This window comes from Vitis vinifera, chromosome 1 (assembly GCF_030704535.1).
Source record: "Vitis vinifera cultivar Pinot Noir 40024 chromosome 1, ASM3070453v1".
NCBI classification, from domain to species: domain Eukaryota; kingdom Viridiplantae; phylum Streptophyta; class Magnoliopsida; order Vitales; family Vitaceae; genus Vitis; species Vitis vinifera.
Genome location: NC_081805.1, coordinates 27,256,081 through 27,328,169, shown reverse-complemented (window position 1 = coordinate 27,328,169; position 72,089 = coordinate 27,256,081). Strand labels below are relative to the sequence as shown.

Below are 72,089 nucleotides of genomic sequence, written 5' to 3'. Positions count from 1 at the left end.
AAATCATGAGAACTCCTTTCCAGTTAGTTTATGGATCGTCTTCTGGTGCTCTTTCTGATTGAAAGAGTCCCAATAATACATTAACATAAAAATTTCAAGGGGAGATAAAAGAGAATTTCAATCCTAACAACTACCATGTTAATATCCCATTCAACAGCCAAGCTGACAAACAAGGATGAGAGCACTAGCAGGTCCCTCTCTTATGAACCAGATGGCCCCAAAGGGATACAAACTATTAATAGATAGAGACCTCATGCAAAAACAAAATCTTATTAACTAAAACTACATTAATGGAGATTTAGTCAACAATTTACACAGGGTTAGCAAAAGTAAAACAACTTTCATACATGTGAAAATGGATCATTGGATTGAATATGTGATACGTAGACAGTTTAATTTCAATCAAAATACCCATACTGACACAATATGACATGGGTGTAGGTGCGAGATCCATCCAACTATTTAGCTCGTGCTTTATCTGTTTCTTTAATTATACTTCAAATACAACTGTTTTCCTCTTTATTTATTTCTTAAGTTTTTAAAATCATATTATATTATAGTATTAAATAAATTGTAATAAAAAATAAAGAATTTTTTAATTAACTTCTACCTCTTGTAATTGAAGAAGTGTTTTATCTTTTACTTAACTTTTTAACATTACAATACATAAAAATTAAAAATAAATATCATAATTAATATAATATAAAATTTAAAGATATGTATAATAATTAATAGCATAAAAAATCTAAAGATAAATATTAAAACTAATATATATGGATAAATTATAATAATTAATATAAAAAGTCAAAATTTTCATATGATAAGAAATTAAATATGAATTATATTACACAATTGATATAAATTTCAAATGTTTTAAACTAATCAAAGTCTACTAGTAATGTGATATAATAGTTTCTTAAAGATTTTATTAGCATCCTCCTTAAATAAAAATAAATAGGTTCTTCACGTACAATTAGTAGTAACATTGAAGTCAAATAATGCTTAACATCTTATTAAAATAGAAAAGATGTAATAAATATATTTTTATAATTAATTATGAAGTATTATAGATAACTTATCTTATTGTGCTTACATTTAGTATTAATTTATTTTTCTTTAGGACCGTATCCAGGTACCCAGACCTATAGTTAAGATCATTTTCAGCTGAATTCTTGTGCCCTAAGATTTTGGGATACAAATGATCCAAAACCTAGATGCATACTTATACCCAAACCCATGGAACATCAGATTGAATCCTCCCCCCTCCTCAAAAAACAAAAAACTACCTAAGGAATTTAATTGTTCTTTAATCTCAAAACCCTAGCCAAGACATTTTTTCCTCAGCATAAACTACTCCAGAAAACCACAAATTGTAGCTATTCTAGAGCAAGGGCGACTAGAGAACGCACCCTCCCAGCACTTGAAACAACCAAGGAAAGCAACGCATTGCCTTCCATCTCCGAAACATAAAAGGTCTATCAAACATATATAGAAAAATAACAAAGGAAATATAAGGGAGCCCCATTGCTTTATATTTTTTAAATTCTAGACAAATTGAATCCTTCTCTCTCTCTTTTTAACAGCAAATGTAAATGGTATACTATATAAAAGTGCCTATCGAGAGGGAACAACTCGAATAAAGAGCACAAACTCTAAAATAACCACATTAGTCTTAAAGCAACCCACAACCTTACCCAAACTTTCTATGAAATCTCAAAATGGCAGATCTTCATCTCCCAAAGGATTCCCCAACCAAGCAAAAAGAGATTTGGTGCAAGAATCTTTTGATATTGCTCCTTTTAAACACACCCAAAACAAACACAAAGCAGGAATGTTGCACAAACTTCATCCCTTCCCAAAAAAGAATATTATATAAACTACAAAATGCCCTTCACATAGAAAAACTACATCCTCCACACTCCAAACAAGGACAAATGCAAAGACCACAAGTTGCTTGCACAAACACAATGCATGAGGGTACGGTTTTTTTTCTGATTCCTCCTTTATTTGCAAAGACAACAAGAGAGCACACCACCTTAGGAAGAAATTGACAATAAGTTCCCAACCCTGAAGATTAAGGAAAAGGATCTCACAAGAAACATCCATTCTCATACGGACTCCAAACCAACTCATCGATGTTTCCACATGAAAGACCACAAAATGGATAAGCTACAAAATCATTTTGCTGCAAAAGCATCTTTGCCATCTATAGCTCCTAGTGTGAAGAGCACCTCAAAACCCTTGGGACTTTAATGAGCCTGACTCCTCTCCTCCCCCACAAGTCCACAACCCAAGCATTTTTGTTTGCCGCAATATTAAATAAGTTGCACAGAAATCTTTCAGAGCAATTACCTCAAACTAAACATCCAACATCCAACCAAAGCTTAGTCCTTCTCCATTGCCCAAGGGAAAGCTAGACCTTGTTTTAAATGTACCCCAACCTCTTCTAATAGCTCCCTAAAGCCTTTTCCCATAGGTCTTAGTCCAGTTCCTATGGCATAAGCCACCTCAAACTCCCCAAACTTCTTTTCAAATTAAAGAAATTAAATTACAAGGCACAAGAACCATCTTTAGACTATGCTAAAGAAAGCAAAATAGAAAAGAGATATAAGAAAGAATGTTATCCTGCACTCATTAACTTTTAGAGTGGTCTTAGTAGTTTTTGGAATTAGACTTTTCCTCTTTTCTAAATTTTTTGGGTGATTGGAATTGTGGTTAGCTTTCACTATCTCTAGGTTTTTTTCTTTCTCTTTTGCAACCTGGTTTGGCTCTTTTTTGTATACTGCTTGTGTACGTAGGGTGCGCCCCCTATTTTGGCGTTTCTTAATTCAATCTACCTTTGTCTATCAAAAAGAAAATTAAAAAAATTGTAATTATTTTAAATAGCTATCAACTACTTCAAATATTGAAAATAAGAAGTTAATCCTAGAACCATTTGCCTCCTTTCTTAACAAGGTAACAATGCCAACTAGAATACACTGCTCTCGAAGATTGCATTTAAGATATCTTAAATATAGAAAACATAAAAAACCACAATCCTTAAACTATGATTCTCGGATTCTCCAACTTCACCCAACATACCCATATCAACACCACACAACATGGTTGTGGGTGTCAGACCTTTATTTTATACTCCTATTTTGCTTCAGATATGACTATTTGATGTTAATTGATTTTTTATTTTTTTTTTCAACTTCCTTAGCATATTATAACATTGAAGAGAGAGAGAGAGAGAGAACTTAAGAAGATATATATATATATATAAGAGAGAACTTAAGAATATTAAGAGATAAGGAAGAAAAGATAAAAATAAAGACAAAAAATATAGGAAGTTTTAATCAAAGATATTTTTACTTTTAATGGACTTCAAATTGGTTTGTGTTTTTTTTTCCCTTTTTATTATATCATACCCCCATATCCAAATCTAAATTTTAGATTGTTAGATAGCATGATATACATGATTGTGGGCCCAAAAGCAGCTATGAAAATTGATTCTCCAACATGGTATCAAATCTTCATTTAACGGGAGGTTATGAGTTTGAATCTCACTTTATGTTATTTCTTCAATTATTAAGCCCTCGTGCAAGCCCAACAAAGGTAACAAAGGTTGTTTGTGGTTTATTTGCATATAGGTTTGTTTATCTTTCAAAATGCAAGTATGAGGTTGCATTTAAAGTAGGGTGTTAGAGAGTATAATATACATTATAGATTCAAACCTAACTGCTTAAACCTTTAGGAAAATTGATTGTTCAATAATATCCACACCTAACACCCACACCCAACTCCAAGCAACATAACTTCTAAACCATTGGGTAGCTGATTAGTGTTATTTTTGGGATTGGGTTAAGTTGTATATTGAAGACGGCTTTTTGTCAATGTTAGGATTTGTGGATTGGTTAAGCTTTATGTAGGGGTCGTTTGCTAGTTTTTGTGTTTTTGTGCTTCCTTTTGGGTATTATGGGTACTTTGTATACATTATGTATACCTTTTTTTTTTAATTTATAAAAAAAAAAAAAAGGTGTTTAACCCCTTGACTTGGAGCATGCGGCGGCACCTTGGCCCATGAGTGGCCTATAACCAATGCAAGGTGGCACAAGGGTGTAATACCTTATGCAATGAGACAACATGGTGAGCGATAGGTGCAACGCCATGGCCTGTTGCAACAGCAAGATGGACTTGGACAAGGCATAGCGATGCAACAACAACGAAGCCACCTCAAATGGGATGCCTGATGCTTGGCACAAGGGTTGATAACATTTTATTAGTAGAAGCAACAATTTTCGAAGGTAGGTCATCTTCTAGTGCTTCATTGCTTTAGGGAGGGCATTCTACATTTTCTTCCCCCTTTATTTCTATGGCTAGGTCACCCATTAATGGTAGTGGGTCATTGAATCAACCCTTGTGATACGATCTTGATTGGGAAAAGGATTCTTAGTCAAAGATGGGGCTTTCTACAAAGAGCTAGAAATGGTTTGCTTAGGATGATGCTTCAAGATGGCTCAATAATGGAATTTCTGGACAAATGTTGAAGGTCCTACTTGTAAGGAAGTCTAACTATTGTTCGGTGGGGGTGGAGTATCCTTTTGACGACCTCTTTACTAAGCTAGCCGATTTCAATAGATTTGCGGGATGCCAGCTATGGGTTTTGAAAAGGAGATCCTCACACTTTTGAGGAATATTGAGATGAGGAGAGGGCATGGTGTTAATGTTTCAAGGGAGAAGAGGAAGCCAAACTCATCACCTTATCTCAAGAAAGAGATCTGGAAATTAGAATGCTCAGTTAATTACAAAAGCTCTCCTCTAATAGATAGGGGTATAGGGAGGAGCAGTAAGGATTCAACTCTCATTGCATAAAGATGTCATATCTCCCTTCTTGCATTGGTAGATAGGCAATGGTTGTAAAAATGCTTAGGAGGTAGATCCAGTTTGCTTTCAAGAATCAAAGATGCTTCTCTTGTTAGTTCCGATTGTGAAAAGCCTAGGTTTAGAATATTGGTTTTAGGAGCAGTGGTGGCATAACAGTCAGCTAAGGACAGTTCGGTCTTCTCTTTATTGTTAGGGTCATTGTTCCTTATTGTTCTTTTTTCCCTTTAGCTTGCTTTTTGGCGCTTTTTGTATATTAAGTGTGTACTTTGATGCGCCTTTTCCAAGCACTTTTAATCTATTCTCTCATTTTACCTATTCCAAAAAACCAAAACAACAACAACAACAATTGAAGCTTCTCATCTCTAGCAATGGGAAGTTAAAGAAATCTTAAACACAATGTTGCCCCACCAACCTACATATCAAACAAAAACATCACTCTTTATCACCACCCAGAAGGATAAACCTGGAGACCTCATCCCAACTACTCCTATTCTAATCTCATACTTGCCTTCAATCATCCTAAATTGTCCTCTTTAATGAATCTCCATTTTCCTAGAAGAGCTTAACCTAAGGTGCTCCACTTTTTAACCCACAATTCTCTTTGAGAAAGCAAACCACATTCTAATCAACTAAATGAAGCTTGTCTCCCCTATTAAGGCCACCCCAAAGCAAATCTTTCTAAAGCTTCTCCAAGTGGTTATAAACAAAAACTAGCATAACATAGACATATGCTACCCCGAAGCATGCAACAAGTGATTTAATTAAAATGATATACCTCCTTTATGAACCTACAAACATTTCAAAAAGGATAATATTCATCTAGATTCTCTACTCAATATCCCATAGAGAGTCCCATAGAGAGAGGGGACCCCATTGCTCAGCCCCCCTTGACCTATCAAAATACTTAATGACATCTCATTAATGAGAACAAAATATCTAATCAGAGAAACCCCATGTAACAAAGGAAAGTACATGGGGAAGTTCCAATTCATATGACTATAAGTTGTTTCAATATTTGACTTGCCTTAAACAATTCATTTCTCAAATGTGAATCCATCGCCACATTTGCAGCTAAAATTATATCCAAGATATGATTCCCTTACATAAAACCATTTTGAGAATTTGAGATCATTGTGTCAATTACCTTTCTCATCCTCTAAGCAAAGGACCTTAGCAATAATTTATAAATGCTTCCCATTTATAATACTTCACCTCTTCCTCATTCCTTTACCTAGAAACTAACACAATGAAAGTGGCATTCAAGTTCTTCCCAAAACTCACCAAATCTCTAAAAGTGGTCAAAAAGACATGTCATTTCTCTTATTTCTCAACTCTGCTACCAAAGTATCGTATTAAGTATGGCCACTATCTTCATTCAAATAATGCTTCAAGATAGGTTTCCTAGTGCTTTGAGACACTAAAAAAGACAAGAACCAACCCCTATTAGGTTTTTACAAGGTGAAGAAAAAAATGCCCCCATATAAAAGAACCTCTTTAATTCTAGTTGTTTTTTCATGTGGGGTGAGAATTTACTTTGAAATTCAAAAGAAAAAGGAAACATAATCACCTTAGATTAAAGTATAATTAGTCCCATGTTGGGATTTTAAACTTAAGAAATGTCTTAAACTTTTCTATGAATAAAGATCGCATTTGAAAATAAAGAATATGTGAATGACACAAGTGTCATAGATGGTGATCTACTTAAAAGTTCAAGGGGAACAACCAAGGCAAGCATATCTAGGATTGCTCACTCCCCTATAAGCTAAGGTCTCTAAGAATGCGCCATGAAATCAATCACAAGTGTTAATAACATCTTTTGATACTCCACTATGTTGTATTCTAAAGGTAAAAATGATTTTAAGTATTACTTTTAAAGCTAAAGCATGGTAAAAGCACAAGAATGATACTACATCATAGGAAAACCAAGCATTTTGTATTTCAAGCTAAACCTCAAACAAAGAACGAATATTAAATCTCACCCCTACTTTCAAAGTAAGTAAATTTATAACAAAAGCATAAGCAAGTTAGCTAAACTAGCATGCTACAATAAGGTAAGCTTAATTAACTAGTATATCACACATCACACCCTACTGCACACCAAATTATTTTAGGTACAGGACATCCCACATTATTGACATTAAAAACCTAGTTACCTGTGCAGGAAATTTCCCATTGAAAGCGTCTTGTTCCAAATTCATTTGTCCTTTAGAGCTTGCCTCATATATGCCATAGAGAAGTTTCAAGTCAAAGTCGAACAAGAAAAGCTTCGTTCCCACTTTGATTTTTGCTACTTCTTCCTTTCTCCCCGTTGGTAGCCCAAAAACACGATATTGGTAGCATTGAGGTTTTGTTTTTCCATTACACATGAATATAAACCCAAAAACCCACTCCTCATTCCCCTTCTCCTTCTTTTTCTCCCCTTTATTGCTAGCATTAGGAGGAGTGGCATTAGAGGAAGCAATGATAGTCGTATTAGGAGTAGAAGTAGAAGAAGGACCAATATCAAGGGCAGAAGCCTCGTTGATTTTCTTCACTTTCTTCTTTTTCTTTGAAGATTTCTTCTCTATCTTCTTACTCGCATTTGGGGGGTTCACATGAGGCCCATTATTTCTAGACTTCTTTCCTTTACTCTTAGCCATGGACCAACTGTAATGATAGAATTGGAATTAAAAAAGTACATCATTCTCGCAAATTCAACACAAGAATCCCAACCTAGGACACAGATTGAACATTAATACTACACAAAAAAAGAAAAGAAAATAAAAGAAAAGTTCACATATGATGCTTCTGAAAAAAGGCGCACTAAAGTACAGAGAATGTATACAAATAGCACCCATACAAGCGAACAAATTTGAGAACATCTACAAAGATGTTTTCTTTTATGTGAATATATATAAAAACCTAATTTCTCATATAAAAAGTGAAAAACAAAGTACCTTATTTCATAGATACCATCAAATACAATTAGAAAATTGGCATATTATCATACTATAACACTAAATATAACTTATCACAAATATGTAAAATCCTTTTCATTAGCCAAGTTTTATTATTTTAACAAATAAGTGCAAAATAACTTCCAAACTTGTCATTTTGCACTTTTATGAAAAGGTTAATAATTTTTTTTGTTTTTTTTTTTAATAACCGAGGAATCTTCCATGGTCAAGCCCTTAGAACTCTCCATGGGGATCCAAACCTCGGGGTCCTGACCACGCCCGCAACAACCAGCCCTGGGTAAATCAGGGTATCATTAAAAAGGTCAATAATTAATAGTTGATAAAAAGGTAAATACTAATAACTAGCTATAAATTAAAATATCTTACAAGTCTATTAATTCCAATCATTGCATTCTTTATTTAGGCAATAGAAAGACGATTAACCTTGTATTCTTTTAGTATCCGATGGCATTAGGTATGTGGTAAAGGCACTTAATTTGACAATTATCTCCTAGGATTCTCCAAGAGACATTACCAACATGATGAAGATGGCATCTACAAGTTTTAGGTGAAAACCTATTGAAGTGTTATGACAAACAATGCCTTCTTTTTATAAAATAAAAAAAAAAACAATATGGTATATTAAGGTAAGTAAAAATAAGTATAATAGAAGGAACATAAATTCTCTAAAAACTACACAAAAAGAAAGTAGGAACCTCCAAAGTACAAGTAAATCTATACAATCATGAGGTTCCACAAACCATGTCCCATGTAGGAATATACAAAGAAAAATCTATGCTTGCTAGTCCAAACCCTTGGAACTATGCACCAACATCCAATCAAGTTGGATCCAATTAAGAGGAATATCCTTAAAAGTTGTGGTGCAAGAGGCTCAAAAGGAGGCTAAGAAATGAATTATGTCCCAAAGACCCCTTGAAGTTCTTGTCTTATCCTAAAAAATCCAAACATTTCTTTCCTACCACACAACCCACATCAAAGCAAGACAAGAGAATGGCCACAACACCTTGCCTCCACTGGTGCTTCCTAATCCTTTATATGAGATAATCATCATGTCACAAATACTCCTAAGAGAAACCCAATCCATATGAGCTAGGCTGAATAGTTTATACCATAACCCAAAACTCAAAAAGAAGACAAGCAATGTTTTAAACCCTGGACCATCATTGAACTACGAAAGTTACTATATCATGGGTCACTAGTCAGATAGATGGTTTAATCATAATAAAGGTCAAAGTTTGATGTCATAAATATGAAATATATATGTTATTAAAATGAATGATAATTATAATAAGTTAAAGATATATATATGTATAATAAAAATAAATAAAGATATTTCATCAAAAATATAAATGTATTAATATTTCTAATTTTATTACATGGTAGAAGTATAAGACATCCAATAATGAAATAAGATTTAATTATTTTACTTAATCTACATTTTAACAACAATACATTCTACTGTTATAAAACTGTACATTTTAATCTATCAAATTATTCTACTATTATAAAAATTATTATATTGTTTTTCTTATGTTATTTTTATATTTATTATCTTACAAATTAGTGCACACAAATAATTATAATTACTTTAAACTTTTGAAAAAGCCAATTTGATTACTTTATGTCATATATATGATAAAAGAACAACATTGGCTTAGTGGTTACTAAGCCAACATTTTTTATTAAGGGGTTTAGGTTCAAGCCCAACCTATAATATTCAATTAAAAATAAATTTTAAAAACTACAAAACCCTGTTTTGAAAAAACCTGCCAAGTTAGTCGGCCAACCACTAGGTTCATTATCAGTTTAATTCAAAACTAGGTTGAAAAGTTGGACCAAACTAGAAAGACGACCTCCAATCGACAATTGGGCCAATTAGACTAGTCAACCCCATTTAGTTTTAAAAACATTAGTGATAAGAACCCATACATGTTAAATAAGATTTTGCATGCTCTTCACTACTAGGTACTATTAGTAAAGGGTTTCAAGGTATTCCTTTTCACTTGATTGTGACTCGTTAAAGAGGACATAGAGTTCAAGAGAATTGTCTAATTAATTTAATAGACCCCTCCACCTTTGAGATGTATTAAACTTAGTTTTGATGGCTATTCTTCAAGCAACTCAAGCTAAATGGGAGTTAGTGGAGTATTTAGAAATTCTAAGGAAAGGGAGTTTAGAACTTTTCCAAGCCAATCAAGTTTGGCTTGACCATGGAAGCTAGACACTGGCTTTTTGGAGAGTTTGGTAAAAGTACCCTCCTAAAGCTTCAAGAAAAGGGACATTCAAATGTTGTTCTCTTGTTAATGTCTTTAGGAGAGAATTGATGAAATTTGGATCTTTGAATTTGAAAGATCGATAATCTTTCAAAAGAATTGAGATTTTACTTTGCTCATAATCCAAATAGAAGAAACCACATAGATTCACCACGAGAAGCCTCCATGCGAGAGCTTTTCTTGGCAATTCCTTATCCCTTTAGCATTTATTTTCTCCAAGAGAACATTGTTGGTTTAGGTAAAGCTTTTAATGGTGCCGACTAAGCAATATTTAGCCTCCTCATGGTGCATCGGATTCATCTTAGCCTCCTCATTGCATTTAGCTTGAAGGATAACCAATCTTTTCAATTACCTAAATTTATTATTAAAACTAGTTTTTTTTATTCCTATTAAAAAAAAAAAAGATGAATCCGATGCACAATGGAGCATAAGGATTCCATTGAAATACATTGAAAGAAACTTAGGATTGACATCAACAAATCATATTAAAGAAAATCGACGGGTTTCTTTCCATTCAATTGGTCAACATTTCTTTTAGTTCATTCACATGATAATCTCAAAATCAATTATGGCAATCACACACTTCTTGTGATCCCCAAGAGGGTCCTGTCATAAATTTTTGTTGTAGCTTAAGAGATTTCATGGCCACGTTAGATATGCATGTGTGCCTAAAGCTGTTTAGGGACAAAAAAATTAACCTTGTGACGATCAAACCAAGTGAAATTTACTATAAAAGCACAAAATATCTTACAAAGCAATACTCGTAGTTGTATATCTATACCATATATAAAAGTAAACTTTTCCTTCTTAAAATACCCCTATTGTATCACTTGTTACCCCTTATATCTTACATCTTGATTATTCCATTATAACCACCATAATAAATTCACCTCAAAATAAAAATAAATTCACCATCTTATTATTTATTTTGTAATAATTGATAAAATCAAAGTTATTTTTCACTTTAAAGTTCTTCCTTTTCTCCTTTTAAGATCAGATTTTTTACATTTTTTGTTGAAAATGCTGTCAAACAGACCCTTAATTTTAGTTCTAGTCCAAAATGAAATCCTATAATTCAAAATTTTCAGCAATAGCGTTGACAACTTAACAGCATTCAAAGAGAAACCCCATCCCTCTGTTCGATTTCCAATAAAATAGAGCAATATTTCATTCTTCTGCTATCATCTTTTGTTTCCCACCAAAAAAGAAGGCCTTGGGTCAATGAAGCCAAACAGAAAATTGCATTTTTTTCTTTATACCCGAATCCTGGGTGGAGAAAATTTAGCAATTCAAAATTATAATTACTCTTTGCATATTCCCTCTGCATCTAAACTAAAACTAATCTCATACAAGAGAACATTCCCAAATAGCAAAGACCGTCAATGTAACAAAAATTTCAGCATTGATCCAAACTTGCAATAGTTCCACAGCTGTTCAAGGAGAAACCTTAGAATTCAAAACTTCCAGCAAAAGCATACCCAAGTTACAAACTCCTGGGAGTGAAATCCGAGATTCTGTTTGCTTACCAAGAAATTAATCCTTTGCATCTAAACTAAATCTAGTTTCATAGAAGAGGACATTCCCAAATAGCAAAGAACGTCAATCTAACAAAAAATACAGCATTAATTGAAACTTGCAATGATTCCACGGCTGCCCAAAGAGAAACCCTGTAATTCAAAACGTCCAACAGTAGCATACTCAAGTTACAAACCACTCGGAGTGAAATCCGAGCCCCTGTATGGTTACCAAGAAAATGAAGAAAAATAAAAGAAAACCATATTTCGATTCCTTTTTATCTCTTTCACTCTCTCCGCTGCCAAAAACAAAAACAAAAAAAAAACAAAAACAAAAATACAAACAAAAAACTAACTGTAGGTAAAGTGCCATTTCCTGTATTCCGAGCCCTAGATAGTGAAAATTTTACGATTCAAAATTTCTTCCATTTTCTCATCGTTTTTCTCGGCATTCAAACACTTGTATCTAACCTAAAAGTCGATTTATTGAATTGGGAACAGAGATTGGTCGAGTACCTTGAGCTCGGAAATCGATCGACGCCGCCTTTGGAAAAGAAATGATAAAATGCTTATGGGTAAGAACTGAAGCTTCTCCGGCGATCGAACGATTCGAACCTCAAAGCGTTTACATCGGTCCGGTGATAATGGGCTATGCTTGGGCTGGCCCAATTTTTAAACTATTGGACTGTCAGTAGATGATTTCCAAGACGTGTCATAATCCATAATTTGGTATGGACAAAGCCCAACCCAAGTTGAATCCCACTCCAGTTCACTTTGAATATCTAATCCTTTTAATCCAGTTTGGGCCCTTTGGGCTTCACGAATTGAGTTAATTTATTATTATTTATTTACAGATTAATACCTTCGTTTTAACCTTTAGCTTCAATAAAAGGATTAAATAATTTAATTACATACAAATATTTTAATTAATTTTAATTATATTTAATTGTCTTTTGTATTTTTAATGATAAATCAAATATAAAACAATAATTTTCTTAATATTTTTTTTATTTTTCTTAATTATTTTCTAAAACCAAATTATTTATAATTTAATATATTCTCGTGTTCCACATAAATTATTTTTGTAATGATATATTTTCTATACTATCAGTCGACCTATATTATTATTTGAAAGAACAAATTATAAAAATTTTCTAATAATAATACTCTTTCAATATGAGACTCTAGTATCATAAGTTTTCATTATTTTATTTTATTGTAATAAATATAATAAATTCATCTTTTTAAATAAATAATTAATTAAAAAGGATAAAAAATCTCATATCCATAAATTTAATATATTTCATTTCGTAACCCGTTTTTAATATAGATATCCCATGATAAATTCTTAATAAGTTATTCCATTAAATATAATTAAAAATAAGAATATTTTTTCCCATGATATTTATTAAATTTGAAAAGTGTAAGAAACGAATAAAATAAAATTTAGCATGAATTTTTAATATGAGAAGTAAAAGGTTTTTTTTTTAAAAAAAAAAAGTTTTTGGTTTGAGATTCACATCAGCATATTGACATAAACTTTGAGTTAAAATTGGGATGACTTTCATTGAATTTATCAAAAAAGTTACATTGGTTTTAAAATTTAGAAAATTATTAATTGATTCATAAACATCCGGATTAAATGTATATAGCTTTAGTTTTTAGATCTTTAATTTTGTAGTATTGATATTATTTTTTGAATACTTGGTTTTCCGTCACAATATATTTAAAGAGCCTATGATAGATTTTTATACACCCTATGAGATTTAGGGTATATGAATTGAGTGATCTGAGTTTACAACTATATATATATATATATTTGTTAGAAAAAAAGGTATTTTTATGATTAAAAAAAGTTGAGGATTAGATGTACAAAGACATGATACCCTTTCAATCAAATAAGCTTTTCTTAATAATAGTTTAATTTTTTATTTGTATTTAAATATTTTATTGACCAAACTAGTACATCATAGTCTATTTGTAAACGGAAAAAAAAGAGATTAAACATAATAACGTATATTAAACAACATCCATTTTAAATATTATAAATGATCTTAAAAAAATGTTTCACAAATCAATTTAATGACTTAATTTATGTTAATTTCAATATTTTTTTAGAAACATAATTTTAGATTTAATTAAAAATAAATTAAACTTAACTTAAAAGTCAATTTTAATTTAAAGTTATCATGTTGAATTATTTTAACAAAAAATGTTTAATCTACTTAATAATTAAAATTAAATTATTAAATCATTTGTACGTAATTAAGTTGATTTACTATATATTATGTCCAACTCTATTTAAAGGTAATTTTAAATATAATAGAAAGTAGTCGTTAATACTCAAATGCAACAAACTTTGGAATTTATATTTAAAAATCTAAAAAATATTTAAAATAATCATTAGAAAATCTCTTGGAGCGATTATTTTCAAACACTGATTGATTATTCTTAAAAGGTTTTTTTTAAAAAAAAATAAAAAGATTAGTCACAAAAGCAATATAAATTAAAATCAATTAATAAGAATTACTCGTAAACAAACTCTGATAAAATGATTATTAGGTCATCACCTTATTATCTTAATAATAATATTTATGGCCACTTATTTCAAAAAAATGATTAATTTTCCGACATTTGAATGTCATACATTCATATTAATATCAATAGTTATATGAGGTAATTTTATTGATATTTTTGAAATATAGTACAAATATATTCCTTTGCCATTTATTTTAATAATTATTTTCTTTTAAATTTATAAAAAATATTTTTTAGAAAATAAAATTTATTTTATAGAGAATGATTAAACATATTTATGTAAAATTTATTTTATCTAAAATATAATTAAAAAATAAATCTTATAGGTTGAATAAATTTATAGGATACCAAACGCAAGAAATTTAAAATAAGTAGTAATTAAGTAGATTTCCGAATAAATACTTTGAAATTTTGAAAAAAAAAACATTTAAATTTAATTATTTATATTTTGGAGCGGATCTCCACTGCAACACACCATGTTAATTAATTGTGAGAGAAGAAAAAAAAAAGACACCGTATCTTTTGCGTGAGTTAATAAAGCAAGAACGAGGGTATATCCGAAGAAATCAATCCTTTGTAGGGGCCAATAAAAAATACCAAAATTTAAAGGGCCTCGTACACAAATATATATAGTAAACATCTAGAAACGTTTTTTTCACCGTTCACTTCAGTAGGGAGACCAGTGAGAGGGAGATCGAAGGAGAGAGAGGAACGATCGCGATTCAACTCCAGGTAACCCTAATCCTAATCCTAGGTCTCTTCCTTCTTCATTTTCCTCGCCTTCTTCCTTTAGATGATTGTTTCAATATGGAACATTACAATTGCATAGAAGATTTATGAAACGGAATTCAAAGACTTCTAGGTATTCTTAGAACGATCAGCAAATCTGAAAATGAGTCTCAAAACGCGAATCTGCGTTGTGAGCGAGAGGATGGCGCCATTTTTAACCTATCACGAGACAAAACTGAGATGTTACCAGTGACACTGATGTTGAAATGGCGGTGGCACGGAGCCCACCGCGCCCGTCTCGGCGGTGATGGAAGTTAAACAAAGTTGTTTCGTTATTTTAAACATGAAAAGTGAGAAATGGAAAATGAAAGGACATTGGATTCTTGGATATTGCAGAACTAGGTTTCGAAATTCGAAACGCGCTCTTTCCTTTGTGTTTGGATAACTGGAAAGAACATAGAAGGAACACGAAATACTGAAGATTACTTGCAAATGGATTTTTTTCAATTCGTCTTCATAACTTTCAATTGAACGATCGAGTCACTGTTTGTTTGCTGTTTTTTATTTTTTATTTTGATTTCTATTTTTTTATGCGGAGAATGTTATAGTTGTATTTTGCAGATAATTGATAGCAGATGATGTCTTATGCATTTTAAATTTGAGAACGGTTAGTTGTGTTTGGCTCATTTCATTATATTATATGTTCATTGCACCTGCCTGAGTACACAATTTTTGCATTGATGCTTAGAGGGACTTAGGTATATGCTAAGTTTGTCTCAATCTGCTTGGTTGGATCTGGACCATGAATGGAAAACTTAGATTCTATGATATTATTTCAAAACTGTACAAGGAAATAAAGAAAGGCATCTTTGTCAAAGAAAATAAAGAAGTGGTGTTAGAATATCTGATTTGTAATTTTTACATTCCAAAACTAGTTTGAGAAATTTGATATGTTTATTTTTGTGCTTGTGTGACCATAGAAGGATGGAACAAGAAAGGAAATGCTGATATTTACTTGTAAATGAATTTTTTTTTTCTTGAGTCATTTCAAGCATTTTCCTTCCATCCCCATCTTTCTTTCCAAAATCCAAACAATGCCTTAAATGCTAACCACATTGTATTCATTTTGTTTTCTTTCTTTGTTTTGTTTTGTTTGTTTGTTTTTTTTTTTTTTTTTTGGGTATTTTGCTTCCTTTGAATGTATTAGCTGAAACTTGCATATAATTGATAGCAATGCCTTGCTTATTTGAAAATTAGATAACAAGGAGTTAGTGTTTAAAATAGAAAATAGTAGGAAGTGCATCCAAATGAAGCCTAAGCTTCTTAAATTTACTATATTTCAAGTATTGCAGTTGGACTACTTGATTGAAATATTGAGTGTACCATAAGATATAATTCAGCATGAGAAGTTAGGGTCATATATCACCAGACATGCCTAGAAATTTTAGCGAAAGAAGTCACTGAATATGAGATGGCCTTTTTTTTTTCCAACTTTCCAGAGAATTGCATGGATGGAGCTGATAATGCAGTCACTGCATGGATTTTCAAAATTGTGCAAGGAAGCTACATTTGTTTTCCATTTAGAGGAGTTGTCTCTGTGTTCTAGATACCATTTATCATTTTGTTCTTGCTCATATGCATGTTTGAATATAAAGTTGACCCCTACCTTACCCCCCCCATAAAAAAAGAAAAAATTAAAAATAAACAGAAAACTCATGAGCTTTTGTGCTAGGTCTGAAATTAGCTTTTTAGTAACTGATAGATTTGTATTCCCTTTTGTTGTATTCAGGAGTATCTACTCCCAGATTCAGGAGAAGTTGAACCAGCACGTGATTTTCTTTATTGAGCTCCAGAGGCGATGGAGAATGAAGAGGGGCTTCAAGCAGATGGTGAATCAGATCCTAAAGCACCCATTCCAGTATCTGAAGTTGATGCTTGGGAAAACATCAGGGATGATGATATCATGCAACAACAGTCTGCGATTCGGGCCGAGGAAGCTGAGAAAGTTCCCTTCATCGGTGACAAGGCAAGGCCATCCCATGACACATTGAAGTTCTAGCATTTGATTACACTTGCTTTTGACAATTTTTGTTTCTGTCTTTTCAGATTTTGTTAGGCTAGATATTTCTCATTACATAATTTCGGTTATGGTTGTTGTTTCCTGACTTTCAGTGGTTTCCTTGTGGCACTTGATTTTTGTTTTTTTATCAGAAACAATAATTTTATTGCATAAGTACAGAAAGGATGAGAAAATCCTTCTGACTAGTACAAAGTCTTCTATATAAATCAGATAAAAATAAAGGAAAATAGATGTTTACTGGTCCAAAAAGGCAAAATCTATCTGTACAGGTCAAAATGCTTAGGACGACGCTCACTGCAAATCTCAATGGTAAAATACTCTCTTGTAAAAAGAAACAAGTGTCTTGCTGGGTAATTGGTTTTCTTAGTTGTCAAAATGATTTTTCCTAATGCAATCTGCCATGTGCTGCTACCTTCTCATTTATTGCTTCCCAAATTTCAAAGAACCATATAATTGCACTGACTACCAATTAAACCACACGTGTACCTCTAACTAGTTAAATGAGAATTCTGTCATATTCACAAAGAAATTTAACTATAAGTTAAATTTCTTACCGAGGAAATGAATACCATGGTCTCATCCATATCATTAATGAAGTTTGATCCTGAAATATAATTCTTCATAGCCTGAATTAGTGTACTGCAACTGTGCCTTCTTTATTTTGGGAGGTGGAATCCTATTTCGCATCACTAAGCTTGTAACTTTCATAGGTCAATGGAGCCCTATTGCAATAGTGCCCCTACTAAACACAAAGTTCCATGCATCGGCCTGTACTTCATATTCTGGGTCAAATTGGTCAAGGACAAGATCAATTTTTGTGTTGCAGCTTGTTTTTTCTTTTTCTTTTCCTTTTTAAAGCTCTGCAATGGCTTCATATTTGGGTTTTATGTCTGGTTTATTCCTCTCTCTAGTGAACTGCACTAAAGCCTAGTTAGGGGCATGGATGTCTATTCTACGTTTTGCATGTGTGCTTTATCTTCTTGAGCATGATTTCAATATCCAATAAACCTGCATTCTTAATTGAAAATGATGCCTGTGAATTCTTTTAGTTTTGAATTTATGTAAGAATAAATCCTTTATGGTAATGGAACTGCAGGAACCTCTTTCTGTATTAGCAGCTGAATATGAGTCAGGCAGCCCCATCTTGCTGAAGAAAATAAAGGTTTTTTATTGTGTGTTTTGCAGTTCTTCTCGCTTTTTCGTCTTTAAACACAATTGACCCTTCATCCAGGTGCTTGGTGAAAAATATGGCTCTATCAGGCGAACTAGGGGAGATGGGAACTGCTTTTTTCGAGGCTTTATGTTTTCATACCTTGTATGTATAGATATATGTTCTTCTCACAAATTCATCTTTCTTTATAGTTTGTATTTCATCATTTGAGGTTCTTGTTGGAAGGAAGTTAATACGATGTTGTAATTTTAGCTACTTAAAAAATTGTGAGTTGCCAAAATAGGAGCATATTCTGGAGTCACAAGACCAAGCAGAAGTTGATCGCGTCACAACTAATGTTGAAAAATGCAGAGAGACACTTCAAGCTCTAGGTTATGCAGACTTTACTTTTGAGGACTTTTTTGCGGTAAGTCTATCATAAATATGTTCTTTATATTTCTTTTGTGGTTGCTATGTTTTGTTTTATTATTTATTTATTTTTGATAGACAATATATATATATATATTTATGGCGCTTAAGCAAAGGGTGTAACAAAGTGTATATGATGTATGCATTTGGTGTCAAAATAGGCAAGCTATAAAAAGAAAGAATAATAAAAAACAAGCTCCCTTTCCTTACTTTTTTTGTTTTGATTAGAAACAAAAGGTATATATTAAATGAGAAAAGAAACATGAGAAGGATGAGGAATCCACCCTATGATGTACAAGTCTGATCAAAAGAACTAAGCAAATCTCCATTAACCGAAGAAGGCTATACAAAGAGTACAAAAGGCTGCTTGATCAAAGGAATTAACTAAACCTCCACTAACCAAGGAAGGCTACACAAAAGGAACAAAAGGCCTATACAAGTAAAACATTCTTGACCCAATAGACCCAACTCTAAGGTGTACATAATGGAAGCCAACTAAGTTGGATTACACTCGAAGGATAGGGTTAAAAAATGTTTGTGCAGTGAACAAAAAAAAACACATAAAAATGAAGCTGATCCCACATCATCTTCGGCGTCTTCCAAATGTCCTCGAAAATCCTAACATTCCTCTCTCTCCATACAATCCACAACAGAGAAAGACACACAATCCTCCATAGAGTCTTGCCTCTAAAAGAATTTCAAAACACTTGAAAGAAATCACCATCATATCGCAAATATTGCTTGGCTGAACCCACTCCATCCTAGCCTATGAAAAAATTCTATGCCACAATCTCAAAGTAATCGGACAATGCAAGAAGAGATGATCAATTGTCTCTCTGCTCCTCCTACAAAGGATGCACCAATTAGGGCTAAGGACTTTGAAAGGCCTTTTCACCTGCAATATGTCATTGGTATTTACCTTCTTATGTGCCACTAACCAAACAAAGACACCTTAGAGGGGACTTCTGATTTCCTCAAAAAATTAGCTGGGTAGAAAGGAACAAAATTTGAGACAATGGATAAGGCTGAAAAAAATGATTTAACTGAGAAAATTCCCGAAGAGGACGGTACCCAAATAAGCCAATCAACAAAACATATAATGGTCAATGAATGATCATTTATGTACACTTTTGATTCATTTCAAAATGTATTCATTAAAGAAAATCTAATAGTTTGTTATGACTGTCCAAGTCTTAAAAAAACCCTTCTATTTCTTTTGTTCCACAACATCTAAAATAGACAAAAAGGAGTAACCCAACAAACTTTTTTCCGTTTCTTTCCCATGAAGATCTATGCCAATTCATCATGATTTTGCTTAATATTGGAGTGCATCATCCAAGCCACGCCACAAAGAAAAAAACTAGTTATCATAGGAAACTTGCTTTAAGGCAATGAAGAAGCAAATTATTAGTCGATTCCTCCTCATCTTTGCACATATAACATCTAGTTGGCATCATCCATTCCTTGCTTTTAAGTTGATTGATCATTAAAATCCTTTTCCATATTGCTTCCCATACAAAGAATCTCACCTTCATATGTATCTAGGAATTCCAAACTATGTTTGTGGGAAAAGAATCTCTTCTTCCTCTGGCTAGGGAGTTGTAGAAGGATTTAACATGGAACTTGCCACACTGTGACTCCTTCCAACCCATTCTATCATTCTCATCTCTAGAAAGGCCATCATTCTTTCAAGCTCCCAATTGTGAAATTGTCTTGAGAAGCAAGGATTCCACCAACCTCCCTTCCTAACTTGCTGTCAAACCTTTGCTACCCATGAGCCTTTAGTGGTGACTATAGAGAATAATGTCAGGAAGAACTCTTCTAAAGATAAGTCTCGACACAATCTATCTTTCCAAGATTTGAGCATTCTTCTATTGCCAACTATGTAATGAGATATGCTTTTAAAGGACTCCCACCCATTTCTAATTGCTTTCCATACACCTGCCCTACAACCTTTCTTCACACCCCTTGAGCATCATCTCCCTTTCCCAAACTTTTGTGCTACAACACATTTCCATAAGGACTCTTTCTCAATTTCAAATCTTCATTTCTACTTATGAAGGAGAGCCTTGTTTAGAAATAAAGAGATTTCTAATGCCAAGGCCCCCATACTCTTTTAGTAGGTTATGAACCATTTTTATTTATTTATTTATGAGAAACAACATTATAATATATTAAGGTCAGTAAGAATAATAAGTAGAATAGAAGGACAAGGAATCCTCAAAAAAAAAAAACGACAGAAAAAGTAAGTAAGAACCTCTAAAGTACTAAGTAAATCTATACAACTATAAGGTGCCACAACGTATATGGGAATAAGTCCTTGCCATCCCACACCTTTAGACCTACACACTAACAATGTATCATATTAAGGGGGATACCCTTAAAAATTCTAGTACAAGAGGCCTAAAAGGAGGCTAAGAAATGAATAATATCTCAAAAACCCTCTGAAGTTCTTGCCTTGTTTTAAAAAATCTTAACATTTCTTTTCCACCACATAACCCACATTAAAGCAAGACAAACAAACAAATTGTCACTACACCTTGTCGCTAATGGTACTTTCCAACCCTTTATATGAGATGGTCATCATGTCACATATACTCCTAGGAGGAACCCAGTCCAAATGAGTAAATTTGAATAGTTTATGTCATAGCCCCAAAGTTAAATGATAGTGTAATAAAAAATGATCTACCATTTCACCACTCTCCATACACAATAAACAAACATTAGAATTGAGGGCTTTGTGGGGTATTCTCATTTGTAGCCTGTCATTGGTGTTTACCTTTTTATGCGTCACTAACCAAGTAGAGGACTTGACCTAAAATGGGGTTTGTGATTTCCAAACAAAATCAGTGAGGAAAAAGGGAATTGAATTAATATGGTTAGATAAGACTAAAAAGAATGACTTTATTGTAAATGAACCTGAAGAAGATAAGGAATAACCTCTTGCATTAGGAAGAAATGGGGATAAGTGCAAACAAGAAAGAGGGGACATGAGTCTTTTAAGATCTCCTATCTCAAAATCCGAAAGATTGCAATGAAAGTTTAAATTCCAAGAGAAAGGATTAGTGGACCCAAGAACTGATGAAATGATATTTTTTTTAGCTGTGGCAATTGTGAATATACCTGGGAATTGAGGACACAAAGGTTTGTCCCCCACCACAAGTCTTCCCATAAACAAATTCTCGTCCCATCTCCCGCAACCAACCAAGTGTATTTGGAAAAATCCTGAAAGACTCGTGCAATGGCTTTCCAAGGGCATTGATGCGATCACCTGACAATAGTGTTGGCATTCCACCCATTAATATGTGTCCCATATATGCTTAGAATAAGCTGATGCCAAAGAGAGAAACTTTCCTCAGGAAACCTCCAAGTCATTTCCCTAATAAAGCACGATTTCTTACAAAAATCTTCCCAAACCCTAGTCCCCTTTCCCCTTTAGACATATATGCTAAGTCCCAATTAATGAGATGGTATCTCTTATGCTCCCAACCCTTGACCAAAGAAAATACCTTTACAATTTCTCAATTTTTAGTGTCATAGAAGAAAGGGTCTTGAACATGGAAATGAAATTGCTAGGAATATGGGACAAACACGAGTGAATAAGAGTTATCCTTCTACCTAAAAGCAAATAAGCTTTTTTCCACTCATCTAGTCTTCACAAAATTCTTTCAATCACCAAATCCTAGAGAACACCTGCCTTTGGGTTCCCTCCTAGTGGAAGTCCCAAATAGGGAATAGGCTAATCTGACACTTTGCAATCAAGCGCCAATGCCATCCCATTGAGTTGATCCTGATCAATGTTGATGCCAAACAAATTACTATTTTCTAGATTGACTTAAAGACTAAAAATATGCCCAAATACTAACAAAATTATCTTAAGAGTTTTTAATTTTTTTGGACAAACTCTAGAAAAAAAAAGGCGTCATCTGCAAATTGCAGATGAGATATTGTAGTCTTACTCCTTCCTATAGTGAAGCCTTCCAATAGCCTATTCTCCTTAGCCCTCAAGATCAATATACTTAACACATCAGCTACAATGACAAAGAGGAAATGAGGTAGTGGATTTCCTTTGTCTTGAGCCTCTAGAAGTTTTGACCCAACCTTTGGCATTACCATTTACTAGAATTGCAAAAGAGATAGAGGATAAACAACCTCTCATCCAAGTCCTCCATCTAAAACTGAACCCCCTCCTTTCAAGTACATGGTTTAGAAAACTAATCCACATGGTCATAAGCCTTTTTGAAATCAATTTTGAAAACTGCTCCTTCTCCAGATCATCTTTTTTCATCCACTACCTCATTGGCTATTAACGGTGCGTCTAGTATTTGTCTTCCATTAACAAAAACTCCTGGTGTGATATGGATAGTTTCATTAAGAACACCTTGTAACTGCCTTGATAGGACATTGGCTATAACCTTATACAAACAAGTGACCAAATTGATCAGTCTAAAATAGGAAATCCTTTTGTTCTAACTCTTTTTGGGCTTTAGAGCAATGAAGGTGGCATTTGTACTCCAATTAACTACCCCACTTCAATGAAATTTTGAAAATACCCTTTCTAAATCCTCCTTAATCACATCCCAATACTCTTGGAACACAACCATGGTAAAGCCATCAGGCTCGGGAGCTTTGTCCTTATCTAATTGAACAATGGCTTGACAAATCTCTTTTTTAGTAAAGGGGCGTTCCAACCAAGCAACACTCTCTGTTCAAATGGATGATTAATCTAAGCTTTCTAACCTTAGACTTTCCAAGGGGGTTTGCATATAGTTTCCCAAAAAAAGCAAGATCTTTGTTGAAATAGTGTCCATGTTATCTAAAATTACTCTTTCATCCTCCAAGACCTTGACATACTTCTTATTGCACCTGCCACTAGCCACCCTATGAAAAAATTTGAATTACAATCCTCTTCTTTCACCCACATCATCCTAGATTTTTGCCTCTAGTGCACCTCTTTCCTTAACAGTAACTCCTTTGACTCCTCTTTTCAGAAGGCCCTTTGCTCTAAAAGCTTGGGAGAAAGATTCCCTTCTTGCTTGATAGCATCAATGCTAGCAATATCATTACGGATGCTCTTCTTCCTCTCATTTAACTCTCCAAAATACTCCTTATTCCATTCTTTCAATTTGGATTTAACAAATTGTAACTTCCTCATGAACTTATGCCTTTCCCAACCATCGCTCCGAAAATCTCTCTAACAATTATTAAAACCATCTTTGAAATCTGGATGGAGTAACCACATGTTCTTAAATCTAAATAGAGTTGGTCCCCACTTGAATAGATTTGTGTCTAAGGCAATTGGGCAGTGATCTGACATCAATCTAGGAAGAGCTTCTTGAAGGCTTCGAGGGAAATTTTGCTCCCACTCATTTGAGTATAGAAATCTCTCCAATCTCTTACACACTGCGGCATTTTGCATATTTGACCAGGTTGGTCCCCACTTGGTTTTGGTTGCCTTGATACTTTATTTTATTTTGTTTTATTTTTTGCCATTTCATATATAAAAAGTCACTAATATTTCTTGTATGCCTTCTCCATCAGTGAACAAATCGTGATACCTTGGCTCTAATAAATGAATAAATGGGAGGCTCTGGTGGTTCTACTTTGCAATTCTGTAGTCTTTGATATTTTTCTTGTTGCTTCTCCATAGTCTCTTAGATAAGTCTTGGGTCCCCCGACTACAAGGATAAGGATTTGACCTTTGTCAAATAGACAGAAGTAATTCTTTTGGATGCTACTTGCTGCATCCAGCACTCTGATATAGTGGTTGGATGCTACTTTCCAATCAATGAACTTGGTATTGGAGCCTATGAGTTGGGATGGGTGCTGGTCCTTTATGGATTCCATTGTTTAAGCATTTAGAAAAGCCTCTGGTGCAAATCCTGATTGACACTCTTGTGTTCTCACATTCTGTCCACCTTGACACTGTATAATATTTTCAATTTGTTCTGTTTGATTTTTGCATGTGGATTTTTTTTTTTTAGATAAAAGCGCAAAAATATATTACGAGGCAAAAAGCCACAAAGCATACGGGAAGTATACATAGCAGCCTGAACAAAAACAACACTCACCACCCCTTAGGGAACGACAAGCCATTCCAAAAAACCTAAAAGCGAAGAGGACTCCTCTCCCATATACACCCTTGCCCAACTCCACAAGTTACAAACAAAAGAATTCTTTAGTTTCTGAATAGCTAGAGAGCCCCCCCTGAAAGCTAATCTATTTCTCTCCTTCCAAACCGTCCAAAAAATACACAACGGGATGGAAGTCCAAATCCTTTTCCTCTTTCTCCCCACCAAAGGGCCCCTCCAACTGACTAACATCTCTTTGACTTTCTCTGGGAACACCCAATTAGCCCCAAACAAGGCCAAGACAATCTCCCAGAGAGCCCTTACAACTGTAGAGTGTAAAAGAATATGATTTACATTTTCCTCTTCATAACCACACAAAAAACACCGATTTGGAAGAAGCCAGCCCCGTCTTTGAAGTTTATCCAAAGTTAGGACCTTCTCCTAAGAAGCCTCCCACGCAAAAAAAGCAACTTTGGTTGGTACCTTGTCCACCCAAATGCTCTTTTTCGGGAAGGTAATGACATTAGGCCCTGTCAACAACTTGTAGGCATCTCTAATTCAAAAGCGGTCGTGTCCCCCTCCTTTCCATATCACCGAGTCCTCTTCAAGAGAAATCCTCAAATCCCTCAACATATGCAACAGCTCTCCTAAGGCGTCCAGCTCCCAATTATTAGAGTTTCTAGAGAGTCTTATGTTCCAACCTCCTTGACCAAGACTAGAATCCGACATCTCATTTACCGAGGCATTCCTTTGTGCCGCCAAAGCAAACAACTGGGGAAAAGCTTTGTATGTGGAATTATGAAAGAGTAAAACATGATGATAGTATTGCATGTAATCTTAGCCTGATGATTGAATTTTTTTTTTCATGTCTTCTGATGCTAATCTTTATCACCTCTCATCTTCATGATCTGCAGAAGCATTTCTGTTGAATCTCCCATCAGAAAAGAAAATAAGGAAAGAAAATAATATTATTCGGGGAATTTTCAAAAATTGAACTTTCACTTAGGTGAGCTCAAGGAATTGGGAGTTGTGTGGGATATTGATATCTGATAGTAGCTGTGATGGGATAGGATGGATTCTTCTTCTTCGATTAGGTAGATTACTATTTGTGCTTATAGTCCTGGCAATAGTGATGTAGGAAGCCTTATCTTGATGCTTGTCCTTTGGGTAATCTGGTATGGATAAGCACTAGGTGATTTAGTCCCTATGGAATTACTGTGATGACAAATTTTGGTATATTTTAGCATTTTCCCTCATGCTATGTTTGGTTCTTGGATAATTTGAGGAAAAATGCAAGAGAAAGAAATAGAAAAGAAAAGTAGAAACGAAGGTGAAAGAAATGTCTCCGCAAGAGAAAACATTTTCCCAGGGTTTTGATTCCAGTTGATTAATGAGAATCAAAATTCTCTGTTGGAATGTCCGTGGGATTAATGATTTTGAGAAAAGAAAGCTAATCAAGGGAGTGATGAGGAATCAAAAACCGGATTTGGTTTGCCTCTTAGAGACGAAGGTGAAAGAAATGTCTTTGCAAATGGTAAAAAGTGTGGGTGTAGGAAGATTTCTTAATTGGGCGTTAGTGAACGCTAGGGGTGCGGCAGGAGGTCTCTTTCTCTTTTGGGATAACAGAGTCTTGGAGAATTTAGAGGTTGAAAGTGGGGGGTACTCCATCTCTATTCGATTTAGAAATTGCGCTGATGGCTTCTCTTGGATTTTCTCTGGAGTGTACGGGCCAGTGATTGGTAGCGAAAAGGAAGATTTTTGGGAGGAGCTTGGAGCCATCCGTGGCCTCTGGGATGACCCTTGGTGCGTAGGAGGGGACTTTAACTCTGTAAGATTCCCAGAGGAAAGAAGGAATGCCCCTAGTCTCATAGGTGAAATGAGAAGATTTTCAGAGGTGATAAGGGAGTTGGGGCTGAGGGATTCTCCACTGACTGGAGGTCCTTTCACTTGGATAGGGGGCTTGAACTCTCTAGCTGTCTCTAGGTTAGATCGTTTCCTGATTTTGGATCAATGGGAGGACCACTTTTCAGCCATCACACAATCTGCTCTACCTTGTATGGTCTCCGATCACACCCTCATAGTCCTAGAAGCTGGAGGTTTATCTTCAGGAAAAAGCCCCTTTCGTTTTGAAAATATGTGGCTGAAAATAGATGGATTCAAAGACCTAGTAAGAAGCTGGTGGAATGGGTATTTTGTCGAAGGCTATAGCAGCCACTGCATTGCTGAGAAACTCAAAGCGCTTAAGAAGGACCTGAAAAGCTGGAACAAGGAGGTGGTAGGCAACGTCTCTTCCAATAGAGCAGAGGCCTTCGCCCGCCTACAGTGTTGGGAAGCCAAGAAGAAGGAGAACCCTCTTAATCCTGGAGATATGGAGGCTAAAAATCTGGCTCTTGAGGACTATAAGACATGGGCCCTTCTGGAAGAAACTTCTTGGAGAAATCTGGTTAAGAGAAGGCAACAAAAATACCAAATATTTCCATAAAATGGCTAATGCTAGGGCAAGGAGGAACTTCCTGTCTAAAATTAGAGTGAATGGGGTGACTCTCTCTTCCATTGAAGATATAAAAGATAGTGTTTGCAGAACCTACCAGTCCCTCCTCTCAAAATCTGGGGATTGGAGGCCTAGTATCAATGGCCTTAATTTCAAGGGACTGGGAGAGGGAGTGGCCAACAGCCTGGAAGTTATGTTCTCTGAGGAAGAAATCTTTGCAACCCTTAGCAGCTGCTGTGGGGACAAATCCCTAGACCCAGACGACTTCACAATGGCATTCTGGTTGTTTTGTCAGGAAGTTGTTAAACCAGAAATTTTGGGTCTCTTCAGGGAGTTTTACCTCAATGGAACCTTCCAGAGAAGCTTAAACTCCATGTTCCTCTTGCTCATTCCCAAAAAGGAGGGGGCCGAAGACCTAAGAGATTTCAAACCAATCAGCCTGGTAGGGAGTGTGTACAAACTGCTGGCCAAAGTCCTAGCAAATAGGTTGAAATCAGTGATGGGGGAGGTGATTTCTGATTCTCAGCAAGCTTTCGTCCAAGGGAGACAGATTCCGGACTCCGTTCTTATTACTAACGAAACCCTTGATTCTAGATTGAAAGACAACAAGTCGGGTCTTCTTCTTAAGATGGACATCGAGAAAGCTTTTGACCATGTCAAATGGGACTTTCTCATAGAGGTGATGTCCAAGATGGGATTTGGGCATAGATGGATTAATTGGATGAAATGGTGCTGCTCTACAACAACCTTCTCGATCCTCATCAATGGGAGCCCTTTGGGCTTCTTTCGTAGCTCTAGGGGATTGAGACAGGGGGACCTCCTTTCCCCCTATCTCTTCCTTTTTGCCATGGAAGCCCTTAGCCAACTGTTGTCTTGTGCAAGAAACGGGGGTTTTATTTCTGGCTTCAGAGTGGGAGGAAGAGGAAGAGAGGGACTAATCGTGTCCCATCTCTTGTTTGCCGATGACACCTTGATCTTCTGTGACGCCGAAGCAGATGAGTTGCAATATCTTAGCTGGACTTTCATGTGGTTTGATGCGATTGCAGGATTAAAAGTCAATCTGAGCAAAACTGAGGCCTTTCCAGTGGGGGAAGGCATTCCTATGGAGACCCTCGCCTCGGTACTGGGATGTAAGATAGGGAGTCTTCCTACCACCTATTTGGGTCTCCCCCTTGGAGCCCCCTACAAATCCACCAAGGTGTGGGATACCGTGGAAGAAAGATTCAGGAAAAGGTTGTCTCTCTGGAAAAGGCAATACCTCTCCAAAGGTGGCTGTCTTACCTTGTTAAAAAGCACCCTCTCCAGCCTCCCAACCTACTTCCTTTCTCTATTTGTGATCCCTAAGAAGGTGTGTGCAAGGCTTGAAAAGATCCAAAGAGATTTCTTATGGGGCGGTGGTGCCTTAGAGAACACGCCTCACTTAGTAAGTTAAAAGGTTATCTGTGCTGCTAAAAAGGATGGGGGCTTGGGCATTCGCAATCTAGCTATTTTTAACAAGGCCCTTCTTGGGAAGTGGTTGTGGAGATTAGCTAATGAGAATGAGTCCCTATGGAAGCATATTATCTCTAGTAAGTATGACCTTCAAGATGAGGGATGGTGCTCCAAAGGTGTAAGAGATCGTTATGGGGTGGGGGTTTGGAAGGCCATCAGAAATGGATGGGAGAGCTTCCGTTCTCACTCCCGCTTCATTGTAGGGGATGGCACTAGAGTGAAGTTTTGGAAGGACTTGTGGTGTGAAAACCAATCTTTGGAAGAAGCTTTTCCCATCTTGTTTAATCTGTCCGTCAACAAAGATAGTTGGGGGCCTCGTTTTAATAGACATCTTAATGATTGGGAGGTGGGAGAAGTTGAAAGCTTGTTAGGCAAGCTCCTCCCTATGACCATTAGAAGAGGTGTGGATGATGCGCTCCGGTGGAAAGAGAACAAGAATGGAACCTTTTTAGTTAAATAATTTTATAGCTCTCTCTCAAGGGGCATCAAAACCCCCTTCCCGGCTAGAACTATTTGGACTCCTTGGGTCCCAATTAGAGCTAGCTTCTTTGGTTGGGAGGCGGCTTGGAGCAGGCTGCTCACCACTGACCGTCTGAAGAGATTTGGTTGGAGCATTCCCAACAGGTGCTTTTTGTGAAAAAATGAGGAGGAAACCATAGATCACCTTCTTTTGTTTTGTGAAAAGACCAAAATGTTATGGCTTTTGATTCTTTCCTTTTTTGGGGTGCAATGGGTGATGCACTCCTCTGTGAAAAGGAACCTCCTGGGTTGGCATGGTTCTTTTGTGGGCAAGAAAAGGGAGAAAGCTTGGAGAGCAGCCCCCCTCTGCCTGATGTGGACCATATGGAAAGAAAGGAATAGGAGGGCCTTCGATGATATTGAGAGGAACGACCAAGATATTAAGTCCATTTTTTTGTACACTTTTGTGAATTGGGCTAGGGTGTATATAAAGAAACACACTTACTCTTTGATAGATTTTGTAGATTGGCTAGCCACCAAGTAAGGGTGAGGCTTGTTTTCCCTTTGGTGTCTTACTTCTTTGTATCTTGGTATACACCGTGTATACTCTTTCCTTAGCCTTTTGGCCTTTAATGAAATTACTTTACCTATCAAAAAAAAAAAAAAAGAGTAGAAAAAAAAATGTAGATTTAAAGTAAAAAAAAAATATTTTTATATGTTGCCTTAAACTCATTTTACTTTTTTTTAACAATTTTATATAAAGATGAAATAATTTAAAATGCATAAGTTTCTAACCAATTTTAATTATATTTGACTTTCTTTCATATTTTTCATTGTTAAACCAAACATGAGAAAATCATTTTCCCTAACATTTTTTTATTTCCTTAGTATTTTCTTGGAACCAAACATAGCATTAAAGATGCATTTATTTGATTAAAGAGATTGTGGATTCCTAGGTCAGCTAACTCTAGGACAGGTCGGAAAACTCTAGATTGACATTTCAATGTGGGATACTTTTCCTGATTGGAATTTTAAATTGCTTTTTTTTAACTGTTTGACATTAATCTTTCTTGGGGAGAGTCATACTCATTTCCCCATTTGAACAATGCTTTCATTTTCTATTCAAGAAGTGAAAAGGGAAAAGAAGTTCTAATTGCTAGGAGTTGCAAACATGGTCTGTGTGCTAGTGTGTGTTGCTAATGTTGGACTCAGGAATGACTTTTGACTAGCAAACTTTGATTAAACTGTATTTTTTTTCCTTTTTCAGAGATTATATTTTTATAATATTTAATTCCTTTTACACCAACTCTCTTTGACTAAATCCTTGTGATAATTTTCAGTTATTCCTTGAGCAGCTGGAAAGTGTTGTCCAAGGAAAGGAGACTTCCATAAGGTATAAACCATTAAAATTGTTTTTTTACCTTGGCACTTTTATTAAGAGCCTTGATGTGAGATGGTGCATTTGATGCCAGAGTTTTTAGTTATCTGTGTCTTCATTTAAGCAAATCAAAAGACTCATGAACAAGTGTGATTAATACTAGATTGCTCATTTCAGTCATGATGAGCTTGTAATAAGGAGTCGAGATCAGTCCATATCCGACTATAGTGAGTGACTTTGAACTCATGTAGTTTTCTTGACCATTTTTGTATAACCTGACACAGTTCTTGTTTAGTTGTAATGTTCTTCAGATTTGTAACCTCTGGTGAAATAAAACGACGCTCAGAGTTTTTTGAACCCTTCATATTGGGAATGACAAATGCTACAGCTACAGTGGAGCAGGTTTATTCTCTGTCTAAATCTTGTATGGTTATCGCTATCAATATTTTCCATCTTTCCATGGTAGATCATTGTAGTATTGGCATACAGATCGTGTCATGCCTTTGTTATGATAACTAAAATCTGTAGTTTTTGAGGCTGGAAATAATAAGAATGGGTGCTGGTTTTCCCTGGCCTTAATTACTATGGAATTATTTGCATCTGACCCATGGTTTCCATGTGGGCTTTCTTCAATTGGAAGTCATTATTCTTCTCTTGATTCCAAGGCACATGACTGGTTGCAGTTCAGTTTTGTTTGCTTGTCTTGACATACATACATACATATATTATATATATATATTCTTCAGTTTCATCCACAACCTCTTTTGGTGTCACTTTCTTATATGTTGCCTTTTATTTCACCATAGTTTTGCAAGTCATCAGTGGAACCAATGGGCGAAGAGAGCGACCATGTGCACATTATTGCATTGTCTGATGCACTGGGTGTGCCAATCCGTGTTGTGTACCTGGACCGGAGCACTTATGATATTGATCATGTCATCGTAAATCATCATGATTTCATTCCCTCTGCTGGTGATCTTCCCAGTGCAGGTGGTGGGAGCTCTGAAACCACCAAGCCCATTGTGACTTTGCTATACCGACCAGGCCACTATGATATTCTTTACCTTAAGTGAAGTTCACCTGTTCTGGTAAAGCTGCTTTCATGGGCATTCTTTTTTGTTTTTCGGGTTATGGAGTTTTTTGCTTGACTATGCATGTATTACAGGAACTGAAAATGTCCTGGTTCGTGAATTTGTATTGGCAGGACATCAAGTTCTGTGAGGTGAAGACTCGAGCTCTTTCATGCCCTTCATGCTGTAACTTGTGGTCCCGAGTGTTGATATGCTTCTGAGCTGTGTGAGTGAGGACAGATGATGACCTGGTAAAGTTTTTTTGCTTTAAATGGAGGATGACATAACAATTAGCGTGTCTTTACATGGTCTTCATTCATCTGGATGAACTTTTATTGCTAAAAATGAAAACTGTAGATTCTGCAATCAAATTCAAGGTCTAAACTTCCAATCTGAACCTTTTCTTCTATGGTTAACATTTCTCTTTGTCCTACCAAAGTTCTTAAAATGGTACCAGCTTAAGATTTTAGTTTTGCTGACACTGAATCCTTACACCCCAATCTCTGCATATGTGCCTATACCGGAGGTTTATTTTAGACTAGGGTCCTTGGCCTAGTTCAGAACAAAAAATGCAGATCGGCATGTCATTTTCGCAGGAATATGTTAAACCATGAAATCTCATCTGAGGGGTGGGTTTGGTTTCTTGTTCAGACTTGTAGTACTGTTGCATATCTGCTTTGATCGGGCTGTTGAAACCAATCCATCGACAGTTAAAACTAAAAGTTACTTAACACAGAATTTGCGGAACCAGTGTGAAATGGTTGCCAGCCCTTTTGGTGTCCAAATAGAAAAAAAGCAGGCAGATTTAATGGTTGAATTAAATTCCTACTGCCGTATTCTGTGCACTCTTTTAAGGTTCCATACTTCCATTTACTTGACGAAGGGTATGATATGATGTGTTTAACTGAATATTTATATGCATTGTGATAACATTCTTGATTCAATGATAAGAGACTTCACCACAAAATGAGCTATATGGACAAGGTCTGGTGTCCTGTTGTTGGGAACACAAGAGGTACGATCAGGGCCTCATCCTGAAAGTGAAACGAAACGTCTGCTAGAAGACACGGGGAAACTCTGAGAAAATTAATGATATGTCGTTTAGAAACTATTTTTCAAAGCAGTTTACATTTTATTTTGGAAGAAAATTATTGATATGTTTAAGAATTACTTTTTGAAACAGTTTTATTTTTAAAATAATAGTCATATAATTTAAAAAAAAAAAAGTTTTTTAGGACAAATTTTAGTTATTTTGGAGTGTTTTTATTGTAGATATACATTTAAAAAAGTGTAAACGGTTTAAAAAGTAGCGTTTTTTATAGGACAAGTTTTAACGAATATTTTGTACTATGCATAAATATATGATATTTTTTAAAATGATAAGTCGAGAATACAAATTAGATTAAAAATAATTCTCACAAAATTATTTTTAAAAGTTTTTCACAAAATTTGTTATTTGAAACTTATTTGCAAAAACCATATCAGGAAGGTTCTGAAAGGCCTATTTAGAAATTCAAATATATATATGTTTTTAATAAGTGAAAACTGCTTTTTTCCATTAGAAGGTGCACAGAAAAGATTTAAAATTTATTTTCAAAATAACCCATTTTCATAACAAGTTTAAAACAAATTTTTATAAAACTGTTTTAAATAAATATAACATTTGTACAACATGTTTTTAAAATTATAAAACTATTTTCCAATTTAAAGAGTGAACATACCATTTCTAATGACCATTTAGAAATCAATTATTAGGCTTTGTTTGGGAATTGCTTTCTAAAATAGTTTTTAGAAATAGTTTTTAAGAATAATTTTTAAAAATTGTTCTTTAATATTTTATAGAGTCAAGTCTATTTGAAAACTTGAAATATTTTTAATCTGTTTTCTATGTTTTTAAATATGTTTTAAAAATAACTTTTATATGTAATGTTTCATTTTTAATCATTTTTTATATTTATATAATTATTTTTTAAAACAATTTTTAGAAAACAAATGAAAACAACTAAAAACAATAAAAACAAAAATTCTTTGTAAACACTTTGTTTTTTATTTTTAAGAATAGAAAACCATTTCCAGTTTTATAATTGTCAAACATATTTTCTTATTGTTTTTGTTTAATGCATAGTTTTATCACAAAATTCATAAAAAAAAAACTTATTAAATTTATATCTAAAAATTTAATAAGACATATATCACACATGTTGAAATCTCTCTTCGGCTCCAAAGTTTCAATTTTTTATATTTACTAAACTAATATATTAAGTAAAAAAATTTATTCATTAATTACCATTATTTTTAATGTTAAAATTGAAATCATTCAAATAAAAATTTTATAATATTCATTGTAAAAATAAATCTAATTAACTTCAAACATTATATTTGATAATAAGAATATAATTTTTCATATAGAATTATTTTATCTCTTTTGACAATCAATTTTTAATTTTATCATACATTTTAAACAATTAATATAATAATTTATTTTCAAAAAATATTATCTTTAATTATTCTAAAAAATTATGAAAAGCAATCAAAGGTGTATGTATCATTGTATCGAGACATCTCATATCATATTTTGTATGGTATATTTATCATAAGATACGCCAAAGATATAATATAGATTATGGTATGCACCAATTTTTACAAAAGAATATATTATCTCGTTATATTATACATTTTTAACAATTATGGTACTAATAGGTTTAATAGGCTATAATTATATTAACAAGTTTAATAAATCACAATCATGTTATTTGTTAGTCTTTGTCAACCCATACATGATCTAATCACTCATTTATCAAATAGGTTAAACAAGTTCACAATTATAAAACGAGTCATATTCGATTTAGTAAATTTTTACCATTTCTCACCTCAAGTCCTCAACACGATACAAATCCAACACCATATAATAACCCGTTGCCGCCCTGAATCTATCCCATTCCCATACCTAGTTGATTTAAATATTGAGAGGCTCAAGTGAAGCAGTGTAGAGTTAAGGACTCCAAATCCATGATAAATGTATTCCTTATTATATAAAACCATAGATATAGGTTGATACCATTGCTGATACTCAACCTTGTAGGCAACTTAATACATAAAAGCTGGGTCAACAGCAGCATATATTCTCTAAAATAAAAGCATTACGAAACATTGAGTGGAGAACGAGGTGTCAGATTATGAGATCAAGCAGTACATCAGGACGATTTAGGAAAAAAAAGAGTATCCACCCTTAGATAAATGTCATAAAGTCATGATATAGTAAGGACCCGACATCTCCCTCAATAACAATGGTACAAAGTGCCCTCAGGTCATCACTTACAAAAAATTTTCACATCAAAGACCTCTCAGTCTCAGCAATTACACACACAAACAAGAAAACCAACAATGTGAAAAAGATCAAAAAAACCCGGATGAGGAAAATGCGAGAGAAAGAAAGGTATACCAGAGAAGAAGCCTCCTGGGATCATATTCGAAAATATATCTTCAGCGCTCAGTGACTCCTGTACATATGTAATAGTTTTAAATAATACTCTCCAGACCACCCAAAATTTTGAAGCTCCACCTGTTGCTCCTTTTTTCTAACCGTCCCTGTATTACAGAAACCCCCACAAAAACTGGAATAACACTTAGCTTTTGTCTAAGCATTTGTACTCTAAATGTGTAAGAGGCTTTTCAGAGGCATCAAAAGTGGTTCTTTTTTTTTTTTTTTCTTCTTTTTGGTCAGCCATCCCTAATATGCGGTTATTAGGATTTGGGTTGGACACAATTCAAATTACTTGGTCTCAGTCCCTCTAATAAGGTTAGTGCCCACAATAAAAAATGGCTTGCTCAGTCTGAATCCTTTGTTGAACCTGAAGATGAGTCTCCATTCGAATAGTCCTCCCCAGTTGTCAAATTTGGTGGACTTCCTTGGTGGTTGTCCTCATTGGAGCTGGTTCGAGTTTTTCCAGGTCTAGATCGAACATTTACTCCCATTGGGAAAGGCACCTGCCGAGAAAAAAGGTCCATATAAGATTTCTACATTTATGTCATCATTATTATTTTTTGTGTCCAGATCTGTTCTTTTCCCTAGCAGAGATAGGTCTAGGGGATTGAAGCCCATGCTTCGCTATTAAATGTTCAGGGAAAGTTCCCTCATTAAAGTTAGGTTGCCTTTATCTTCAAGTTTCTGGATTTCCTCTTGTCCAGGTAAATGTATAACTGATTAGAGTCCTCTATGTGAAGTATGTAGAGATCCTCATACCTGATCACCTGCATTGGGACCATCAGTATGGAAGAGAATGGGACGACATCGCTTATCCTCATTCATCAGGCTTGAGTTCTGGAAATGGGCAATGAGAGCAGCCTTTCCCTGTATGCGGGCATATGCAAGTGATGCCACCTTTTCGCTATTGAACTTCTCCCATTTCTTTCCATTGAATGCCTGCCAAAATTGGGTTTAAATTTTTTTCAAGTAATGAATCATAATAGGTAACTCGAGAGAAGCTCTAATGGTAACATACAAACTCTTTTAGGTGGTATTTGTTTTTTTAACTTTTTGCTGAAAGCAATTTGCTTTCAGATTTTAGATTGTTTGTTTTTCTATTTTTTGTTAACTTATTACTCATTTCTTAATTTTTTTTTGTTAAATAAAAAAAACTAAAATATTTGGCTTTTTCTAAATGCTAAAAGGAACATATTGGTGTTTTTTTACTTCTTAATACTTACTAGAAATAAAATATTAAAAAAATAAACAACTTAAGTCTTAAAACTATTAAACACTATTTAGTTTTAAGTTCTATTTAGAATTAAGTCAAAAAAACAAACACCACCTTAGTCATTTTATAACTTAATAGAAACAAACCTGATAGAATGGAATAATCTGGCAAGGATCGGTCATGTTGATAAAGGCATACCCTACATTGCATTTGTTCTGCAAAAATAAATAAATTAAATAATTAAATAAAAAGGGGTATAGACCAAATGAATTGTATAACACACAAGGAAGCCAAAGTGAAATTTAAATGGTAATAGTGATTCCTCCCTCAATCATCATCCCCACTCTACATGATAAAAGCATTTCTTTCTGGTAAAAAATGCACTTGCCTTGAAATCAATGGGTAGGTAAATGAAATCGTAAGTCCCCCGGTGGCGTTCATCAATTGCAGCCAAAAGCATCTTTGAAGTATATCTGCAATTATCATCATTCAAAATCAGAACTAGTAAGAAAGCAAGAAGAGGTTTCAAGAAAAAACAACTAAACAAATCTGAAAGATTTATTCTATTGCAGTGAGGTTGTAAGTATATGTAAGTGAAGGCATTTGCAAAAAACAGACGAACGTGAATGGAAACTAAAACTCCCATCTATATCATTGGAGAGGCACAAGGGTTTCTAGACCTAAATGACACAACTTGGAAAATCACTCAATTAACGGTTACAATTTGGAAGAAGACACAAATGAAATTGTGTAATGAACACAGCTGTCAATATGAATAGGTGCATTGGCACTAGCTCCTCATATTCAAGCAATATAACATGTCATCTATAGAATTTGTTGCTTTCTTATTACTGCTAAATCAGAACTGGTTATATATTTCTGGGCAATTTGCAATGTATAAGCATTACAAGAAAATAAACATGGGCAAAAAAGAAAGATATATAAAAAGAGAAGCACTAATTTTCAAAAATCAAGCAGGAAAAAAAACAGCTAGGAGGAATATCAATATCTAGCACTGAGACCAACAACCCAACCAAAAAAAGTATGGCTGAATCAGTTTGTCTAGCATCTGATTTTACTTGGAATTGTATTTTAGTAGTAAGTCAAAAATCTTGCTTCTACACTGAAATTTGTTTCCCTAGACTCTTTGTTTTCATGGATTTTAGATGTATGAAAAAATTCAAAAATCCGTTGGTATTTGAAGCAACTGAAGGTGAAATTGATATTGGACCTCTGATTTTAATTCCAAGGCAGTGATTCCATGAAACACGATAGAGCCTGAGGAGTTCTAGAATTCAATTCATAAGCCCTAATGAAACACACTCGAGCAAGATGCACTCAGGCTAAAAGGAGATGCTATCAAGGTAGTGATCATAGCATTGTATGGCTGGATTTATTTTTATTTTTTAATTTCCTTCCTGCATTTCTAACCAGTACACACTGGAAATAGCAGTAGTGAAGTTCAAGGATAAGTAGTTCTCTCCTGCATGTCTGGAAACAAACCTATAAAAAACGATAAGAAACATACAACTATGAAAAATAGAATCAAAGTGAAATGCCACATACTTGTTGGGAATGTTCTTTATCATGAGTGTTGTCCGGGTGTCCTCCCCTCGCAGTATGCGGTCAATATCAAGTTCATATTGTTTCTTGTTGTCAACCTGATTGGAACTGTTGTCATTTCTACGGCTTCTAGAACGCTCATTAGGAGGGTCAAAGGAACTCATCATAGGAATCAGTTGGCTTCTGCCAGGAAACATCAGGCACCTCTGATGATGGGAGTGCAGTCCAACATTTTTAGGGGGAATGGAAAGATCTATGCAGTTCCCACCAACAGAAGGGAAGATATTATGAGGAGCAAATTCCAAAGGATGCAGTGAGTTATTGGAAATTCTCATACTCCCAAGAGAACCTGGATGAAACCCAGAAGCCTCAGAGGATTCCCCAGCATAGGTATGCCGCCTGTCCCAGATAGAAGGATTAACAGTTGGTGCTGATCCCACATGGTGGTTATTAATAGATAGCATAGTATTCAGCATATGAGATGGTGCCCTAGGAAGTCCATGCAATCTAGGTGGAGGATGAGCAGTGCCAATCCCATTCATAAAGGATGGTGAGTTCGGCCACATCATGCCTGGAGACTGAGGGTGATGCGAATTACTCCACATATAATGATGTCCAGGAAGAGGACAACTTCCATTTCCAGAAGAACCAAAAACTGGACAAGAGAGCAGAGATCAGTTACTTCAGTATAATGGAAAAAATCAAATTCAACTGACTAAATTCCATGTTTCTTCTAGCTAAAAAAAAAAAGCTTAATTATTCATTGCATGAAGCTCCCTGTTATCTTAACTTTATGAAGGTTCACTTTAGCAACGTGATGAATACCCAACCAACACTTAAAACACAAATACTGTGATCTACAAACAAAAAGCAATAGATAAGACAAGAAGTTAGCAGGTTTCTCCACCTTTCCACATTCTAAAACAGCACAAGGATATACATGAAGCATATGCATCAGCTCTATTCTACTATCTTCAGACATTTACAATGACTTCATGGAAAGCAAGCTGGCTGGCTTGAGAAAGGCCAGTTGCAAGCATATCACAATTGCATATTTTGCCCTCTTTCATTTACATTTTTTTTTTTTCTGGGAATGCAAAAGCTTTCATCCTGGTACCAGTATGTATGGCTTTAACAGTTATTTAAGAGTAGGGAACAGATGCATAAAAATGAAAACAACCTAGTGATTCATCACACTTACCACCATCATTAAGTTCAACTGTGAGGCCATTCGAGTTTGCTCCAGACAACTGCCTATTCTCAATTCTTTCTGGCCTGGGATTGATGTTGGCAGCCATGGTGCCCACAGGATTGCAGGGAGCACCATTAGCTAAACCATCATTATACTCTGGGAGTGAATGAGGGTGCAAACTTTGTGTGCCTCGAAAATCAAATTTCAATTGGCCCTGTGAGCGGCTGGACTCAGCAAGACCAGATTGACTGCCAACTGATTCGACAGACAAGAGAGAGGGTAAGGTGTTCGGAACACTAGAAGAGATCCCATGATGAGACACATTTTCCAGGAAGGGTCTAATAGGAAATGGGATTCCAGAGTGTACTCCCATAATTGTTCCATTCTCCATGCTGCTAGAGGTAATTGCTCCAAGTGAAGCTGGTCCTGTTAACAAAGCTTCATGAGACAACATAAACACGTTTTATCTAGAATCCATATTCTATGAGCAGGGTATCATATTAGCAGTAACCATACCAGGGAATCCTGTTGTTGAATTGTTAGGAGTGTTATTCTGTTGCAGATAAAGACCTGATTCATCTTCCTCCAGCTCAGAAGGAAATTGTTGCATCAAACTGTAGAAAAGGGGAAAATTCAGAAATAAACTCTAAAAGAAAAAATTAACCCAAAATAAATTATCACAAATTAAAATGAGCCAGTCCCAGTCAATATTATCAACAAACTTAATTAGAAGTATCAAACACCATCATTAAGTAGGAATGCAGGTTTTGGACTTTCTGTCTAAAACTGATTGTTAAATAAAATATCTTCTGAAATAATTTTCTAATTTCAAAATAGGCTACAGTAAAAAGGAAAACAAAGAAAAAGAAAGAAGAAAAAGGGATAGTTATTGTGCTTGGACAATACCCACCGTCTTGCACCACCAGGACGGCTTGGTTCAAGTTTAATCCGTTTCCCAGCAATATCACTTCTATTCAAAGCACGAAGAGCAGCTTCTGCAGCTCTTATATCATAAAACTCTACAAATTTGTGATGACTTCTGTGTGGAGTTTCACGGATCTGCATTCCAGGAAGAGGAACTAGCCAAATCACTCATGTCCCAATTGTACTTGATAAGTGCAATGCAGAAAACTCACAAACAACTCACCTCTTTAATCTCTCCATAAACACCAAATATCTGAAGTAGTTCATCATTTGTTACAGAAGGATCTAGGTTAAAGACCACAAGGGTGCCCTGATTAACATCCTTTTCTGGAGGGTTGTCCTAACAAAGATAACCCACAAGGCAATGAGTCAAGCAACAAGATTCATGTACAAGTGAATAAAGCATGTGATGAACATACTAAAACAGCATACCTGCAAAAATAATGATTATCCTAACAAGTGATAACTACAAAGCTAACATGAGGATTACTTAATCAAAGCAAGAAATGCCACATGCTCTACATAGGATGAAAATAAAGTATCACACCTTTGGAATAGAATAATGAATGTCAAGCTTCCTACGCCTCAATGGTTTGTTCTGGAGTGCTCTCATTGCATTTCGGGCTGCTCTTATATCATAATATGAGATCATAACAAAACCACGATGCTTGCAGGCCGTATAAAGGGCACGAATATCTCCATATTGCTGTGCATTCAAGAAGAAAATATTAATAAACAGGTGCACCCAAAGAGACAAAAACATTGATAGAAATAAAGTCAGATTAAATACCTCAAAAAGGATCCGTAACTCAGAATCTTCAACATTGCTATTTATATTTCTCACAAACAGTGTCCTAGAAGGATGTTCACCATAAGGGTGTTCCCCAACTGCTGAACCATTAGATCCTCCTAGCTGACCATTAGACATTCCTCCAGGATATTCAGAATTTCTTTGTCCTGCAGAGGACCCATCATCCCCTAAATCCATCCCTCCAACACTGCTAAAAAGGTCTATATCTTCTAAATCATCTCCATTACTGGGTTGGACAACATAGTCAAGCACATCAGCCACTCCGGAAAGCAAGTCATCCTCATTAGGGAGGAGGTTTCCAATGGTTTGGGCCTCAATTTCCTCAAGAGATTCAAAAAGGTCCTCTTCCTCATGATGAGGGGCAACAGTATCAACAGAATGGCCATATAGTCCATTGTTTGATGATAATCTCACTGCACCACAAAAACCCATATTGAAAAAACAGGAACACACATACCAATCAATCAGCATCAATAGCTTCAGAAAATCAACAAGCTGGAAACTGATTCAAGTCATCAATGCAAGAAGTAGTAGGACAACTATTTAGCAGTTAAAGCATACGAACTGACACCAGTGGACTGATGGGAAAAGGAGACTTACACTTTCTATTAAATAATTCTGACAGTGAGCTTGAGAACAGACCATTCTCATACTGAGAACCAGTCATATTAATTTTGTCACCTTCCATAAAATAGGATGCTGAATGTACATTTGCATTAGATCTTGTCCCTAGATCATGTTCCACAGTTCTCCACATATCCAAGGAATTTCTGACTACTCTCTCTGCTCCCACTGCATGCCTTTCGGAGCTAAGATTCACTTTCTGGTCCCGGATTAGGTAGGGCTCTGATTGCTCCCAGCAATTCACCGTCTGAGATTCTGTTGGTATAAGTTTCTCCATGGGTGAAGAAGCAATTGATTTGCCACCTGCTGTTCATGATATTCCATCCACTATTACTCAAGTTTCACACAGCAATAATATCAATAAATTCAAGAATTGGCTTTACAGGCCTAAATGTTCAATAAACTAGAGTCCATGTCCAAGCATCTTCCATGCACAAACTCATGAAATGATTGCAACTCTCTTCACCAATCTGGTCCTCTTGAATGCAGGGATAATAGTAAATTCCTGTTATTGAAAGCCTGTTGGCTTAATTCCAATTTTCTTCAACTTAGTACCAAAATGTAATTTGAAATATTATACTAGCTATTATATTCTTCCACAAGAAACTGACTGGATTAAATTCTCTTAAAAATCCATTAAATGATATTCATTTCCGTATGCTCCTATAGAGCATCAGCAGTGAGACCATAAAAAACTTATGCTGCTCTTTGAAGTATTTTACCAAACTTTCAGCCATAAGCAATTTTTTTCCATGTATGTATGAGCAGTTCCTGTTTCCAGCGGGGCTTTAAAACCACGAATTTCCCTTTGGGGATAAAAGCGTGTAATACATGATTATCTATAGGTTAAGTATGCATTATTTATTGCTCTTTGGCAGTCATAATAGAGTTTTATTCTATAGATTTGGTCGGTTAACAAAGTAACAAGACGAGTCATAATGAATCTTATGTTTGGGATTTTTTTCTTTGTGTGTTTCTACCAAGTAAAACTGAATCTCTATCTAAACTAGGAAGATGCTGATTATTTTTCAAGTGGCATGAGAATAAAACAGATCAGAGATGAACTTTTATCTTTTGAAATTATCATGTGTTTCCCTATTTTTACATACCATGTATTGTATCATGTATTGTAAGGATTTTTCACATATTGGAAAATAGATAGAAAAGAAATGTAAACATGTAAACTACACATATATGGAAAAAAAAATGAAGCATAGAGCAACATATGAAAAAAATTTATGAAAGATACCAAGAGCAAAACAGGCAAAATACAAACCAATTTAAATGTAATACATAAACCAATACTAAATCCTAGTGGTATGATAAATCAACTTAAAAAAGTATGGCATTCTAATGCATGATTGAACTTAAATCTAATAAATACTACCATTCTAAAAATTTTCAAATTTTGACAAGTCATTAAAAAATATACCAAAAGAGAAATTATATATTTGTAAGGGCATTATAGTACATGTTCAAAGTTCATAATTGTCCCCGTCACCCTGGGAGCAAAGAGAGCCTAAATAAAGAAACACATTTTTAATTAAAAGCAAAAAAAGAAAAAGAAATTACAAAATGATGTTAGATTCCAAGTTTCACAGATAGAAGATTTGTTCAGAGGTGATATTGGGTAAATCAAAAGATTTGAACTAGCAATGTCTTCATGAGAGGGCACACCAGCCAATTGAGCCACCAATGCATATGGATGCAACATCTTAAATTGTTAGTTAATTGGCCAACAACATATATCAACCCCTACTTACTTAGGCTAAAGTCCTCACACCATGCCAAAAGGGCACTCTTCTTTGACTTGTATTTCAGCTCAATAAATGGAGAAAGTAAACAACAACGAGGTTTGAACCTATGACCTCCCAGAAATTCTGATACCATGTTAAAACTACCAATTTAAGCCAAAATTTCATATTATTTTTTGATGGATGATTATATATTATATAATAAAAAGAAAAAAAAGCACTGGAGAAAGACCAATCCTAATACATGGGAAGTATACAAGATACCACAAAATAAAACCAAAACAAGAGCTAAGGCTATCATTAAACATTCAACAAAATCTAATAAAACCAGACTACAAAGCTAACACAACTTGATATGCATTGTCAGCTTATTACCTAACAACTTAAGCTTTGGAGGAAAATGGTAGTTTAATGTAGCATTAGAGCCTTGTTCAGTGCCCATTTGTCAACCCAATGTAGGAGAAGTCTAACGTAAGGTGGACTACTAATAGTTGGTTAGCTTTGTATACATAGTCTATCAGTCAATCATGGTTTAACATGAACCATCCCCTAAATAATCCTTAAACCACAAAACTTCAGGCCTATTTCTTTAAATCACACTAAAATTTTCATCAATTTGAGTATTCTCCTATTTTGTTCCCTATAAATACACTCAAATAAGCTTAGCAACTTCATTTTCCAAGCTTCACTCTACCTCTTCCTTATGAAACTCCCCTAGCAACAAATCAAAGCATCCTTTTGTTGATCTCTTGTTAATTCTTTGATAACCATGGATGAGATTATTTTTTGCTTTTTTATTCTACGATTAGATTTCATGCTTCATTTTGAAAGATACCTTACACTTCCTTTTCTCTTTTCTTTATTTCAAGAAATAAAATTCCAATTCCTTCTTAAAATATTCACACAAAAGATATAGTAATTATCAATTATATGGAAGGTTGAGTATAAAAGATTTGGTAATCATTGATTAAATGGAAGGTTGAAAATTAGTTTTCCTAATTGTCATTTCCTCGCCACAGATGCCTCTTGGTTGGCAATTGCAAGTAGTGTAGCCTTTGCATTTCTCATATCCACCATATAATTCAAATATATAACTACCTATACAAATCCAAATTTTCAAAATTTTTCAAATTTTGCCATTCTATACATGTGTGTCAAACTTGAAGATCCCTAAGCATATTAGTTTAATATTCTAAAGAAAACAAGCCTAGTTTCCCTATTTAACTGAACTAAGTCTTGCATTCATAATAGAATAAACTGCTATACAGGAGTAAATCACATGCAATGTAAGACAAAGGCATTGTTCAGGGCCAACTCTCAAGTGTTAAACCCCTAAAAGCATAGCACATCCAATAAAAAATATAGATTTGTTGTCAACCTCCATTAAATCCCAACTATGGCTATTGAAATTATTAAGCTAGTGGAAGCTTAGACACCAATTTCCCACTTGTCTTGGCATATCTTTCCCTCCTTCACATCTTTATAAATTTTCCTTTCTCTCATAAAACTAAGTAAAGGCCCTTTAGAGCTTCTAAAATCATTTCCTCATTAGACACATCAATCTATTCCTAAAAAAAGTAAAATAAATATCGTTCAAAAGGAATTTGAATGAAATGAGTATCAATTTCCATTATCACCAAACATGTGCTTCTTATTGAAGTCGCTTGACGCTAGGTATTGAACAGTCTTTGAGAATCAAATTGTGGTACACTACCATCAAAGTTGCCAATTGCACTAGTCCACATGGAAACTTTTAAAAATGATTATCCTTGCTCTTATTGCAAAAAGATATCATGTGTATAAACTTTCCTTACCAATTGAAGCTCATATACCAATTTGGAGGGCTGATAACCAATCCTATGTTCTTTTAAATGATTGGATCTCAAATTGAACCTTAAGCTTTGGTACCAATTGATGGAGTCAATGTGAGCTATGGTACCATTAGCTAGGGCTAGTTAAAGCTCTAATATCAATGGTTTTGCCAGATTAACCATAAAGAAGTTATAGAGAACTTGAAACAATTCATATTTTCTTGTTCCCAATGTCAATGCCCAAAGTTGAGCCCTAAAAAAAGGTCCACCTTTTTCCTTCTCTCCCTTCATCTATATATATATATATATATATATGGCATACAACCCAAATACGCAACATGTAACGTCAAAGGGCGAAACAACAAATGAGGATGAAAAGAGAAACAAAGGGCTACAACCCCTAGCCTCTAAATAAACAATAAATAAAATCCAAAAAAGAAAGATTGTATGGCACCAAACGAATTAAGGACTAGTAAGGAATTCTGAGGAAAAGTTCTTTCAAGGATGGGTTAGAATGCTCCTCCTCTTTGAAAGCTCCACCAAAGCACTCCCCACATGCACCAAAAGAGAAAAAAAAAACAAAAAAAATGTGGTTATTATCCACTGCTTCATCTGCTAGCAGTAACTCTTGAGCCAACTGTGGGAACATCCACTAAATCCAAACAAAGAAAACAAAAGGTCCAAAAGCTTTCGAGCTTTTTCGCAATTAAAGAAAATATGATTCCCAAATTACTATTTAACCTTGCACAAACAACGTTTGCGAAAGGTCCACCTTTAGCTCATAACTCTTCATCTTTATGAGTTAACAATATTTATAGAGATTCTAAACCTATAGGAGAATGGATTTATTTCAAAAAAGAATCCCAAAAGAAGTTTTTATACAAGAATTTGGACACAAAAGGAAGTTTAATAAAATATGAGTCAAGTCAAAACAGGAATTTGAGAAATATTCCAACAAGAAGCAGTCACAAGAGGACGGATCCTTCTTTCAGAGAAATACACTGTTGATACTTCCTTTCTATTTCTAAATTGCACATTCACTACCAAAGATTTAGAAATAGAAAGGAGACATTAACAGTGTATTTCTGTGAAAGAAGGATCCATGATCCTGTGGATGCCTCCAAAGTTTTTCACTATTTTTGCTAATATCTATGACCAGTATAGGTAAATTTTCAGGCCACCTTTTTCCCGTAGATTCAAGTAGTTCCTTGGTTCTTGGTTCCTAGTTCCTGTTTATAAGAGATGCTTATAAATGCTCTGTATGTACTTTTTAGAATGATTTCCCAAAAATACATGAAGAGAGTGGATAGAGAAAAGTGACATCCATCACTTTCCAGCTTTCCCATATTGGGAAGCACAGTTTCCATTTGTGCTTCCCACAATCTAAACATGCATTAGTGAAGAGTTTGGGAACAAGGTGGATATGGGACCAATGGACCAAGTTATGCGATCAGCTGTTTTGTTGTTGGGAAAAGCCAGCTCAACACTCCCATGAAATAAAAGGCCAATCCTGACACAAGCCCAGATCAGATTTGAAATGGGATTAGATGCCTGATCATTCAAAGAGGTAGTTTTGCTGACAACGCCTAGGGCAATGTACCAAACCACTTGATGATGGTAATGATAAACCTGAATGCTATACAAAATCCAACTCAAACCTGAACCTTCCTATCAAATAAACCTGGAGGTTCATTGGACCATTCAACTTCATTGCAACCCCTACTTATGATAGAATTTGCAGCCTAAGAAACAGTTTCGTTTCAATCTTACACTGGACTCTGTTTAGATTACAGAGGAGTTTTGGGTTCGAAGACACCAGTAAGACAGTAATACAACAGGTTATCATGGCAGAGTCATGCAAGTGTAATAATTGCACAATAAACATGCTATGCAACAGATGTAAAAAAAAATTATCTTTTTATTTTTTAAATGAAAGAACCTCAAGATATCTGCAATAAACATTCTAAATGGCAAAAATAAGTTATTATTTGTATTTGTAAATATTTGACCCTGGATATATGTTTGGCCTCTCTCCATTCACCTCATAAAACTATTAAGATACTTTGTAATACACTTTACAACTTAGTATGCAAACAAGTAGATAAGTGCTGTGTTTATTCTGTGGCCAGAATTTCCTTCTAGGTTTCAGGAAAAGGTTCACATTTTAACCAGATAGAATCACACCCAAAATTTCCAAACTCGAGGAGGTCAGAAAAATTCCCATTTAATGTCGAGGCTTAGGTTTTTGATCACCCAGATGTTGATCCTTCAAAAGCCCTTTTTTTTTAAAAAAGTAAATAGCATCCTGAGAAATTAGGACCCATACACAACAAGCATTCAATTGAAAAAAACATCCAAAAAAGCTGCAATTAAGGTACAAAAACCCTCGTTGATCTCACTCATATCTAAAAAAAGGACTTTTATTTAAAAGAATATGATCAATATTTATCAAAATGACCAACAATGGCTGCTTTGATAAATCAATCTACTGTCCCCCACCTATCAACATGTGCGAAGAAGGTAATGGGTCCTTCCCCCTCCTAAAGCCATGATAGTTGGTCAAAAAGACATCCTCTTAGAAAAACAAATAAGCAAAACAAAATATATCTTCCTGCAAATCACTCTCTACAAAATTCTTGGATTCCTACTTATATCTAGATCCAATGCAAGGGCATACTAATATGCACTGAAACAAGGCAATCTTTATCCTATAAAGCAAGTAAGCAACAGTACTCACCATTGCGGTCAGCCATGGTTTCTGCCTTCCAAAACCCAACTTGTCTCTGCAAATCATGAAGATGGAGGGGAAAATGAGCATTGGCATCAAAAACAAGAAAAGGACAAAGAAATGACAGAAAATTGAGTCTCTCGATTCCTCAATGGTGCAGTACCACATTACATGAATTCCTCAACCAACTAAAAATTTGTATAACTATGAGTTCTCAATGGAATAGAAAGATGTCTATGCAATCAATACCTCACTAGGCAAGCATGCTTCCTCAGAAAAGTATGAGGACCGAGACCAACCATGTAAGTCTGTCATTTTTGATGGCATAATAAAACCCAGCAGCAAGAAACCCCCAAAAGAGAAAAAAATTAAAACTCAATCAGAAAGTTCCGTTTCTGGCTCCCGCAATTGAATGCACATCTATAAAGACAATTCAAAATTTTCCCCTTCAGCAAATGAAAGAAAAAGTGAAATCATTCCGAAATACGGAATTCCAAATTAGCAGCGAGCAAAAAAGCTAAATTGCAGAAATGGAAAAGGGAAAAAAAAAAAAAAAAAAGCATAAATTCAATTACCGTGATGCGAAGAGAAAGAAATAAGCATTTCATATCAATTTGACAAGAAGCATATTTCTCAGAATTCAGCACCAAAACAAATTTAAAAAAAAAAAATGAAATGCCAAGCAAAAAGAATTGAGGAAAATTTTCCAAGAGATCTCAAACAACTCTAAAGCAAAATCAAGCGACGAAAACCCCTATTTCAACTGCTGATCACACCAGCAACCGCGAAAAACAAAAAATGATCCTTTTTCAATTTTTATTTTATTTTTATAAAATTCACCTTTGACCTGAAAAAAATTCAAACGATCAAAAGAATTAAACAACATAAAAATCCCAACCTGTTAAATTACCACCGACATCACCACCCAACCAAGCTTCCGTGAGCGAAGAGATGCGGAGAGAGAAATGGCGAAAAAAGAATTTAAACTCAGAGAGAGGCAGAGAAAAAAATTTCAAAAATTTGGAATTGATTACGGCACAAGGCAGGGAGAGAGATTGATGAAGAGATCTAGGTATCTGTGCCGTGCAATAACCTCCAAAGCTTTGATTCCACCATCCTCTCACTCTCTCTTCCCTGCATTGCACGTTAACCACATGTATTTCCCAATATTTTATACAAAATTCTATTCTAAAAATCAAACAAGATAAAATTCTCAAAATTTTCAAAACTCAAACTCTCACAATTCTCTCTCTCCTCCTCCTTTCCTCCTCTCCGGCGAATTTCCGGCGAGATTCACAGAGGCCCGCCGGAGGGAGAATCGACGGAGACAGAGAAAAAAAAAATCGAAGAGAAAGATCGAAGTTTTTGTTCGAATTAACGAAAAAAAAAAAGAAAACGAGAAAGAAACGGACCTTGCTCCGATAAACACGAGGAGAGCTCCGACGAGATCGCGGAGAGAGAAAACGGGAGAGATGTGCGGTGCTGGTCACCGTTAGAGCGGGCGCTAACGGCGTTAACTCCTTAAAAAAAATGTGGTGCTGTGTGGTCTCAGTTCCAGTTCAGGCAAAGCGCTATAGCCTTCTACATCTCTCTCTCTCTCAATATCGCGGCCACGCTGGCTTATTTAATTTATTATTTATTGATTTATTAAAGGACGAAAACACCCTTGAACTTCAATGATTGGTGGGTGAGTAATTTTACTATTAATATATAATATAATACACAAACCCAATTCAAATCCCATAATTAGGAAATTACTTTTCTTATAATTTTATTAAGCGTTTCAGTTCTTAAACTAAACTTGAAAAAAATCTCATACAGACAAATTGTTTTTCAAAATTACCCTAATATTTTTCTACCTTTTTTATAAGGTTACATTATATAATTTTATGAGATATACATTACATTATTGAATAAAATTAAAACTTGAATTATTTAGGGTCTAATTGGTCATGTTTTTTAAACTTGTTTTTAAAAACTGTATTTTATTCTTTAACAAACAGCTTTTAAAAATAAGTTTAAAAAACCATGACTAGTCCTATTTTTGTTTTATTTTTAAAAATTAATAAAAATAATTTATACTTATTTTCTAAAGTTTATTTATGTTTAAATCATTTCAAAAAACAATGATAAACTAATGTTAAAAGTTTACAAAATCAATTTTCTACTTTTAAAAATAAAAAACCGTTTTAGAATGATACACGCAAACACACTCACATTTATTTTTAATATGATATAAATATTCTAAATTTCATACAAAATCACATACATTTTATTAATAACTTCATAACAAAATCATAGTCTCGTTAGTCAAGAGATATACTAAATGTTTAAAATTTTTGCAATCAAATACTTTAATGAAGTAAATTATAAAATGATGTGTTGCGTTACTAAATAAATTAATTAGCCTTATTAGTTCTTGATGATAAAAATCTTTCATTAAATAGTGGCACAAGGTGTAATTATGTCTGAAATTGAAGGTCCTTTGTTTTATTTTGTAAGAATTATCCAACAAAGCTAATGATGAGATGTATTTAATAAATGTTTTATTTTTAAAATACATAAAACTATTTATTTCATTTTCCTTGAATAATTGAATGATTACGGGAAGGCAGTTTTAGGCGAGGGGCCAAAAAATCGGGTGGGCCTTGGAATATGTGCCGAATATCTGAAATTTATGAGAGATGATAGGCTGCTGCGGCAGCACATGGTAGTAGGAGGAAAAAGGTAAGTTTAAGCTCCTATTACCACGCGTCAATGTTTGAGTGGCTAGATTTTCTTTCTTGTCATGTCATTGGTTGGAGAGTTTCCTACCTGATTGCATTGCAGAGATAGTTATCGGTGCCGCGTTGCTAATTATATTTAGAGATAAGATTCAGAAGTTATTGACCGTACAATGTGGTCTAAATATTTGCCATCTTCGACACGTGTCGCATTTTTAGTTGTTTCGTTGAGCCGCTTCGGCACTCATTTGTCTGGATGAAATTACATCAAGGCCCCTGTATGTTTTGGTGGCTTCTTTTTGTATTTTTCAAAGTCAATGGCATGAAATATAGTTATTTATAAAATGAAGGATATCGTTACTTAAAAAAAAATTATTAAATATTCATATTTAAAATATAAAATCTACATACATATACATAGATGAGAAATTCTATTTTCCTCAAATTTTAAAATTATTATTACACCATTAAATTACTCATTTAATCACATTTTACTAAAATTATTGATATAAAATTATAATTTATTAAGTTATTTGATTAAAATAACCCAAAAAACCTAATTTTAAATATCTAACCCTCCATTATTTTTTAATCATATTTTGACAACATATATGAAAATTATTTCATTCCTTTTAATCAATTAATTTTATTTTTATGATTTTTAATTAATAATTAAAATAAAACACGATTTCAAAACATTAATAATTTTAATTTCATACTCCCATTACATCTTTTATTCATCTTCACCAATCTATGATTTTAAATACATATAAAGATAAATTGATGGTACAATGTAGTACTTGTGTAGTTTTTAAAAACGAGGTTATATTAAAAAAATAGAACAACAAATTAAAAATAATTGCTAATCCCATAGTCATAACTGATTGATGTACTTTATAATATAAATTCATTTAATAATAAGAGCTATAAATAATAATAAAAAATCATTATAAGAAAACCAAAATTCATTGGAATTTTTATTTTTCTTCACTCTTTGAGACCCTCATTCACGTGTAGCTTTTTTTTAAGCTTACACATGAGAACTCATGAGCTTTCACCGAACAAGATTCGAATTTTTCTAAAAGTTTAAATTTATAAGATTTTGATTCATAATACATATCATGTTATTCAATATTAGTATCACGAATAAAAATAAGAGAAAATGTTTCGAAATAATATTGAATGTCTTGTCAACTTGAATTAAATAAATGTATAAATGATGTGAAAATAAAGTATAAATGTGGCTATGATACAAAAATTATAGCTGATGGTGAAGTATTTTTTTTTTATTTTTTTATGATGGATTGGAAGAACATGAACTCATGAAGACGATAAAAATGTGATAAGTGTAGATAATATGATTAAAAATGCATGTATGATAAAAATTTAGAAAGCATCAAAATATTTAACCTTTACTTTTATTCTAATTATTATTATTTTTTCCTATAATAAAATTTTGGTCATTTAGGACACTAATTGAACACTGACTACAAAAAACAATTTAAACCCATCAAAATTATAAATTAAAATATGCAACAAATTTGACATATAAAAAAGCTAAATTTTCAAGACCTGAAATATAAAATTTTTATGCTATGTTTGGTTGGTTTAGTATAATATGAGATAAGATAAAAGAGAAAATAACACATTTTATCTCTTGTTTGATGTGTGATATGATAGGATATTGGAATGTAATATAATTGTTTTTTTTAAACATTGAAAAATAATGTATACTCTATTTTATTTTTATTTTTTAAAATTAAATATAAAAATAACATAAAATATGGCATTAAACATGCTACCTTTGCATATCATGTCATTTGATATAGTATCTAAAAATATTATTTTTCTTTGAAAATATGCATTTTTTTTATTATAATCAGATATAAAATATGCATTTTTTTAATATAATTGGGTATAATATCTTATGATATACACATTTTATCCTATCAATTATAAGGAACCTTAGTTTATATACTTATTAAATTGATTGTTTTATTTTTCTTAATTAAAGCATTATAATTGATACTAAAATTAAATACACATATTCCATACGAAATTAAAAAAGACATGACAAAAAGTTGTTGAATTCAATATATATCATTTAATTTATATATATATATATATATTCAAAATTTGCATCTTAACTATATTCTCATTAATAATTTTTTTTTTTTACATTAGATATATTACTTTAGTATTGTTTGTTGTTTTGACTTAATTCCAAATAAAACTTAAAACTAAATAGTGTTTAACAGTGTTAAGAATTAAGTTGTTTATTTTTTTAATATTTTATTTATATTAAGTATTAAGAAGTAAAAAAAAAATTAATATATTATTTTTAGTATTTGGAAAAATTACAATATTTCAATATTTTCTATTGAGGCAAACAAAAATTAAGAAATAAGTAACAAGTTAACAAAAAGTAAAAAAAAAAAACAACAATTTAAAAAAGTTAAAAAAAACAAACACCACTTTATATAGAACCATATTTTTTATATCCTAATCTCTTAATCACATCCTTAATATACACATGATTAAATAAGATCAAATGCAAGTATTTAATACAATATAGGAAAAGTTTTCCCATACCAAAAAAATAAAATCAAAATTATTTTAAAAATTATATGGTTTCAAATTTTATTTTGTAAAAAATAAAAAATTCATAGTGTTTGTTTTTTTACTTAATTCTAAATAAAACTTTAATGCTTAATAGTGTTAAATATTAGGTTGTTTGTTTTTGTAGTATTTTATTTCTATTAAGTCTTAAAAAGTAAAAAAAAATCAATATGTTATTTTTTTTTTATCTAGAAAAAGTTATATATTTTAGTTTTTTCTATTTAATAAAAAGTTTATAATAAGTCATAAAAAAGTAGAAAAACAAACAACCTAAATTTTAAAATTAAATTATGTTCAGCAAAAAGCCAAAAAAACAAACACCACCAAGTCTTATTTTTAATTTCCATTTCTCTTTTATTTTTGAGAGTGTCTTACTAGTACCAATTTGTATGTATATAGCAATATACCAAATATATGAAAAGGGTATTATTAATCAAAAGGTGTTATATGTGCACAAGAGCTTCAATTTAACTTGATTGTTTTGTATATGATATCCCGATATTTCATATTTTGATTCCATTTATTTGTACTTCGGGTTGGAGTAAAATTTAGAAATAAGGGTCCACATATCCATCAATTTTTTGTTGTGCTTTACAACTTTATTATGATTTTCCTTGTCTTTATATGGAAATGAGAAGGCGTGATGGAAAAAAAAAAAAAATTCCACCAGATTTGCTATTTTATCTTACTTTCTTTTATTGAATCCATTTGTGGATCATCTCTGCCTTGTATCTTTCACAACAAATTGAGATAATTGTTATTAAATTTTGTTCATGAGAGTTTAATTTAATAATAATAAAAAAAAAGTATAATAAAATGTACTCAAACATTTATTAATCAAATCACGCAAGAATAAAATAAAATAAATTTTTTAATATGGTTCGATGATCAATGTGATCCCTACGTTTAAGGAGTGCACCAACACTCAATAATTCACTAATCAAAATAATAAAAATAATTATAACGGTAAAACTCTCGAAAAAAACCTTGTCAATTACGATCATACTCTTTAAAAATACAGAACCCTAAATATAAAAGGGTTAAATATATAATAGAAACAAAATTAGCAATCATTACATTTAAAAAATTTTATCGCGTTACCCCTTTCAACCTCACGAGCTAATCGGACAGCTCGACCTGACATTTTGAGCAAAATAAACAAAATCAAGTTTCCCAATCTAATAGTATTTAATTAATTAATTGAAATGTGAATGGTGAAAATAAAAAAATTCAAGACGAGTCAGGCAAAGGATACCATAAGATTATTTTACATAATTGTTGTTATAATTTAATAATTTAAGTGCAGATTAAACTGCAATGGCCAAGGAAAAAAAAAAGTTTTGAAGAATTCAATGCCAATTATTTTGTAATAATATCAATAAGACAAAAATACAACCATTTCAATATTATAATTAATTTAGCTTTGAATAAATTAAAAAAAAAATGAATCATGGCGATAACAAAACCATCATACTTTTCTAATAATTAAACCTATATGAAAATAAATGATTAAAAAATGTCCAAAAAATTATATTTTGTTTAACTATCAATATTATTATTATTTTTTTTGAAAAATTGCAAGATTATGCATGTGAAAATATAAGAAAGAGATGTAGGGAACAAATTAACAAATATGTAAATTCATGGAAAGGTGGTTCGAACCAGGAACTCCTACTAGGCCAAGTTTTTTTTATCAATTTTTTTTAAAAAAATTTAAATTTGTAAAATTTCGGTTCAATATATGGTTCATGCTCCTTTATGAGTTTCTTTAATTACACATGCACGATGTCGTGTGTTTTTATATGTGTGTGTGCACTCTCATGTGTTTTTTTTTTTACATCATTTATTATTGATTTTTTATAATATATATCATTATTATTAAAAAAATTGAAAAAAAATATCATGCAATGGTCAAAAATCCATTTATCAAAGGGGAGATAGGATACAAAATACTTGGATTTCGATGTCAATTTTTCACCACAAATTCTAGCACAAAATAAGTATACCAAGCAAAAAATCAATTTTCTCATTTACGTAAATAGATAAAGCCATTTATCAAATTAGGGGTAGAATACAAAACAATTGTGTTGTGAAGTAATCTTTCTCGCACAAAATAATTAGTTAATCACACAAATAATTTTTAAGAGAAAATCAATTTTCTTATTTAATTCTTATAAGTCCATTTATCAAATGCAATCCAAAAATTAATTGATTTCAATTATGGGTGATACAATTAGGTTTAGGTTGATATTTTAAGAACCCAATAATGAAATTGAATTGATTTATTTTTAATTAAATTCTAATTTATTTATTTATAGACAGAAACCCACAAACTATACTTGTGTGGTTTTATTTGATTTTGATTTGTACATTTTTCGATTTTTCAGAAAATTTAGATTATATTTGGTTCCCAAAAAATATTAGGGAAAGAAAAATAAATTATAAGGAAAATGCTTTTCTCATGTTTGATTTTACTATGAAAAATGAGAAAAAAAAGTTAAATATAATTAAGATTATTAAGAAATTTGTATATTTTTAAATTATTTAATCTATATATAAAAGAGTTATATTCATAAAAAAAATTGAAATAATATATAAAAATAATTTATTAACTTTAAATTTATTTTATATTTTATTTTACTTTTTATTTCTTTCTACTTTTCCTCTCTATTTTTTTTCTCTCACATTTTCTTTCAAACTTTCTGAGAACCAAACATATAAATAGAAATATGAAAAAAAGAAGAAGAATAATAAAAATAAATTTAAAGTTAATAAATTATTACTTCAAATATTTTTTTATTTATTTAACTCTTTTATATACGTATTAAATAATTTTAAAATATAAAAATTATTTAATAATTTTAAATATCATTTTTTAATATGTTCTTCTTTTCCCCGAAACCAAACATAACTTTATATTTGTCATAAAATTAAAATTATGGATATTATTATACTATGTTCAATATATATATTAGTTTAATAAAATTTGAAATTCTAAAAAACCCATCTTAATATTTCAATTAGATTTTCTACCGTTTATCAATTTAAATTTTAGAAAAATCTATGTTATCAATTTAGTACCATACTGAAGTTTTAAGTCCGACTATTTAAGTGTATGGTAAATTTTGGTATCAATCAAAGGTGTAAATATATAAGATTATGGTACAAATACTTTTGAACAATATAAAATAAATACAAAATAATGTGACACTGTAAAAAACATTAGATACAAACCAATGAAACACCTTGTACAGAATAGTGAAACCAATGAGGGATTGAAAGGGTTGTTTGGTAATTCTTAATATTTTTTAGAATAAAATTATGTTTCGAGGACTTCAATATAAACAATATTATTTAAAAATTAATTTTTATAAAACTACTACACACCCATATATAATAATAATAAAAAGTTCAAGATATTCTAAATATTTTTAATTATGGCTTAAAATACTATAAACAAATGAAAATATCTAAAATATTGTTTTAAAAGATAGTTGTGGGGATTCCCTCCACGTGTCCCTTTCTAGTTCAGATATTTTTGTCCCTTTCTAGTTCAGATATTTTAGTCATCTATAATAAGTATGAAACTCATTCGAATCGTTCCGTCTAGATCAAGATAAGATTCGTTTGACACCAGAAGTGAAAGGGTTCATTTCCCCTAAAGGGTCAAACGACATCGCGAGTCCGAACTCCCAAACGGGAAGGATTGTCCAATCACATCTTAAAGACCTCTGGCATTCGTGATCATGCTTGACATTTGAACGGCCAACGAGACTCCGTTTAGCCCACAAGTCCATGTGAATTAATTGCTGCACATAATCCCAAACATTGATAAGCCGAGGAGATAGATAGCTGCACGATTTGAGATCTTGGCACGTCAGCAAATGACACCTACCAATCGCCCTTAATTGTGATGATTGCCCAATCGCCCTTAAGACAGTCATCATTACAAAGGAAGGTCAAAATATATACTCAACACTATAATGACGGTGTTATCAACTTTATATAAACCCTCCGAAAAGCACAAACAAATTACGTGTGCGAGAAAGCTCACTCTCTCCCAAAAATAACTAGAACTACTCTTGTCTAACTTAAGGTTTGGAAGAGCGTGCTCGGGTCACCTATTCGGACATCATTTTGTGTAGGAAATAAACCTGTTTGACTCTAGTGCTGCTAGATGGATCCTTCAAGAAGTACGAAGTAGGAAACAAGTCCACCTGACTCCAACTGGCTTAACATCAACAATAGTATCATTTTAAAAAAATTAGACCCTATTTGATAACTATTTAAAAAAACAATTATGAAAAATAATATTTGATAACAATTTTTAAAAAATGTTGCTAATGTTTTATAGAACAAAATTTGTTTAAAAATTTAAAATATTTTTATCTTGTTTTTAATATTTTAAAATATAATTTTTATATCTAGATTTTTACTTTTAATCATTTTATATATCTATATAATTATTTTTTAAAACAACCCTTAACAAATAAATGAAAAAAAAAATTATCTGAGAACATCTTATATATAAAACTAAAAACAGTTTTTTTTTTTTAATTGTCAATCATATTTTTTATTTTTATTTTTTTGGAGATAAGAAAATTGTTTTTGAAAATAATTGTCAAAAATATCCTATTTTTATCTGAGAAAACTTTTCTACAATCATTTTCAAAGGGCGAAAGTTTTATTGAGTTCAATGTCACAAAATGTAGGTATGTTAGAAGGACAAAAGTGGTTTGCATTATACAAAAATTGACAACCCAACTGACAAGTGAATGTATGATGCATTTAGGATTTGAAACGCTCCTCCCTCATATCAGACGTGACAACCCACTTTTTCTCAAGAAAAAAAAGGTGAAAAACGTATCCCTCGTTCCTTCCTATCCTTCCCTTTCTTGTGAAAAAGTTATCATATCCTTTAAACCATAAAAGAAATAAAGATGACGAAGTAAAAAAAAAAAAGCAGAGAAATATGGGTAGTTTTGGACTTTTCTCTCACAACACACGCCAGAGGGATACAATACACGCCGTTTGAAGAACCTACACGCCGTTAGTCCGTGACCACATGAGGTGACAAGCGGAGTGGAGTGTTTGCACACTCGGAAAACCTCTTCTTAAATTTGTTTGTTACCCGGAAACTAAATTGTTTCTCATGGCCGGTTATTACTTAAGGGTTTGTTCGGTAAGTATTTTTGAAAAAATCAAAAAAATATGTTTGGAACCCAAAAATTACTTTCTTTTTTTTTATTCTTAAAAACAGAAAAATATGATATATTTTTTAGAATATTTTTTTGTTATATTTAAATTATTAAAAATAAAAATAAAATTGAAAAATTACTTATAATATTTTCTAATGAAACACTTCATAAGCAAACTTTTTTAAAAACACGTTCAGAATAAATATTATTTTCTTTTATAAATAAAATTAAATTTACAAAGTAAACGTAATTTTCAAGTAATTTATATTATTAATTATTAAAAAAAAGCAGAAGAAGAATTCCTCTTTGTTCCTTTAAACGATTATACAATCAAATTACTCAATTAACCCATTTTATTAAAATTAATTTACTTTATAACCTCATTTTTTAAAACCATTATTTAAATAAATTCGTTATTTTTCACATTATTTTCATTGCATTTTCTTTATTCAACTGCTTCATTCATTGAGTAATAATTCCCTAATTTTATATATTCATAATTCGAAGTCAAAATTATCATTACTTTATTAAACTATTAAAATAAATTTAATTCATTATCAAAATAAATTTGTTTTTACACGTAACTTTTTATCTTATGTTGTTTATTCAATCATCATGGAAACAATTATTTCCTATAATATATAATAATTCTTTTAATACATACAAAAATATAAAATTATAATATATTAAACGTAAATTTTTTAAAAATATAAAAATAAGAACGACAATTTGTATTGATGGGTTGTATTTATGGTTGGACATTCTACTACATATCTCAACCCAAAACCCAATATGAATAATAATCGAGCAAAAAAGTAAACTCAAATATTACTTAATCATTAAACAGGTAATTAAATGTTGTATATATCTATATAATTAATATATAAGTAAACATTTTTATAATTCAAATATTTTATTTATTTAAAAATAAATTTAAAATGAGTTAAATATAAATTAAATGATTTTAAAAATATAATTAAATTAGTAACGAGACGATTAAATTGACTAATTTGGATTAAATTTATGTCAAGTTGATCAACAAAAAAACGAGTTATATAAATCAATATGAATTTCATCCAAACTTATTTATACTTAACTCAAATTTATAAAATACGTAAAAAAAAAAAAAAAAAAATTGAATCAATTTTGAATCATGTGGAGGAATCGTAACAATCTTTACAACCCTATATAAAAATGTGGAAATGAGTTGTGGAAGACAATAATTGTGAGCTATAAGAAGGTAGGTTGTTGCCAATTACCTTAAATTGAAGGCCAGGCTGGTGTAAGCAAGAAACAGGGTTGGTCCACTGCCCTAAAATTCTAAAAGGTCCTTAAGAATTAGGACACGTAGAGGAATTTGACTGGAGTAGAAGGAACATTAACTGTCAGCCGGAAGAAACGGGTAAAGGGCACCTAGAGAGAAAAGAAATAAAATAGAAAGAATGATTAGAGAGGAACATGTGGGAGTAATGATACGGGAGTGTTCAGACTTCAGAGTCTCCCTTCTTTCTATATGCTTATCCTTAAGATTCTCCCCCTCCTTTCGCTTTCAATCTTCTCTCTCCTTTCATCACCTTATTCATTTAATTTTCGTTTTTCTTTTCTAATTATAATAATAAAAATGTTATTTTTTTGCACGCTCGTAATTTCTTTATTTCAAGTTCAATATATAAATTATATGAAAATATTTTAAAAAATAAAATAGGATGATAAAAAAAATGAAAATAGAAAACATATAAATTAGAAAACCACTTAGATGGTTTGTACATTCATAGACAAAAATGAATAAAACTTTGTTTTAAAAAATATTACAATTATTTTGGTTCTCAAATATAAAGTCTTAATTACCAAGATTGGTAATTTTTTTTAATAATAATAGGAAAGCTCGATGTATTTGTTTGACTAAACTTTAATTAATTTTAATTTTGATAATTATAAAATTAATAGTTATATTGAGTATGTTTAAGTAATAAAGATTTAAAAAAGCCAATTTTGATCCTTTTGTAAATAGGGGTTGTATAATTCACCATTAATAATTTTTTTTATATTTTAATTCTATTTTTAAATTTATTTTAAAATAAAAATAATAATTTCAACAAATTACTTTTTCTAAATACTTTAATGAGAAAATTTAAAAAAATCAATATAATTAAAATTAATTAAAAATTTATACATGTTCAAATTATTTGATTTTTATATGAAAGGGAAAAATAAATCAAAAAAATTTAAAGAAACAAAAAAAAATTTATGAGCTTCAAATATAATTTTTATTTTTTCCTCCTTTTATTTCTTTTCATTTTTCCTCCTTATTTTATTTACCTCAAAGAGATGATAGGGTTCTCTTGTAAAATTCATCATCATTCATAATGTTATAATCTCATTGATTAATAATAATAATAATAATAATAATAAAAAAAATAAATAAAAATAAATGCAGAAGTCCATTGCATTGAACCAGTTTTTTTAATTTTTTAACTTATTGTTAATAAAATAAACTGATCAGCTAACTTCAAGGCAAAGCATTTGATGGGTAGGAGCCATGGGGGCTCAGAATAGGTAGGTATCAGGCTAAAGAGGTGGTGGGAATATTTTAAAAGGAGGAGAAGACAAAAAAGAGAATAAAGCGAAAACAAATGAATTTGAAAACTACGAGCCAATTTCATTTTAGAGTTTTTGTGGATGTTTTACTTTTAGTCTTTTACAACATTGCCAATTTCCATAATTTATTTGGATTAAGTTATTTATTTATTGGGAAGAGAGAGAAAGGTTCCGAGAAAGTGAAAATAGAGTGAAATTTTACTATGTTTGATTATTGAGAGTTTTGAAGGAAAATATGAAAAAGAGAAAATAGAAAGAAAAAATAAAAAGAAAAAAATTTAAAATTTATAAATTATTTTTATATAATATTTTAATTTTTTCACTTATTTAACTATTTAATAATTTAATTTTTTTAATAATTTTAATTATATTTGGACTTGTTTTGTATTCTTCATAATAAAATTAAATGTAAGAAAATTATTTTTTTAAAATTAAAAAATATTAAGAAAAATAATTTTATTATTTTTATTTTTATTATGAAAAATGATGTGAAAGAAAATTAAATATAATTAAAATTATTAATAAATTTGTATATTTTTAATTAAAATCAATTAAAAAATTATGTATTATTAAATTATTTAATTTTTATGCATAATAATTAAAATAAATGAAACCAATTCAAAATAAAAAAATGATAATACATTAATAGTTGTATATGTTTTTCATTTTCTTCAAATTTTTTTTTCATTCTATTTTTCTTCTTTCTTTTATTTTTCTTCGATTTTTTCTACGAACAAAAGATAGTTTTAGTATTTTTAAACATTAAGAATATTATTTTCCTTAACACTTTTCCGTTTTTCTAACACTTTTCTGCACCCAAACATATCCTTTATAAAATTATTTAAACACGTATAGCTTAAAAGGTTAACTTTGGACTTTTCATAAGTGAATCCAGACAAGATATTATTTTGGTGCCTCACAGTGAAAAATGGATTATTCTCAAATTGCCATTGTAATATTTTGATTCTGGGCGCGGGATCTGTTAAAACTGTATTGGGCTTTTGAGTGTCATATATTGGGCTTCGAGAAAGACACATGAGCCCATTTCATATCCCTTCTAAAACTCTGGATTTGGGCCACCTATCTATAATTTGAAAATTTTTAAACTTTGAGAATGCAATCATGGAATGTGCTGTGACACGTTAGAATATTCGAGGGTATATTTGGTCCTGGTATCTTAAGATTCTTATGGAATATTTTTTTTCCCTTTTTGTGGCAGTGTTTGGCATGAAAAATACTTTCTTTTTTCTCTCATATCATATCCAATCTCATCTTAAAATCACCTCAACACTTGTAAAATTGGAATATGATGATCTAGGATGAAAGAATATGATTAAAAAAATGTGATACTTTATTGTGACATATATATGAAAAAAAATCATAATCAAAGTACGAAAAATGTGATCAAATTGAATAGAGAATTGATTTTAGTCCCTATCTTATTTAGACACCCACTAGGAATTTGAAATCTTAGTAAGATATTATCCATCCAAACATCTCTTGTGCCATTCTTCTTCTTCTTCTTTCAAATAAAATTATAATGTAAGTCTAATTTTATGGGTAAAGTAGGAGCCGATAACATTTGGAATGGAAAATTATGAAAATAAAGAGCTTTTGACTATTGAATTTTTTTTTTTTTTTTAAATACAAATGTTCGAAGGTTTAGTATTCAACAATATGTAAGTGTTTGAAACTATATTGCTAGACATTTTTTATAGTGTCTAGAAGTATTTTGAAGCATATTTATAGATGTTGTAAAGAATGTCTAAACCTATAATTTTGAACACTTTCTAATGGTCTTTTCTTAAAATAAGTTTTGAAAATGCAAAAGAAATGAAAAAAAAGAGAAAAAAAAATCAAATAAAGTCTTTTAGGGTGGCATGAATCATTTGTGAGCAAAAGATGTAAGAAGGTTAGGAAAATGGTGAAATACATCACCATTATTGACATAAAAGAAACATTGTCAAGAATCTCATGTTAAACCATACAAAGAAATCATGCCTTGAAGGTTTTGCGGAATGCTACCATATAGAATCCGAACTAACCTGAGTCTATTATGCGTTTAATGAAGACGGTATGGATCTTCTAAGAGTAACGGAGGGCACCACCTCTATCACTGTATTCTCTCAGGCAATGGGAGCGGGAGAGAGAGGTTCTGTTCTTTTCAAAAGAATGTGATATATCCAAAAGACACAAGCCTAAACCTTTTATACCCTCCTGCCTTAGGGACCATACCCATTGGTTATTGGGCCTCACGGGCCTTAGGCCCATCATCTAAAGCCCGTGATGGCATTGGGCTCTACACATTAGGTGGCCCATACTCAAGATTAAATCAGAAATTGCATGTTAAAAGATAGTTTAATCCTGGACAATGTTTAATATATTGTCGGTCCACATTCATTCTATCAAATGACTCTCTTGTGTATTTTTTAAAGAACATAAAAAAAAAATGACCCAAAGGTCTTTCGATTATGAGAAGCAATTGGATTGTATTCTGAAAAGTTCTTTCTTTACAAATCTTTTATTGTGGATGAAGTTGTTAATAGATGTAGGTACCCTGCCTTTAATCAATTGTCAATTTTGGTGACTGGTTGGGCTCTCTTTTTTTATCCTCTCTTAATGTTTAATATTGGTGTTTTGGCAACATCATCTTTTAACTATAAAGCTCATCCTTGTTAAGGAATAGGAGACATAGATCTTGCAACATGGTTGTTAAATGCAAACCCCTCACAGGGGGATAGAGGATCAACACGGTTTTTTGGTTACAAAGGTGTCCTTATGGCTTTAAAATGGGTTTGTATTATTAAAATGAGTTCATACTTATATAATACAAAAAACTTTATCTCCTATCTAATACGGGATATAATAATTAAGAAAAGAATACACTATAACAATGTTGAGGATATAATTGAGAAAGCAACGTTCCTCTATGATCATCTTCACTAGGGAGTATTTTTGTTTTGGTAGTTTTGAATGTGGAATGTCAAATATGGCTGCTTCATCCTTTACATATTTATCACATCAGTCCAGCATGTTTTCAATGAGGTTTTGGTTTTATATTACCATCATTCATTTCTCTGGCCATTGCATTTATTTATTTATTTGTTATTTTATTTTTTTATTGGAAGTGGCATGAAGAAGATGCCCATTTGACTTGAAACTGTGGGCCTGGATCTCATATCTTTTGGTTAATAAGGTCGTGTAGAAGTAAACATTTGGAGTGGCCAACCTTAGACGGTTGCTTGTATGACATAATATAGTCTGCTTAGAAAACCCTAGGTGTAAACCTTGTGTGATTGCCAAACTTCTTTTTTCAGCCATCTTTTATTGTTTTCACCTCATTATGTAACTCAAGAACCGGAAATTTTAGGATTCTGCACAAAAATTCTCACCTGTCATGAGAATTTCTAAGCAAGAACTTCGCCACCCTTTTACTCTCAGAAGCTGTAGGGATATCAGTTAATGTTCCAGTGACGGAGGAAGATAACAGAATCCACAACAACGAGACACCTTCCAACGACAGTTTCGCCCACTTGGAAGTACAATTCAGGTTCTTTAATCTAAATTTTGGATAACCAATGGCCTATTGTAAATTCAGAGATAAAGATACAAAGAATTAAGCCAGAAAAAATAGGGTAGATCAAGGGGTTTTTCCCTTTCCAAGCGAATAGGGGGGTGAAGGGAGCTCCACAAGCATTTGCTGATACATGACACTACAAATCACAAAGTCTCAACCAATTAGTGATCATGCTGCTGCTGCTACTTGAGACTTACAGACTTAAAGACCCATATTGATGAGTAGTTTGTAAAGTAATTAGTCCTATTAATTACCTTTTGAGATGGTAGTAACAAAAATCAGCCAAGATAAAGGTATGAAAACTTATGGGAGAAGAACCATCATAATCCACTATTGGGATTGAGCCTTATGGGCCAACCATGTAGCCCCTCAATCACACCAATTGTTTATTTGCTCCTTTAAAGGAGGTGTCCCCAAGAATTGAACCTAGGATTAAACCCTTAAGGTCCACCTAAATGTCAATTCTGGTATCATCTGGGCTTGTTGGGATTGAGCCTTATGGGCCCACCATGGTTGGCGCTTAGCACCTTCTAAGGGAAGGCCAGAGGCCCAGGACCGTGACCCCTCAATTACACCAATTGTTTATTTGTCCCTTTTTAAAGGAGGCGTCCCCAGGAATTGAACATATGATCAAACCTTAAGGTCCACCTAAATGTCAATCCTGGTACCATATGGGCTAGTCCTTAAGGTTTTCCTAGGTTCAATTCTTGGGGACGCCTCCTTTGTTGGAACAAATAAACAATTGGTGTGATTGAGGGACCACCTAGGCCTCTGACATTCCCTTCAAAAGTGCTAAGCGCCAACCATGGTGAGCCTTCCTAACATTCACACTCAGCCCATCTTAATTAAAATATGTTTGTTTTCCCACTCCTTTTTCGGTAGATTCAAAGAAAGCTAGTTCTCAAAATTTAGCATTACTCCACTTTCTAAATCCTATATAAACAGCAAGAGTATGGATCGACTTCATATCAATGGCCTTTCTCGTATTAACTGTTCTGAGTTTTTTTTTTTTGCCATTAGGGAAAAATGAAGGCATCTAGCTTTCAATCTATGGTGATCATTCTGCTTTTATGTGTCTCATTGGGGAGCCAACACGGCCTGTCAAGCCACAGCCTGTGACATGCTACAACCCCGGTAGCAAATGCTCTTTGAAATATGTGACATGCCCAGTTGAGTGTCCTAAGGTCCCAACCTACAGATGGGAAATCTAAAGAATGCTTTCTCGATTGTTACTCCCCCAAATGTGAAGCTCGTTTGCAGAGGTATGAATTCATAACTCACTTCTAATTAGTAATTACTCTCCACCTTGTGATACATAAATGTCACTGTTATTTTAGTAGACCTACAACTTGTTTTCCAGATTATGAACCATGACAAAGTCTTGAATAATCAGGAAAACAGAAGTAGTCTATATTGTTATTGATGAAACAGGGCCTAAACCAACTTGCAATGGTGTGGGAGCTGCTTGCTTTGTCCCTCGCTTCATAGGTGGAGACGGCATTGTGTTCTACTTCCATGGCAAGAGCAATCAGCATTTCAGCCTGGTCTCTGATGTCAATCTCCAACCGTTTCATTGGTCTCCGCCCTGCTGGAAGAACCTGGGACTACACATGGATCCAGGCCTTGGGTCCCTTGTTTGGCCCTCACACCTTTACACTTTAAGCCACAAGAAGCTTTATAATGTTCTCTTATGATGAAGAAGCTTTATCCATTCCAGAAGGCCTTTACTCGGAATGAACCTCTCCAGAAAATAATCTCACAGTGGAGAAAACCCCAAGCAAGAACAGCGCAACAGTCACACTCTCAGAAGCTGTGGAGATATCAGTTAAATGTGATTCCAGTGATTGAGGAAGATAACAGAATCCACAACTACCAGATACCTTCTAATAAATTTCAAACTCTTGATGGTGGATGTATTTAGGCAAAAAGCTTTGAAGGAGACAAGTTAAATTAACTATACCTTAAAATATTTTAATTTTGGGTTTTTAAAAAAATAATTCTTAATTTTTTTAGAGCTAAGTTATATTTGAAAGCTAACAAATGAAAAATAGTTTTCTTTATTCCCCGTGGAACTTATTATATACCAATATATATATTGGAGTTGGGTGGGTGTCCAAGTTGGACGACCCGATTTGATCTAATTAAATAAGAGATTAGGAAAATAGTTTATTAAAGTTGAAATTTTCATAAATTGTTTGGAAACTACCCAATAGAGGAAAGGAAAGAGATTTTTTTATTTCACTTTATTTTTTTTAGGAAAAGAAAGACGAGATAACTCAAAAATAAAAGTTATTTGCAAAAAAAAGATGAAAGACTTTTGTGTTGTGAAACATAGTGGTTTTCGATTTTAGTATAGTATAATTCATGACTTGAAGCAAAATATTGCACAATTCGAAGTTTTCCCTTCTTTTTGAATAAATTTCAAGAAAACAGCGCTTTAAAATTATTATAAAAATAATATGGTTTTGGAACTAAGTTTGAAAATAATGCTTTTCTATCAAATATTTACTTAAACATGTTTATATATTACGACATTAAATTTGTTGTAGAAGAATCTATTTCCAGAACAAATTTGAAAGAGAAGTAAATTTTTTAATTAACAATCGATCACACATGTTCTTTAAATTGAGAAGAGAAAACTACAATACATAGGTCTCGAAGTTTGCATATTGATCGTTGATAGTGTAAAGAAAATATGTGATGAAATCTAGACCGTTGGATGAAGTACTTGCAATGGAACAAATTATAACATAGTAACATCGGATAAAAATGAAAAAAGGACGAGAGTAAACTCATACTCATACAAAAGTAAAAGGACCAAAATGCACTTCCGATTACCACACGAGGCGAAGTTCTGAACCGTCTGAAAATCATTGCAATTATCACGTTTTCTTTGCTGTCCTCCGGACTGTTGAAAAGAGCGTGAACTTGCCAAATCAAAAAGGTGTTTCTCTCTTTTCCCGCTCTTCTCACCTGCCTTTTGAACTTCGTACTTCACCAACGATATAACCCCAAGCCCCATACCTGATCTCACAACTCAATTACAGCTGTCCCTTATTCTCTGCGGCACTCGACTCTCTTCGGACTTCTCCGCCTTTGTTTCCTCTTCTGTGAACACTTTTTGCGATTTTTCTAAGGAGGTTGCTTGTTTGGAAGGTATTTTTTGTCGATTCGTTTTTTATTTTTTTATTTCATGAATGTTAGATCAGTTTTTTGGTATTGATTTGATGGAACATCGTTTGGATGCCTGGAAATGCGAGGAAAATGAGTAGGAAAACACGCAAAAGCAAGGTTGGAATAGTTGATCGGTAACGAGTGTTTGAAAATGCATGAGTTTTGAGAATTTTGTTTTTGCTTATAAATTATTTTATTCTCATTCAAACAAGAGGAATTTTTTTTCTCTTAGACCATGTTTCGGTTGCAGACAATCTGAAACAGCAGTGAAAAGAAAACTGAGAAAGAAAAAACTAAGAGAAAAGAAAATAGAAAATAAATTTAAAAAATAATTAATTTCTAACTAATTTAAATTATATTTAATTTAATTTAATTTTTTATTTTTTGTTATTTTTCAAGAACCAAACATCTCTTATAGTTTCTCCCAAAAAGGAGAATAGAGGTCTCTTCTTGAAAACTGTGAGTGAGAGCTTCAAGAAACAAAATCAGATTCAACAAAAATTTTCTCCTCTTTTATCGCTTTTATTTTTAATTTTTGGAAATTAGTGGCCTGAAGTAAAATGTTTCATTTTCTTCCTTACATGAATTCATATAAATGTTTATATATATATATATATATTCTATGAAATTTTGTATAAATTATATTATATTTTAATTTATTTGAATATTTTGTTGGGAATCTTTGGTCTTTATTACTCGTAGTTTTCAAGATCCAAGCTGAGCGTAGGGCTCTGTCTGGACTGAAAGTGCGAGAGAAAGGATCAAAGAAGGGAAAGAGGCAAATGGAAAAAAGGGAAGGAAAACGAGAATAATACCTTTGAATTTAATATATTTTTTCCCATTTCTTTCTAAATATTTATTTGTAGAATGAAGAATATCTAAACATGAAAGTTCTAAACTATTTATCATTATATTATATTTCTCGTAGTTATTTTCATGAAGAATTCAACAAGTGAAATTGCGATCTATTTATTTATTTTTTGATCCAAATGCAAAGGTTGGATCTCAGAAACAATGAGGAAATGAAAGGGAAAAAGGAGAAGGGCAACAGAATGAAGGAAAATGGAAAAGCAATTTGAACTAAAAATATATATATATATATATATATATTCTCTCTTGTTTTCTTCAGGATCTAGTTTTTTCATGCAAACAATTTTTTGTGATTGGTAAATTTTTTTCGGACTTGAATCTAAAAACCTCCCACAAGCCTTCCCCATCCTCTTACCACTTCAAGCAGACCTCAAGGGCTTTCATGCAAACAATTTTAATCACACATCACACACATATTTGTAACGCATCGAGGTTGCTTTTGTAAATGCTTGAGTCGCAAAAGTTTGAGTAGATTAAATTCTATACTGAAAGAGCAGAACGCTTTGAACATAAAACATCACAGAATCATATTTTCCTCTACTAACCATTCTTTGTTTTCCCAATTTCCTCTAAATACGAACTTAGGAATAAAAATGCTGGATTAAGGGGTTTCATAATGTAGATTTAGGAGGAGGTGGGAATATTCCATATCAATAGGGTTGGAATTTGAATTTGACCCTAATTTTCTTAAAAACCCATGACTAAATCTTCATATGATTGCTGGAAATATTGTGGGAAAGAACAAGGGAAAAGAAAGAAGTGGAAGAAAATTTAAACCAGTTCGATTCCAATATTCTTCCCCATTATTTTCCAACTTTATGCATTTTTCCTGAAATTTGTGAGATTTTGAAAGTCTATTTCATTTACTTTGCACTTGAACAAGAAAAATTGATACATCTCTTTGCCATTTTTCTCGAGTTGAAGAATGGGAATAGGAGGAAATAATTGTTATTTATCATACTAAAGTAGTGAAATTTCTAATGCAAGGTTTTATCTTGAATTGGATCCATGGATGTAGTTGAGTCTTCTAAGGGTACTGGGAGCAGTGAAATGGAACCTCAGATGAGTCAAAACGGTAAGGTCTCTTGTTATTGGTTGATATTCAAACAACGTGCAAATATGAAGTGTTGAATGCTACTTGTCACAGCGACAGAGAAGAATTCAGCAGAACAGGTGATGGTCCAAAGAAGAGTTAGACCAAGGCTTATGAGCATTCCTAGAAGTAAGAAACCTTACTATGGGAGTCCCTCAAAAAGGTCGATAGGTCTTCCAAAAAAGACAGATTCTGGTTCTCATCCAATCAATGCAACTGGTACGAGTGATGTGGAGACGAGTGATCACATAATGGTGAAGAAGACAATAAAGATTTTTAATAAACATCGCCTTCATTTTGTTCAGGTGATAATGCTTGTGGTATTTTACATAAATAAGAAAATACACATTTCCATTTTTGTTTCTACAAAAACTGAAGAAAACTTAGATAATTATTCTCATTGATTTGTCTGTTTCCACTATGAAGGCATTCTCAAGTTCTATAGCTTTTCTGTTACTTGTAAAATGTTCTTGTTTGCCTGATACTTTAATTTTTGTTATTGCTTCACACAAGAACACTCTTGTACATTTGTAAAGAAATATTTTATATATAGATATTTGCCACACCAATAATTTGTAGGGTAGTGCCAATCCATTGGAAAGCAACTGATTGAACTTTCTTGAAGTTCTATTTTATCAAAAGTTGTTTAACTATTACTTTTTTTTTTTTTGTTTATTTTTCTCATGTTATTGTTTCATACATCACACAACTTACAAGAGCACTTGTTCATGCTGATTACTTTTATTACTTCATTTTATTTATTTAATTTTTCATATTTGAAAGTGGGGTTTAGGATTTTCAATTTAAATGGTTTTTACTCCAATATATTTTTGTTTTTCAGATTGATGGAAACTATCATTTTAATGAAAAATAATTATTTTTTGCACGTAGCATGATGTGGCTTCTTTTGAGAATTTTGACTCCATAATTTTATTAAGTTCAATTTTTTGGAGATATTGTTCATCTAGTTGATTGGCTCGTTTGATGTAACTTCTTTTTCTTTTGTAAGATTTTCTTCTGATAGGAGAATGCATTATCATGTCTGATGCACGTATTTCATTTGTGAAGGAACATATATTGAATGTAAGCAATAATATTCAAATGTTTTACTTGTAAACAAAAGATAATCATCACCTATGAATTATATGCAAAACGAGTAGTAGTTTAGGAAACCTTGGGTAGAGTAATATCTTACTCATGGGAGTGATATTTAACGCCAAAATGGATGAGAATATTGTGTTCCAAGATTAATTTTTATTATATGTTTGTATTTTTGTTACTAGCTGTATGCTTTTGAAGATATAATATCATATGTTTTATATAATCAAAATGAAAATATATTGTTTGTTATATAGGCATGTATGCTTACTTAAACTTTTGGTTTTTACGGAGCATATTAAACTTTTTTTTAAGATGAAAAATTGAGGAATAGATGAGTGAGACTAGTTATCCAAACAGCAATGTCCTTTTTAGAATATAAAATAGGTTTTTAATTCTCAAGCTTAGTTATCAATCTCTTAAAAGATATTGCAAATCCTTTGAGGGTTATGATGGTGCTCGTTCATTTCCACTTTGTTGCATTATAATTGTCTCCCCATGGAGTGAGGAAGCTTTGAATCTCTTAAAAGATATTGCATATCCTTTAAGATTAATAATGCTCATTCAATTTTCAGTTTGTTGCCTTATAATTTTCTCCAATCGTGGAGTGAAGAAGCTTTTGATCCTCAGCTTCCTTGGCTTAAAAAATACCAGAAGTAATTCAACCCTCTAACCTACCATCCTAAAGAAAGGATAAGCTGTTGTGCTAGTAGAAGCTTTAATACAAACATGTTAGTTCAAGAATATAAAGATAAAACAATCACACAAACGATACACAAGGTTTTAATGTGGTTCGGCCAACTATGCCTACATCCACGGATGAGAGAGAATCATTTTACTATACCATAGAGAATATTATAGAGGGTAGAACTAGATACAATTATTGGGTTCCATAAACATCCCATGTTTCTCCTCTTCTTGTACCCACACCTTGAACCACGTGCCTCTTGCTCCATTGGGTGTCTCCTATTCTTCCTCACATCTCTATCTATCTCGTATAATCTTTATGAGTGCATCTATATTTCATAACCTTTTCCTCTCATGACCTAGAATATTTATAAAGATATTTCTAACAACTTTCCTTTTTCTATAAGGAAACCTAATAGTACAATAATATGTCAACTTAGGAAATATTTTATACGATATTTTTTACAAAAAGGAATCTATACTAATTAGGAATTTGAGACACTTTCCAACAATCTCCACCTTGAAGCAAATTTCATTAGGTTAATCTTCCATCTCTTCATGATGTATCTCATCCTGACGAGATTGACTCCACATTCAATTGAAATTCTTTTTATCATCATCTTATATGTTTTGTAATCTTTTACTCTTCTAGAAATCTTCAACTCAAGCTCTAATACTAGTTTTTTGTACTAGTGGAAGCTTCAATGCAAACATGTTAGTTTAAGAACATAAAGATAAAACAACCCTCCCTCATGTGTAGTCTCCATTTTTGGGCTTATGTGCGAGCTTGATAAATCAGGTAAATAAACATGTGATGGTGAGATTCGTACACATGACTCCTACCATACAAGG

At 32.7% G+C, this 72,089-nt stretch overlaps 4 protein-coding genes across 16 annotated transcripts in view; 2 read left to right on the top strand and 2 right to left on the bottom strand.

The window, feature by feature from the left end:
- LOC100255660 (uncharacterized) overlaps positions 1–12,178 on the bottom strand; it is a 14,719-nt gene extending 2,541 nt beyond the window's left edge. The window contains exons 1-2 of the mRNA XM_002267732.5: positions 12,127–12,178; positions 7,020–7,512 (exon numbers count right to left, since the gene is read on the bottom strand). Of these exons, the coding sequence (XP_002267768.3) occupies positions 7,020–7,505 (486 nt within the window). The 5' untranslated portion in view covers positions 7,506–7,512; positions 12,127–12,178. The remainder of the gene's footprint in view (positions 1–7,019; positions 7,513–12,126) is intronic.
- A 2,591-nt stretch (positions 12,179–14,769) lies between these two features.
- On the top strand, positions 14,770–31,893 carry LOC100262625 (OVARIAN TUMOR DOMAIN-containing deubiquitinating enzyme 1). Of its 3 annotated transcripts, none has more exons than XM_002270547.4 (10): positions 14,770–14,880; positions 16,667–16,903; positions 18,054–18,119; positions 18,189–18,272; positions 18,412–18,534; positions 30,389–30,441; positions 30,604–30,653; positions 30,722–30,828; positions 31,233–31,514; positions 31,631–31,893. In XM_002270547.4, exons 2-9 carry the CDS (start codon positions 16,736–16,738, stop codon positions 31,497–31,499), a joined length of 918 nt encoding a protein of 305 aa, XP_002270583.2. In that variant the 5' UTR covers positions 14,770–14,880; positions 16,667–16,735; the 3' UTR covers positions 31,500–31,514; positions 31,631–31,893. The 3 variants fall into 3 exon arrangements, with proteins under 3 accessions (XP_002270583.2, XP_010657332.1, XP_059591936.1); XM_010659030.3 differs by having other exon boundaries at positions 31,592–31,893; XM_059735953.1 differs by having other exon boundaries at positions 14,810–14,880; positions 16,377–16,903.
- A 2,753-nt stretch (positions 31,894–34,646) lies between these two features.
- Positions 34,647–49,210, bottom strand: LOC100260954 (protein MEI2-like 4). Of its 7 annotated transcripts, none has more exons than XM_059735942.1 (16): positions 49,013–49,210; positions 48,499–48,734; positions 47,850–48,020; positions 47,610–47,655; positions 41,284–41,610; positions 40,663–41,096; positions 40,420–40,578; positions 40,096–40,212; positions 39,859–40,007; positions 39,465–39,562; positions 38,958–39,374; positions 37,760–38,411; positions 36,582–36,666; positions 36,340–36,408; positions 35,740–35,919; positions 34,647–35,483 (listed from the first exon to the last, which is right to left on the bottom strand). In XM_059735942.1, the coding sequence occupies exons 3-16, from the start codon at positions 47,925–47,927 to the stop codon at positions 35,325–35,327; spliced, it is 2,970 nt and encodes a 989-aa protein (XP_059591925.1). In that variant the 5' UTR covers positions 47,928–48,020; positions 48,499–48,734; positions 49,013–49,210; the 3' UTR covers positions 34,647–35,324. The 7 variants fall into 7 exon arrangements, with proteins under 7 accessions (XP_059591925.1, XP_010657314.1, XP_059591930.1 ...); XM_010659012.3 differs by having other exon boundaries at positions 41,284–41,613; positions 49,013–49,201; XM_059735947.1 differs by having other exon boundaries at positions 41,284–41,613; positions 47,850–47,908; positions 49,013–49,193.
- A 17,946-nt stretch (positions 49,211–67,156) lies between these two features.
- Positions 67,157–72,089, top strand: part of LOC100243837 (histone-lysine N-methyltransferase, H3 lysine-9 specific SUVH4) — a 23,433-nt gene continuing 18,500 nt past the window's right edge. The window contains exons 1-3 of one of the 5 annotated variants that reach the window (XM_019222555.2): positions 67,157–67,471; positions 69,378–69,434; positions 69,513–69,757. In XM_019222555.2, coding sequence (XP_019078100.1) covers positions 69,410–69,434; positions 69,513–69,757 — 270 coding nt within the window. In that variant the 5' untranslated portion in view covers positions 67,157–67,471; positions 69,378–69,409. Of the gene's footprint in view, positions 67,472–69,346; positions 69,435–69,506; positions 69,758–72,089 lie in introns of all 5 variants that reach the window. The other 4 variants (XM_019222546.2, XM_059735937.1, XM_019222549.2 and 1 more) reach the window with 4 other exon arrangements.

Bases quoted from the DNA above. Each gene is read 5' to 3' on its own strand.
- LOC100262625 (XM_002270547.4), top strand. From the start codon at position 16,736: ATGGAGAATGAAGAGGGGCTTCAAGCAGATGGTGAATCAGATCCTAAA. The intron at 16,904-18,053 runs GCAAGGCCATCC...ATGGAACTGCAG, and splicing joins TTCCCTTCATCGGTGACAAG to GAACCTCTTTCTGTATTAGC. The intron at 30,829-31,232 runs GTTTATTCTCTG...ATTTCACCATAG, and splicing joins CTACAGCTACAGTGGAGCAG to TTTTGCAAGTCATCAGTGGA.
- LOC100260954 (XM_010659012.3), bottom strand. From the start codon at position 47,927: ATGCCATCAAAAATGACAGACTTACATGGTTGGTCTCGGTCCTCATAC. The intron at 41,097-41,283 runs GTAAGTCTCCTT...TTTGTGGTGCAG, and splicing joins AGAATTATTTAATAGAAAGT to TGAGATTATCATCAAACAAT. The intron at 40,008-40,095 runs GTGAGTTGTTTG...CCTGGAATGCAG, and splicing joins TTTATGGAGAGATTAAAGAG to ATCCGTGAAACTCCACACAG.